This window comes from Ictidomys tridecemlineatus, chromosome 7, assembly GCF_052094955.1.
Source record: "Ictidomys tridecemlineatus isolate mIctTri1 chromosome 7, mIctTri1.hap1, whole genome shotgun sequence".
NCBI lineage: Eukaryota > Metazoa > Chordata > Mammalia > Rodentia > Sciuridae > Ictidomys > Ictidomys tridecemlineatus.
Window position 1 is genome coordinate 34,997,245 of NC_135483.1, and position 65,383 is coordinate 35,062,627.

The following is a 65,383-nucleotide window of genomic DNA, read 5'->3' on the forward strand; positions in this document are numbered from 1 at the left end:
CTTCAGATACACACTATAGTCCCTCCTTATCTGTAGTTCTGTTTTCAGTCAACAGTAATCCGAAAATATTAAATGGAAAATTCCAGAAGTAAACAATTTCTAATTTTTAAATTGCACACCATTTTGAGTAGTGTGATAGAATCCCATGCCATCCTAATCCTTTCTTCCTGGGGTGTGAAATATCTTTTTGTCCAGTGTTTCTACATTGTATATGTTATCCACCCACTAGTCACTGTATACCATTTCAGTTTTCAGATCACTTATCACAGTATCACAGAGTATGTGTCACAATGCCTATGTAATTCACCCCATTTTATGTCCTCATATTGACATTATGTCGTGTTACATCATCACAAGAAGAAGGGTGAATGGAATAGAATAAGATATTTTGAGAGAGAGAAGAAAGAGGTCACATTAACATAACTTTTTTTTACATATGACAGCAGAAAGCTTATTCTTATAATTCTAATAATTCTTATTACATATATAGAGCACAATTTTTCATATTTCTGGTTGATACATAGTATATTCACACCAATTTGTGTCTTCATACCTGTACTTTGGATAATAATGATACTTTTATTATGGTAGATTGTTGTAATTGCCACATTTTGTTAGTGCTTATTGCTGATTTCTTACTGTGCCTTCTTTTTAAATTAAAGTTAACCACAAGTATATATAAAATACAGTACACATAGAGTTCAGAACTATTCATGAATTCAGGCAGCCACCCAGGATCCTGAAATGTACACCCCTTGGATAGAGAGTGACTACTGCATAAGCAAAAAAAGAAAAAGAAAGTAGAAAAGCTGTCACTATGTGTCATCTACAATTGTGAAGAATAATTATTTGGGGGCATATAATGTAGAGTTAAATTTATGACTACTTTTTGAGAAAAGTAAAGTATAAATTCAAGTATTATAAAGCAAAGAGTTTAAACTCATTATGGAGAAAATCCAAGACAATTTTTTCTTTTGGTCTAATAGTTTTTTGAATAGTTTTCCTTTAAAATTAAAAAAGAACTCTCTGCAAAGTAAGCAATTATTTCTTATTCTATACTGTCGTATCCTTATCCCACTCACCCTATATGCAAGTGACACATCTGGCTTCTTAAATGACATGATTCAATGTGTGAAACCCTGGTTCACAGTAAAGGGCAATCACAAAGGTCTTAAAATACACTTGTTCACTCACTGCCTTTGAACTCTGAGCAGAATACACGACATAGGGTGGGGGAGGGGAACAAAATTGGGTGAAGGAATGAATGAACGAGTAAATGAATGAAATAACAGTTTGTAGGACTGTCGTATGGCAACACAGAAGTAGACATTCACTTCAGAAGTCCTTCGATCTTTTTGGAACTGAATGTGAGGAAGTGAAATGATGCAGAAAAATATTATGTAGAGAATAAGCACTTCAGGCGACTTTCGGTAGCCTGACAGTTTTTTGGAATGCCATCAAAGTGCAGCAGACAGATCAAGCTGACATTCAAAAATTAGAGAAGTGACAGCTCCCACTATGAGAAAAATAACCAGGGAGGTGCAGAGGCAAGCTGTGCATACTCGAGGCTGCCCAAAGGAAAATCAAGGGACAGTACTTAGAGGCTCAGAGTCAGTTCTTACAAAGAAGAAACAAACATCAGCATTAACACCTTCAAATTTAAAGGACACAGTCTTTAAGAAAGTGGCATGCCCAGATCACCTGTGATGATTGGGGTTTACTGCAAGGTCATATCAGGTAGCAAAGGACACATTGCCTCTTTGGGCAGTGATGGGGCTTCTAGGTCCCACTACTGTTTGGACAGTTGGGGCAACAGAAGAGAAGGAGAAAAATAACTCCACATCCTTTAGGAGACAGCTTGAGCACGTGCTTCAATCTCTCATTAGAGTCTTACAAAAAGAGTATTGAGTTGGTTTGTCCCATTCAAAAGGGGCAGTTTCATATTCAGCCACCTCCAGCCTGATATGGAGGCTTGTCAATTTCTTGGCCAGCCCCATCAGCTACAGCTGAGGAAGGCGGTTGGTCATTAAACACAGAAGGCACAAGATATGGCCATTTCTGCAAAATAATAATTATAATAATCAGCTACTTTCAGTAAAAGGAAGCTGTGGGCATAGTGAGTAGAGGCCATATCCCAGCCAAACTGCATTGGCTGATGGTAATGCTCTCCTGCTTATGGGGTTACCTTTGACCTCCCTTTCTGTTTATCTGTCTAATCACCAAAACTTGTCAAGACTTCTTTAAATTGTCTTTCAGATTCTTCCCTTCCTGTCTTCCTGGGGCAGGCATAAACATGATGCTCCAAACCTTCTTCAAGAAGTGACTCGCAGCCCATTTATAAGAATGTGGTTACCAATGGCCTCCAACTGTCAGCTTTTTCACATTCAACCTCAGCTTTCAAGCTAAGGTCACTGCCTTCATTGGTTTGCTGTTACTCTACCTTAATCCCACAGACTGGGTAACTTATACAGAATAAAGGTTTGTTCAGATCATGGTTCTGGGAATGGGGAGGTCCAAGATCCAGGGGCTGCATCTGTCAGGGGTTCTTTTGCTTTTGGGGACTCTCCATGGAGTTCCAAGGTGGCACAGGACATTACAGAGCAACAGGGATGCATCAAAAAGACAGAGCCACACTGGCTTTTATTATAGTCACACTCTAGAGAGATAATCCATTAATCTATAATCTATGATATTCATGTCCTAATTACCTCTTAAAGGGCCCACCTGGGCCTTCCTTTTAATACCTTTTAACCCGAGTTTTGGTGGGAACATTCAAACCATAATAGTCACGCTGTTCTTGGAGAGATTCCCAACCAATGACGGAACAGGAGAGTTTGCAAAGGCCTAGCCTTTCACACTCTGCCGGCCATCTCAGGGGCAAAGTTCTTGCTGACAAGCTGCAGCACCTTATGATATTCTTCTTATGAAATATGCTTCTTCTTCTTTTCCTTTTTTTTTTTTTTTTTGGTACCAGGGATTGAACTCAGAGGCACTTGATCACTGAGCCACAAGCCCTATTTTACATTTTATTTAGAGAGAGGATCTCACTGAGTTGCTTAGTGCCTTACTGTTGCTGAGGCTGGTTTTGATCCTCCTGTCTCAGCCTCCCAAGCCGCTAGGATTACAGGCGTGCATCATCACGCCCGGCATGAATTCTCTATTCTTTATTTGCTGTGGGTTACAGAAAATTGTCTTTGACTTTAATAGTTCCCAATCTAATAAACAAGACCCTATTTTATGCAGACCTTAATTAAAGGTATGCAGTATAAACAAAAGTGACAAAAATGTTTGAAATACTATCTCAATAATTCATCAATACTAAATCTCTGTATATTCTCTCAATATATGGAACTTTCAAAGCATATCTAAAAATTAGAATTGAGCTAAACACATATGCACACAACTCTGAAGTAGAAGAGCTCCAGTTCCTGAAATCCTCTCTCTCTGCTACAGGTTTGGAATGATTAGAATTCTTTGACTTTAAGGTTATGAAGTAAGAATCATCTATTTCCGTGAGCTTTTGCCCAGGTAGAAGCTAGTTTAAAATGGAAACAGGGAACCATTAAGAGGTCGTGTTGCAAGAAATCTTAATTTTTGAAACAGTAATCAAAAGTTTAAGCCAAACATGGTAGTCAACACCTGTAATAACAGCTACTTGGGAGGCTGAGGCAGGAGAATTTCAATTTCTAGGCTCTGTCTCAAAATAAAATTTAGAATGTAACTCAGTAGGAGAGCACTTGCTTAGCATGTTCAACTCCCAGTACCACCAAAAGAAAAACAACAAAAAACTTTAGTTTGAAAATTAAAACTTTAAAGGGATCAAAGGTAAAAAATAAAAGAAGAAATAAGAAAATGTTTCAAGAATAAAATTCAGACTTGTTTATTGCTTTTCACTATTTCAATTAAAAATCAGAGTTATATTAACAAAAACTCATGTTTTGTCTTTATCATAAACCTTAGGAACTTCAGATTTTTTTAGTTGAATACAATGGAACAGATGAAATCAGCTTCTAGATCTTAGACGCTAAGGGTAGAAAAGTTAAACTTGCTAAACAGATCACATATATTCAGGTTTATATTGTTATACTCTCATAATTTAGATGAGTCAATTAATAATATCCGCAAATACAGATGAGGGTGGGTTTAAGGCAAGTTGAATTTTAAGATTAGATAAATGTTAAAATGCAAATAAAAATAAAAGAGAGAGGAAGGAGACAGAGGATTAAAAACACTAAGGTCAGAGTCCAGCTCTAGTTTGAATTCAAGTTTTGCCTCTTACCAACTGAAGACTCCTGAGCAAGTTACCTCACCTTTGTATGTCTCTATTTTCTCTGAAATAAGGATAAGGAAACCTACTTCATTTTGGTTTTGTAAGATTTCACACGTAAAGCATTTGGCACACAGCCTGGTACATAGTAAGTGTCTAATTTTATATGAGAATGAAAATGATCTATAACAAAATATAAAATTAAAATAAAAATCACATCTTTTTTTTTAACAGTGCTGGGGATGGAACTCAATGCCTCATGCTTGCTGAGCTACACTGCCAGCCCTATTTCTAATTTTTAAGTGGTTAAGTTGTAGAGCAGAAAACGTGAAATACGAGAATTACAGTTATCATTCATTGAACCTCTATCATGAGCCAAACATAGTACCAGATACTTTATCTTTTCCTAATGTTCACATTATGTCTGGTATCATTATCTCTTTTTTTATAAATGAGGAAACAGAAGATCTGAAGGTCAGAGAGGTTGCAAGTAACTCAATAACCCAATCTCTGCTTATTATGCTATATTGCCTGTAAGAATTGTGATGAAATCAAATTAAACTGTAAATAAAATTAATGTGATATTTTAAACAGCAAAACCAATTACTAACTTCCATATCATACCTGTCAGATGTCATGGAACTTCTGTTTGGATATTCCCGAGGGTGAGGAGCTTACTCTCTCAGAGGCAGTACAGTTCAACTTGCAGTGTTCTCCTTTATTTAAGTGATGCATGCTCTAATGATTGATTTGCAGCACCAAAAAAGAGGAATTGCCTTCTGTTTCAGTAGCATGTCAACAACTTTCACAGTGTGATTAACTTGCAGTCCTGCTTTGGCATCATGGCTCTTAGAGTACCATGTGGACCCTGGTCTTAAAGAACCCACTGGATTGAACAAAAAGCAAAAATGGAAGACTCGGCCACTCTCCACCCCCCTGTGGTGTCATAGCTTTTCTGGATTTGTGACACTTACTACTGTTCCATAAGACTCTGAAGGGCTTTTCAAAGTTAGAGAAATGAATGATTACTTTGGAGAAGGGTTAGAAAATTATTAAGAGTAATTCATTAAAATGATAACATGGTGGCTTGAAGAAGTTAAGTCATTCATTTCGGATCAGCAACATAAATGACCAAAATATCAACATGATATTTTGCTCAGTAAAGCATGAGCAGTAAAAGTATTACATTTTTTAGTTACTGTTATATACTCTCCTTTAAATAATTGAGTACTATACATAGATACTCAAATATATTCACCAAATAAACCAGGAAAGTCCCCTCTCTTCTCTCTCTCAAATGAGAAGTAACCTTTATTTTCTTGAAGGCCTAAGATCCCTTGAGGCTGGGAAAAACCACATCAGGGTTCCCTTGAAGGTCATATCCCTCAAAATATTTATTTGTTGTTTTAAAAATATAACAAAAAAGCAAAGAAACCAATTAAAATGAAGAAAGAGAAATGACAAAAACACATGAAAAAAATACCCAACACCATTAGCCATTAGAGAGATGCATTCTAAAAATGAAAGATATCATGATACACTCACCAGAGTGGCTATAATCAAAGACACTGACAGTTCTAAGGGTTGGTAAGGACGTAGAACTGGAACTCTTGAATAATGCTGGTAAGAACACAAAATGGTACCACCACTTTGGAAATGGCTTTTTATAAAGTTCAACCCAAAGTTACTAATAAATCCTTCAATCCCACTCCTAGGTATTTAACCCAGAGAAATAAAAGCATATGTACACACTAAAACTAGAACGTGCAAGTTTATAGCATCTTTATTCACACTAGTCAAAAACTAGAAATAACCAAATGTCCAACAACAGGTGAGTAGATAAACACATTCTGGTATATTCATATAGGGGAATATTACTCTGTAATTAAAAGGAATAGACTAAATAGAGCCACACGTTTTAACAAATGTGAAAATGTAATTCAATGAAGGATGAATTACTTTTAACAAATGCCACTGGGACATTAAGACATCAACAATGAAAGAGAAAAAAAAATCAGAAAGAAAGAAAGGGGGGTGGAAAGGGGAGGGAGGAAGAGACTTTGACCTAACCCTCATACTTTATAAAAATGTACTTAAAATGATCATGAATTTAAATATAAAACTTAAAACACGTGGTAGAAAAATCTTTGGGATTTTGGGCTAGACAAAGAGTTTTTAGACTTTATACCAAAATTGTAGTCCATGAAAGAAAACACTGATAAACTAGATTTCATCCAAATTAAAAACTTTTGCTCTGTAAAAAACCCAGTTAGGATGATTTTTTTTTTAAATTGTATATATCACAAAAAAGATTATCTATAGATTGAGAGAAAATATTTGCAAACTATAATAACTGACAAAGGTGTAGTGTCTAGAATATATGAAAAATTCTCAAAGCTCAACAGTAAAAAAAAAAAAAGCCCAGTTAGAAAATGGATAAAAAGACATATTTACAACAAATAAGCACACAAAATAATGTTTAACATCATCAACCAACATGAAATGCAAATTTAAATCACCAGGAGCTAATCCCTACATAAATATCAGATTGGCTAAAATAAAAAGTACTAACATTACCAAATGCCAATCAGGATGCAGAAAAACTAGATCACTCAGACACTGCTGGTGAGAATATAAAATGGTACAAATACTCTGGAAAACAGGTGAATTTGAAAACTGAACATTTCTTTACTATGTGAGCCATTAATTGCCCTCCTGGGCATTTATTCCAAAGAAATGAAACCTATGTTCACACAAAAACCAGTATACAAATATTGATAACAGCTTTATTTGTAATAGCCCCAAATTGGAAACAACCTAAGGGTCCTTCAAACAATGAATGATTTAATAAACTGAGATATAACCATAGCATGAAATACCATTCAGAACACAAAGGAGCCAACCATCAGTATATACAGGAACCTGGATGAATCCCTAGAGAATTATTCTGCATGAAACAAACCCAACCCCCAAAGGCTACACTCTGTGATTGCATGCATATAACATTCTCAAAATGATGAAATCATAGAAATGGAAAACAGATCAGTGGCTGGCAAGACTTGTAGAGAGGGTAGAAATGGGGTGGGCTATAAAAGGACAATAAACTATTCCTGTGATGATGGAAATGTGCTGTATCTTGACTGTGTCAATGTCAATATTTGGTTGTGATATTGTACTATGGTCTGCATCCATTGGGGGAAACTGGATAGAGGTTACGTAGGACTTCTCTGCTTTATTATGCTAACTGAAAAAGTCAGACAGAAAATACTACATACCATATGATTTTATTTATATAAAATTCCATTTATATATGTTAAAAAAGCAAAACTACCAGAAAAAGGTTGGGTGGTTGTCAGGCCTGGGGGTATGGTGAAACATTTGAATGCAAAGGGGCATAGGGAGATTTTGGAGTGGTGGGAATGTTTTATTGCATATTGTGATTCTGGAGAGATTAACATGATTATGTAACATAAGCAAGTTTTAATCAAAACTTACCATACCGTTCATCTAAAGTTAGTGAATTTTAGTATATGTAAATTCTATTTTAATATATTAGAAAAAATTTAAAACTGCCTCTAATACATAAATCAAAGAAAAAATTCTTAATCTTTCTATACCATTTATTAAATAACTTACACATTTTTATAAAATACAAAATAAAATAAAATAATTTTGTCAAATTAGGAAAAGAGACATTGGAATTACTGTACATAGTGGACATGAATATGATAAAATATGGTGATGGATTATTTTAACATTTATCCATTTAGCCAGGAAAAATGTAGTATAATCTACTAAAAGAGACTCATGCTATACCAGAGCACTCAGAAAATGCTCTAGAGCCATAGAATCCACAACAAGTATGTAAAGTAAGTAACAATTTTAGGGTTATTTAAGTCACTATTGGTTAGGATTAGGTTTAACTGCAAATACAGAAATTCCAAATAAGCAGGAGCTTTAATTACATAAAATTCTACTCAGCAACAACAATGACAATGTAGAGGTTCACAGGTCAGGGCTGGTCTGGCAGTCGTAAGTTGTGAGAGCCCAGCTGCCTTCGGCTTCAAGGTTCCGCTTTCCTTTGCATTCTGCCTCACACAGGTTGGCTTGCTAGGCTCCTGACTGTGTCCACATTCTGGAAGGGGAAAAGACAAAGCACAGTATAAACCTTCCCATTAAGGATAATCTCCAGAGGTCTCACATGAAATATCTCCTTACATCTCTTTGGGCATTTCTTATTTACATGGCACACTCAATTGGATGGAAGGCTAAGAAATGAGGTCTTCAATGCTTCTTAAAAGAAGAAATACAAATGGCCAACAAATATATGAAAAAAATATTCAACCACATGAGCAATTAGGGAAGTGAACATCAAAACTACATTGAGATTTCATCTCACACAAGTCAAATTGGCAGGGGCTGGGGATGTGGCTCAAGCGATATTGCGCTCGCCTGGCATGCGTGCGGCCCGGGTTCGATCCTCAGCACCACATACCAACAAAGATGTTGTGTCCACCGAGAACTAAAAAATAAATATTAAAAATTCTCTCTCTCTCCTCTCTCTCACTCTATCTTAAAAAAAAAAAACAAGTCAAATTGGCAATTATCAAGAATACAAACAATAATAAATGCCGGAGAATGTGAAAAAAGGGAACACTTATACACCATTGGTGGGATTGAAAATTAGTACAACCACTATGGAAATCAGTATGAGGTTTCTGAAAAGACTAGGCATAGAACCACCAAATGACCCAGCCATACCACTTCTCAGTATTTACCCTGAACAGTGAAAGTCATCATACCACGATGGATGATACATGCATACCAAATGTTTATAGCAGCACAATTCACAATAGCCAAACTATGGTAGCAGCCTAGGTGTCCATCTACAGACCTAGGATAAAGAAAATGTGGTTTGTATACACAATGGAGTTTTATTCAGCCATAAAGAAAAATGAAATATGTCATTTGCAAGAAAATGGATGGAACTAGAGACCATTATGTTAAGCAAAATAAGTCAAACTCAGAAGGTTTTTCTCTCAAGTGGGGAAGCTAGAGAGGAAACAGGAAAAGAAAGGTGAGGGTAAATCTCATGAAAATCAAGAGAAGATGAGTAAAGAAAAGGGACAAAGGGGTAGGAGGGAGGCGGGTAGTGCTGGGGAGTGATAGTGACCAAATAATATTGTCATACTCTGTGCATGTACAAATACCTAACAACAAATTCCATCATTATGTACAATTCCAACACACCAGTAAAAATGTATAATAAAATAAAAAATGCACCTGTTCATAAAAAGAAAGGAAGAAAGGGAAGGAAGGAAAGAAATATAGTCTTTATTCCAGGGAGCCACATACCCCGGTGAGTACCGAAATTCCATTAGTAATGAGAAGAAAGGGACAGTATTCCCAATAACCAAGATAAGGAACCAAGATAGGTGGTGTTGATGGATAAATGAATTGAGAAATGGGGTATATATATTGTGTGTATATACATAATAGAGTATTACTCCTCCATAAAGAAGAATGAGATCCTGCCATTTGTAGGAAAATGGAAGGAACCAGAAGACATGATGATAAATAAAATCAACTAGATACAGAAAGACAAGTACTGTACATGTTCTCCCACATGTGAAAAATTAAATTACCTGAAAATAAAAGAGGGATAGGTGTTGGAAGAGAGGAGAAGGGGAAGGGATAAGGAAGAATTAAGAGTGGTCACAATCTACATGTGGTATGCATGTAGGGAATATCACAGTGGATCCCATTAATTTTTGCAACTAACATATGATCATAATTATAGTTAAAAATTGAGGAAAAAAATTCTTAAAAAGGAAGAAAGTATACAGGACAAACTTTGCAGACCCATGAACAAGAATTATGAGTTTCCTAAAAAAAAAAAAAAAATCTAAACATCCAACATGCAGGGAAAGTGGATCAGTTGTAAAGTACTTGTCTAGCATGTGTGAGGTACTGGGTTCAATTCCTAGCACTGGAGGGAAAAAAAGTAAAAATGCTAAAATATCCAACACTTACGAATTGATATGCATTTATTCAATAATTATAAATACTTGATTTTTGTAAGAAATTTTTGAGGGAAAGAAACACGTGGAGGGGGAAAACCTCATTATTAATAATAATTTAAAAATTTATGTACTCTCTTTGGTAGTATATATGCCAAAAAAAGAAACTTACTACTAATCTGTGATATTTAAAATATACCTTTCTGGAAATTTTCTATAAATTTGATCAATGCAGCAAGGGATTAAAATTTGTCTTTTAAAAATAGTAGATTTTGTTTTTCTATTTAATCCCATATCTTTATCTATATAATCCTTTTCTGTATTTTCAGAAATACACTTAAAGACGGTGTTTAAATTTTAATAGTCTCTTTTAATTGATTTCTTGAGTCTGTTCCCTGAATTAAGTAAATGTTTCAAAAAACACAATGCCCCATTTATTATTAGAATTTAAACATAACTGCATTATTCAAGTCTTATGTCTCTTCCCCATTTTTATTCCCTATCTCATTTTTATTGTTACCAAATCTAGACCAGGGTCCTTTGCAAAAAACCAAATATAATAAAATGTATTCATTTTTTTCCTAATAAAAAATATTCCCCTCTATTTCCAGGTTTAAATACTTTAGAGTATGTTTATCAGTGAATTTCATTTATTCATATTATTATCCATATATAGAAGTATTAGTAGTCACCAAAATGTTTTCCTCTTTTAAAAACCACTTACTTTATTTCATAATTCTTCCATCAACCAGTCTTTACCAGTTATCTATGAAGAGGTGGCCAGTATATTTTTTCCTTCCCAAAATGTGATTATATTGTGGCCCAAAATTGTCTTTTTGGTTTTTATCTTTCCAATCTTGGCACCTGATATATCTGTTATTTAAACAGCTATCCCAGCTGGGCACAGTGGTGACACTGTAATTCCAAGGACAGGAGGCTCCAGGCAGGAGGATCACAAGTTTGAAGACAGCCTGAGAAACTTAGTGAGACCCTGTCTCAAAATAGAAAATAAAGAGGGCTGGAGATCTAGCTCAGTTGTAGAGTACCCCTGGGTTCAATCCATAAAATAAAATTAAAATAGCTATTTCATAAATATTTTTTAAAGAATAAACGTGACCTTTCCAGGACCCATATCCATTGAAGTTGTTCTGCTTTTTCTTTTCTTTCTTTTTTCTTCTTCTTCTTTTCCCCCTTAGTATCAGATATTGAACCCAGACCTCCTGCATGCTAGGCCAGCACTCTAGCACTGAGCACTGAGCCTGGCTTTGTTCTGTTTTTCTAAAAATGAGGACAATCATCCTTGGGGGTATCAACCATTTTACTGACATTCCAGAATCGCCTGGTCCTGATACTATTTACTTACCCTTCCAGAAAAGACCCTGGGACGTTTGACAAAGAACTGTAGAATGTCATAATCAAAGCCTCAAGGTGAAATGTGCTGTGCACTCCTGTTTCTGTACATTAAGTCTTGGCACTTTCTCTGGATTTGGTAGTCTGTTTATTCTCAGGTCAAGTTCAATAGCCACTTCTCTTCCTAGTCCTCTTATACTCAGCTTCCTCTAATAAAACAATCAAGCCTTTTTGTCAGTAGCCAAGGGTTAATTTTCCTTTCCAAAGCTTGACCTTGGTAATGTTTTCTGTCTCTAACCTCTATAGAGGCTGCCTACCTGAGGCATTAACTTATTTATGCCATCTGCATGCATAAGCTAGCTGTGTTAGGAAAGTCGCAAAAGAAAGCTGACCTCAGAACTGCTTAGATAGATCTTTGGACAAATGGTGGTTTAGAAAACCAATCCCACATGCATGCTTTTCTTCCACTGGTCACTTACCAAATTAACATGTTCCTACAGTTTTGTTTTTTTCAATTATTCAAGCCTGAAGCCTACTGATAGTGTTAGCCTGACTGAAAAAAAATCAATGTTTAACAAATAAGTGAGGCATTAATTGTGTGAAAGTCAATCATGTCAAAAACACATCTGACTTGCCCAGAATAACTGTCTCATGTTCTATATAGTGGATTTGGTTTACATTTCCTATTAAGTCACTGAAATATTGAAATAGCTTAGGAATTTCTGCGGATTTTATGGCTAAAAAAGAGTAAGAACTCCTCCTAAAAAATAAGTTCAAGTTTAGAGTAATTGCCCCAGAGGAACGACAGAGGAAGCTAGAATACAGAAATTCTGCTCATTGGTCCAGGAAAAATTTTATATCAGGCCCCAGGAAAACTGCCAGAAATTCACATTATGCTTGATTCCTTTTACAGATGTGTGTTTTGGTAGAAAGGGGGAAAATAAAACAAAAATTTTCTTCTGATACATATGCATTTTTATTGTATTTTAAACCCACAATGAATTCCAAATGTTCACTTTGCTTAATCTTGAGTACTTAGGACTGAAATCCATAGAAAGAAGGCTTGTGGTCTTCTGACCTCTCCACTCCATGATTACTTTTGAAGGTGAATTGATCACTTCTGAATTTTTAAGAGTGCGCAATTGAAACTCCCAGATGTCTTTACCTGCCTCAAGGCATGGCCACATGGTAGCAAGCTCCACTGGTCTAGCAGACAGTGTAGCACCAATACTTTCTCTCATTTTTATTTTTTCCTACTTCTCCATAGAAATGATTCCCAAATTCAGACAAACTTGTATTACAAACCAACACCTTCATTTCTGGTACAACAGTCACTTCCAAAATCTATTCCTAATGCTTCATATCAAATTAAAATCTTCACCTTTGGTTATAAAATGAAAAAAAAATAGTAAAATTATCATTGACTGAAGATTTAAGGTTAAAATGTTAAAATGATGCCAAGATTCTTATTATAACCTTTCCTTTCTTCTCATTGAAAGGTCATGTGTTTTTGAAAAATAAGTACTAACCATTTGCAAGAGTCTAGGAAGACTCTCATTGTATGAGAGGCCAAATCAAGAAATTCTATTTTATATATTTTGTCCTCTTAAAAAAGAAGAGAAAATTTGATAGGGAAAAATTTAAACTTTTAAGTCCCACATACTTAGGAGACTACGGTGAGAGAATCAATCACTTGAGCCAAGGAGTTTGAGACCCTGTACAGGCAACATAACATGACCTCGTCTCAAAAAAAAAAAAAAAAAAAAAAGTTGTAAGCTTTCAAACTATTTATTCAATCAGAACGTACAAAGGAGAAATCACAAGAAAAATAGCAAAGACTGGGAGACAGTTGGTTACAAAAAGTGATGGATAGATCCCTGGAATAGAGAACTACAGATAAGGTCATATTCGGAAACACGCTGACAGCCCACAGTGTTTAACTTTGTGGTTTTTCCATTTATCAGAGCTGATTAAAGAAGAACCACAGATAGCCTATTATTCTTGACAACATAAATTCCTCTCGTGGCAGACAACTGGACAATTGGATCAGGGAAAGATTCTGTTTCATGGAGGCCACTCAGTAAATGATAAATGGGAACATCTGTTTGATTTCAGAATTTGGGCAAGGGAGCACATAGTTGACCTGTCCTACAATGTTAGATATACCAGTTTTCAAGCGGATAGTAAAAGAAGTGGAGGAAATGTCATCATTTGGCAGGAACTTCCCTCATTGACATAAAATAGGAAAATAATCACTACCACAACATGAACTATGCAGAATTCTAGAATACAAGGTAACAGAATACATATATGTTTGAAGACTCCAAGGAAAAACATATGTGACAAAATTATTATTTACTATGGGAAAAGAGGAAAAATGTTAGAAAAGCCAATTTGTGTCCTTAATAGAATGTGAAGACATATGCTATCAATCAAACAGTGACCCATAAGGTAAGAATGGAAGGAGACTAAAAATTTAACTGCAGAATTTAAAATGCCATTGGATGCAAGAAAGCATTATGATCATAATCAAATCAGTAATTTTTAGAATGAATATTTTTTTCAGAGAGACTTCCTCACCTTTCCATAAACAGAGCTCACAGCTCAGATTTCTCAAATTCATATTTACTAGTTCTTACTTCACAGTGCTGCACTATAATTGAGTTTCTTTAAAGAGGAACCATGATTTACCTGTTTTTCCATTTTGGATTTAAAATGTCTTCCAGAAGACCCATGTGTTCAAGGCTTGGTCTCCAGTCCATGGAGCTATTGTGAGGTGGTAAGTAGTGAGTTTATCAGAGCAATTCACAATTAAGTGAGGAAATATTCCTTTTCTAAGGTCATTCTAGACATCAACATTTAGTCAGAATACCTATATTTATTTTCACTTTTATCAAAAGATCAATTTTCCTCCTTCATTTCTTTTCCTTCTCCTTTTCTTTCTTACCCATTTTCTTTCTTGCTTGCTTCTTTTTTAAAAGTTTTTAGCATGTTTTTGACTTGCCAAGGACATCTAAACTTTACAATGCTAGCAGTTGTAACAAATAAAACTTAAATTGCAGTGGCTTAAAAATAGAATTTACCCCCTCAATAAACTACAAGTTGATGAAAGCAGTCTTCGAGGCTTTCAGGGACACATTTTATAATCCTATCCTCTTCTAAGACTTCAATTGCTCTCCATTCAGCAGGCACATTAGGAACTTAAGAGAGTTTAAACAGGGAAAATTTTATGGACCAGTCCCACAGGCAGAGCACATCACTTTGGTCATATCTCAATAGTTAGCACTTACTTACAGGACCATACCTCACTATAAGGGAAATTGGGCAGTGGAATCCAGCTGTGGTAGTGTTAGAAAAATGGTTTGGAGAAAAGTGAGCCTCTGCCACAAATTCCAGGTTATTTCAGCAATAGATAATGAGGATCTATAGCACTATGTATGGCCCTTTCCTTAATTTCTCATTTAATCATTGCAATAATATGATGGAATTGGGAATTTATATGCCCAATTTTGTGACCTAAGTTTACATATTTTTGAATGGCAAACCAAGAGTGGGCCCACTTCTGACTGCAAAGCCCTATGTACAACACTGCTTTCTACAAGAAACCTCTGGACTTGATTTCTGGGAAATTACTAGAGACTTTCACTAAAATGATGTTGAAGTGAGATTATAGCCTGATTGAATTGTGATTACACTTAAGAGATCATGTAACTGCCACATCTTCAATAGAGTCCATCCTTTAAGAGTTTTTTTTTCAGTTGGAGTGATGGATTCAAGTTAATTTACTTGAATTCTTTCCTGATATAATGTATGGCACAGCTCTGAAGAGATCACTACAGTCTCCTGTGAGGAATAGAGCAATATTTAGTGCTGTCACTTATGTCTCATTAGTGCTAACAGACTAACACAAATGTTTATTTTCAGAGTGAACTTTAGGCTGCACATTTTAAAAAGAAATTTTATAGTTCCATTTTATTTTTACTACCCTTTGAACAGTAGACATCCATCAGATATATCCATTTAAAAATGATAAATGACTGACCATGAATGGTGTTAATATATGTGAGTATGTATGTATTCACGTAACCCTCAATACCAGCTAATGAGTTAAGTGCTTCTATTACTAATATTTTATTGCTGTGAATATCAAGGCAAGAGAGGTTTATCAACTTGACTAAGGTAAGAGTTGAGCAGTGTAGAAAATTAAACAGGTCAGTCTAATAAGTGAAAGTCTCTAGTAATTTCCCAGAAATCAAGTCCAGAGGTTCTACTTATTGTTTTGTTTTTGCCATAGTTATTCCTTAATTGCTCAAATTACTTCTCTTGAGGTAGTCTTGACATAGCTTATTCCTGTTACCTTGTAGCTTCATAGCTTCATCTATATTATTTGAATGTGTTGAGTTTGTAAAACCTACTAGCGCCTATTGTTTCATTAAAAAATACCTTGCTACTTAAAGCATGAGGCAAAAGACTTAGCTCTTTCCCAAATTAAAACTGCAATTTATTTATGCAGAGGAATCTCTTAATTTTCTAAAACAAAAGACGTATATTCTATATAGACATCCCTATATTTCAGACATTTAAAAAAACAACACCACCACTTTCCTTTGTCAAAAAATATTTAATATCATAGCTTCTGTCAGATTTCTAGCATCTACTCCAAGACTGGAAACAATTTCTTAAAATACAGTTTTGAAATTACTTGGGAGTCAAAGCAAGTCGACTTCAACATCTCAGAAGAAAAACCTCTATCAATTTGTTCATCCACTCATTCTACTACGAATCTATGCTGACACAGAAACTTGGGGGAAAATTAACACTGAAATTGAACCGTTCACTGGAAATGCTAGGTCCATACTATTTAGCTCAGCCGTCATTTCAGGCAAAGAGTAATCTGGGGAAGAGCCTTGTCATCCAGACATTGTATCCATCACAAAGTTCGGAGAGAGTAAGGAATCATTTTGTGTCTGCTAGTGAGAAACTGAATCCTCTAGAAATCTTGGGGTTGAATTCCTGAGGCACTTTTGTCTGCTGTATTTAGTGCAGTCCCCTAGCAGGTGCTCAGTAATGTTAGGAAAAAATCAAGTTGTTCACCCAACAAGGGTAATTGAAGAGTTCCGAGTTTTCTTACTGCCAACTACAAAGTCGATGACCTTTTCAAGTGGTTTTGCAGGGCACGAGCCACTAGTCTTTCTTAACTCAAGCACATTTAAAGGGCGAAGGGGCAGATACTTAACATTGAGAATGTATCTCCTCCAACTTCCTTCAGTGGACTGGGTGGAAACCCTACCATCTCCCGCACCTGCAATTTCCGCCCTTCTCCTTCCCCCTCTTCCAGACTCCAGTCCCCGCTCCTCAACCAGCCTGCGGGCCCACTCCCAATGTCGGCCATGGCCCTGGGAATTACGACGCCCTCAAACCTTGCTTCCAGAAGACAAAAAGATAATGGTTTTCATGTTTTAAGTCAATACAGTATGGGGTCTTCAAGTGAAAGCTTTATTTGGGTGAAAAAATTAGCCCACGAAAAACGAATCTGTGCGTTCAAGCCTGTTTCATCGCCTCGCTTCCTGTTAAGGCTTCCAGGAGCACGTCCGACCCTCGGTTTAACGCCTCTTTACCCCTCGGAACTGCCGGCTCTCGGAAAGCGGCCTCACCTCCCGCCGGCTCCTCCTGGCTCGGCCCACCTCGCCCCCACCTCGGCGCCCACCCATTGTCCCCTCGCGGCTGTCACAGCGCAGATCCCGAGCTCCGGATTGGAAAGCCTCCGCGTCACTCAGCCACACTCGGGGGCCGGACGCCTCGCTTTCTTTTCCGAGCCTTAAAAGGTCTAAGGCCGTTTCCTTCGAGCCAGCAGGTAAAGCCGCAGCGGCGGAAGGGAGGAAAGGAGGAAGGGAGGGGCCGCGTGCTCTGCCGTCCCGCCTGGCGACGGGGAGCGGCCGGTGGGGGCCGAGGAGCGCCCTAAGGCGTGCCCCCACCCCACGTCTGACCGCGCCCGGCCCCCCACCGCCAGTCCTGCTCATAATGCCAGAGTCGCCTCTCCACGCATCATCCCGCCCTGGGGCGGCCCTGGGGCAGTTAACACCGCGAAACCCGGAGGGCGGGGCGGCCAGGCAGCGGGGAGGAGGGGGGCTGGGGGGGATGTGAAAGATCCCGGATGTGGCTGAACCGGAGCCCCTTCTAGAGGGAGTGACTGGCGCCGGCGCAGAAGGCCCGAACTACGGCGAAGGTGGGGGTGGGGAGAGACTGACTTCCCGCAGGCTTAGTGCTAGAGTGAGCCGGGGGAGGTCGCCGGGGAGAGAGAAAGAGTGTGGGAAAGCCAAAGGGAAGACTAGGAAAAAGGGTAGTGGCTGGGAGGAAAACAAAGCGGCTCCTTTTCCAGGCGCACTGGGGACCAGAACAGAAAAGTTGGGAGCTGTGCAGGGTGGGGAGGGGTGTTGGTAGCGGGAGAGAACGCGCGCTCCTCCACTCGCCCTCTAGCGCGGGCGGGCAGGGCGCGCGCACCGGGGAGCGGCGGTTGCGCTGGGCCCCGAGAGCTGTGGGCACCAATCAACGGTTGCCATAGCAGCGTTTGACGTCATCGTGCGTGTGGTGCCCCTGCTGTCGGGGCTGGTGATTGGAGGAAACCCCGTGTCTGCGGAGCTGCTGTAGCCTGTGAGCAGCGAGATCCAGGGACAGAGTCTCAGCCTCGCCGCTGCCGCTGCCGCCGCCGCCCAGAGACTGCTGAGCCCCCGTCCGTCCGCCGCCACCCACTCCGGATACAGGTAAGGCACCCGGCCGCGGCCGCCGCCGCCTCGCCCCGTTCTTTCTTGCTCCAAGCCAACCTTGTGAAGGCGTGGGAGCTGTCCTGGCTCGGCGTCCCCTCAGCCGCTCGCCTGCTGTAGTGGCTCTGGGCTGAGGCGGAGTCTCCTTAGGCAGACACGGGCGGCGGCTCCTCTTCCGCTGGCTCGGGCGGGCACTCGCGGCCGCCTCCGGCTAGTTGCTTCCGGACCGACGCCTCAGCCCCGATCGGCGTTCGTTCCCCTGACTCTCTTCCTCCCCGGGTGGAGAAGGTGCCCACGCGCGGGATCCCCGGGGGTCCCCCAGCTCTGGAGGGCTGATGAGGCATAGCCGAGACGCTACCGGCCGCGATCCGTCCCCACCCTTGCCCTAGTGGCCCCTCACATCCTCCGTCCTCGCCCCACTGCCCCTCGCTTCCGCCGGAGATAATGATCGGCGGCCGCGGACATTGCAGTGGCGCAGGTGAGGCCGCCCCCTCCCCTCGGCTCCCCTTGCTAGCCTCGCCTCCCATTCCCCTCCCCCTCTCCCTCCTCCGCGGCGCAGCCTCCGCGCCCCGCGCTGCGGCGGCGGGGAGGGGCTGGGGACCGCGGGGACCTGGGCGGGGGGAGGGCCTGGCCGAGAGCGGGCCGAGCTCTGGCCGGGACAGCATATCGCCAGGTATACCAGGGCGAGACCGCTCTCTGGTGTCCAGGGCAAACCCACTACGGGTGAGGTTTGGGGTGGGGCTCTCCTGGGACCTAGGGCTGGATTTCCTGGGTTCTGCAGTGGGAGGAAGGACTTGAATTTTCCCGGTCGGGTGGGGGAGGGGTTGGCTCTTCCTACTCCGGAACGGGCGCGGGAAGTGCGAATGGGGGCGCCGAGTCCCTGGGGCTAGAACAGGGGTTGGAGAAGACCGCGGTGAGCATCGGAAACTCATCCCGGGGGGAGAACTAGAAGGTCCCTGCTCCGGGTATTGAGACTCACATCCTGCTTTGCGGGGCGGATAGGCTTGAGCTTAACAGCCGGTGGTGTCCCCTTTGGGTTGGGTGTGGTTGTCGCCCCCTCCCCCACCTGCCGCAGCTGTTGGGTGCTTCTGTACTCTACTGGGACACCGGTGGTGTCCGGTGGCTGGAAAGACAGCGGTGGGAGAGCGGGGTGTGTCCGCAACGGGACTGGTAGCGGTTCCGCTTTTGCGGGCGGCGCTGGCGACTCTGCCCCCGGGTGGGGCGAGCGGCTCCCCCCCACTTCTGACTTGGGCGGGTGCGCGGGCTGCTCCTCCCTCTTGCTCTGTTGCGGCTGGGGAGGGGGGTGGAATTAACACTCAGCGGTAGGTTGGGCTCCTTGACACAGATCCGCCGTGACAAAGAGAGTCGGGGACTTGTGCGGAGGCGCAAGCCTGGGCGGAGCCAAGGAGGGGAGGTGATTGCCGACTGCTCGGACCGTGGGATTTGCACTTTAAAGTCACGGTCTGCGTGATTTCTTTCACCCTACCGTACGTCTTAAGTCAGTTGAGGGTTAAGTGGGTGCGGTGAGTCTTCTCTGCAGTGTAGAGGCGAGGCATTTGAACCCAAGTTATTCTATGAGAAACCTAATCCACTTCCTCTTGTACCAAAGAGGATAGGGACACGTTTATATTGGTTTTAGGACATTTTTCATTAGATGCAACGTTAATCAGAGAGCATCTCAGAGTTCCTAGGGGGAAAATTAATATTTTGAGAACAGGAGGAAAATGAGATCACAAATATTAAACAGTTTATTCATTGCAACAGTACTGAAGCTAGGTGATTGTTTAATAGTGCTAACTGTTCAGAAAAATGAAAGTATAGTGGGATTTCCGTGGGAGGGTAAAGTGTATGTCACTTTCATAGTGTGGGTGGCAGTGGCTCTTCTCTCCACCTTTTAATAGTGCATTTATGGCATCATTCTGTGGGATCCCTGTATAGTTTTGTATCTTTCTCTGTGTTGCAGACCCTTTAAAAAGGATTGTTTTTGAAGAAGACCAGCAGAGATAAGTTGAAGTTTAAGGAAAGTTAATTAGGTGAAAAGACATGGGAAAGGGCAGCTTGATTGATAACATAATAAAGTTGTGACTGCTAGAATTAAAATGCTTTGAGCCTACATTTAAACTTATTAAGCACAGTAACATTGGGTGCTTCCAGTGTAACATATTTTAGTGTGTACAGATAGGACTCAATGGATATTTTTTAAGCAAGTGTGCATATAGCAAGAGATAGATGAGGTCTTAGCATTAGATGTTGCTCCTTGATGTTTTAATAATCAAAATGTCTAAGAAGAACCATATTCGTTCGTTTTTCCCAGAAAATTATCATGTTATAATCAGCTGGCAAGATCTAGTAGGTTTGGGATGGGGATACTAACAACTAAAACTTAATCATTCCTGACAGAAGTAAGTATGATGAAAGTTAAAAGATATGAATTATGTCAAACTGGCATGACTCATGGTTCTGGAAGCATAGAAATTTTAATGCTCTTTGTAGTCATTGTTTTTACCAAATGAAGAAAAGCTGCAAAAGTTTTGGATTACTTAGTGATATTGGAAACAAGTTATGATCATTCTCCTAAGGGACCTAAATTTTAATTCCCCATGTGAAGAATCCTTCACAGACAACTAGGTTTGAGGTGTTAATATGGCTTATTAAGCACATACAACTTTTGAGTCTGTATATTTGGGAAAACATCTCTAAATACTCCTTTTTTTTCCCCTACAGAACATCCAGTCATGGATAAAAATGAGCTGGTGCAGAAGGCCAAACTGGCCGAGCAGGCTGAGCGATATGATGACATGGCAGCCTGCATGAAGTCTGTAACTGAGCAAGGAGCTGAATTGTCTAATGAGGAGAGGAATCTTCTTTCAGTTGCTTATAAAAATGTTGTAGGAGCCCGTAGGTCATCTTGGAGGGTCGTCTCAAGTATTGAGCAAAAGACGGAAGGTGCTGAGAAAAAGCAGCAGATGGCTCGAGAATACAGAGAGAAAATTGAGACTGAGCTAAGAGATATCTGCAATGATGTACTGGTGAGAATCTGTCTAGCTTCATTATTATAGCATAGGAAATGAGCATCAGTTTTTGTATGACTCTACCCCTCTTTTGGTTTTTCTTTTCCTTTGAAAAATTGTTCTAAATTTAGAAGTCTTCAGGATGTCATTACTTAAAATGTGTTGAAACAATTATAGATAATTTGTGTAAAATAAATGGAGTAATGACTATCAGTTCAGTTTTGCTAAAAAACAGTAAGCTATGGAGGTATCTTACGTGCTAGTTGGAAAGGAACTGGATTGTGTTACATTTCAATTATGGTTAAAATATCTAGTAATTCCAAAAGTGAAATCTTAAATATATGTATGTGGATATAGGAATTCTACACACTTTGTTTTATGGAAGGAATGTAATAGGATACTCACATAATGCTCTTCTCTGGATTATCTGTTATAATGTTAATGAAATGAGTCAGCCATGCAGAAAACTCTTTGACTTCAGTTGCTTCTTCCCCTTCTTGCATTTATTTGTTGGAAGTCACCTTTGAATACCAGCATCCACATTAAAGGTTATGAGTAACTCAGCTTGATTTTCCTGGTTCAAGAAGTAGTTTAAATATGTAGTACTTACTGTGTTATAGCACTGTGTTTCTCTAAAAGCCTAAAAGAATTAGACATTGCATTTTGGTTAATTTTAATGTCTTTTTATAAGCTATGGTTTTCTGATCCAGAAAAATTTGAGGTAATCTAGTTAGAGAGTCCAGCCAGTTAGCATATAACATTTTACATACACGAATACTTTGCCTTTTTAATAAATTGAAGTGAGCTCACATTCATAAAATCTTATGTGGCAGTTAAGGTCTTGGGTATATTTTTTGTTGTTTGCTTATCTGAAATCTTTACTATCACAGCTATAATTTCTAAGGTGAAAAAAGGAATATTAATCTTTCATTGAGGCTAATTTTATACTTAAGATTACTAAATTAAGCACTTAAAATTTGAAATTGTTTTTTCTATAATAAAACATACATTGTGTTTTTAATTTTTTTCTTTCTGTTTTTCTTCCTTCTGGTGTCTGCCCTGCCGAGTACTCATTTTTATTTTACTTTCAAAGGTGTATATTACAAATTGTAATTTCCCTTAGAACAAAATTCAGTTTTAGAAATAAAGGGGGGAATATGGTTAACAAGCTTATTTGCAACCCCTGGTAGTTATTTGTATTTTTTTCACACACAAAGTATCAAAGCTCTTGTGAGGATTTTCCTAGGAAAAAAAACTAGCAGTTTTGAATTTGGTTTCCTTATCAAGGAGAGGAAAAAAAAATCTACATAGAAGCACTTGATGAAGATGATCAAATTACTCTCTAAATAATCTCTAAATAGCCTCTAAGATTATTAAGGGGGTCATTGGTTATCACTTGGCATGACATGTTCACCTCCTTGAGATAGCACTAACTTTTCACAGTTTTCACTTTGAAAGTTTAATTCCTTTATATATAAATGGCTTAGAGAATTCTAAGCTTTGCTTCCAGGCTTGGTCTTAGCAAGAATAATCTCTCAGTGATCTTTCCATGGCTCATAATGTAGAGTAGGTGCTCAAGTATTTGTTAAATAAACTAGCTTATTTTGTGGAAAGAGGATAGTAGGATTAAGTCAGCAGTACTGCTAATTTTCCTAGGCATTTTCTGTTTCAACTTGGTAGGGAAATTCAGCATTTATTCATGATAACTTTATTCTTTACATATGGGCAGTTCCCTATCATGTTTTTCAGAGGTGAGGTTGACTTGGAAACATAAAATTCCTTTTCCCTTTTCTAGTAAAATGGAAGAAACATAGCAGATCTGATATTTTTCTTAAATATTTTTTTCTGGACCATTGTACTTGATTAATAAAAGCATGTACTTTTTCTTAATTTCAGAGGAAAAAAAAGGTAATTTTTGTGCAGAATTAATGTTGGCAGGGATGAACCAGATTGCATTATTATATTGAGTCGTGTGTTATAATTGTTGAGACAATGTCCTTTCTCCCCCCAAAAAGCAGCCTAATTGCTAGGGTTCTCAGTTTTTCTGAGGGATCCCTAATATAACATTATGGTTATATGCATTTGTCAGGTGTTTAGTTTGTGCCATTTAAGAAGCAGACAAAAAAAGAGACCAGTATTACTTTATGGAAATTAGGGAGCATTACTGTGGGAAATGGTCACTGGAATAATCTTTACATTTTTTCCTTATGCAGTAGAACTTGAAATTATTTCTTATGTTTTAATTTGAAACATAACTTATGTAGTTATGTGAATTAATGTAGTCTCCCTTTTCTGTAGGTGCTCTTGTGGTGGTTGGAAGGACTTAATGCTAGTGATAATCTAATGTTGCTGCTGTTTAAATCTGAAATATGCAGCCCATAATTAGGCAGTTTTTATCTTGGAAATAATGATGAAATTAAAGTATGAAGGAATACATACTAGAAAACCTAATTCAAACTCAATTCACTGTATTGAGTATAATGAGCTCAAGAGTTTGAATCAAAACAACAGTTTTACAATGTGAAAACCATTCAGTCCCTCTTGAATACAGAGTTCAATTAAATAGAACCATGGGGTTGTTGTGGAGGAGGAGGATCTAGTAAAGCACCTTGACTTCCCTCTGTGTTCTCAGCTTTGTGGCTGTGATGAACCTGCCTTTACTAGTACAGGAGTCTCTCAACTCAAGTCCATGGATGGGATTTAAATGATCCAAGAAGTTGTGTGTGTCTCTGGGGCAGAGGCTTCATGCCATCCATCAGATTTTCAAATGTATCACTTAAAAATTTGAAAACTGGTATATAAGGCAAAGAACAGCTTCCTTTCCTTATTAAAGGAGGTCTAAGAGAGGAAGCTATAAAATTGTCTACCATTTGTAACAGTTGGCAATGTAGTTAAGTAATCAACTACTGTAATAGTGATTCAGTTAACTTGACTGAATTGCATTTTGTTATGCTGCTGTATTTTATTTGCCTGGAACAGTGTTAAGATGTGGTTACTGGGTACGAAGCAGAACAGGGTCAAGATAGGAAACTAGGCAGTGTTTGGGTCTTACCTAGTTAGAATCCTTCTGTATGTGCCTTGGGCTTCTAAAAAGACTGATATGAAGTGTTAGTTTTTAAGCCTAAAATTATTAGGTAGGTTAATACCCTGGAGTAAGCATTTCTTAAAAGAATTCTGTAGTGCTTAACCCATATTGAATTCTTCATAGTTACATATATACATGTCTGTCACATGTGGCTTTTGATGTGTTTTAAAGTACTAGGAATTTATGTGATGGAGATACCTATAGTACCTTCCAGGAAGTAATAAATTGGTCAGTTTTGGTAATGAGTTTCTGTAGTCATTTAATGGTAAGTGCTGGCACTCAGGTGGGGTATTTTGTGTCGCCGGGCAGTCTGAGTTATATAAAGTGGAAGTGACAAAAATAAATGAAGATGAAGGTAGGCAGGTAGGAGTTCCTTTTTTAGTATAAAAGAGAGTAACCAATTAATGTGATCAAGAGCAACACATTGCCCATTTATATTAAGCATTACTTAGGAATGAGATCCTACTTCTGAGAGATGCTGGATTACCTGAAGATGTTTAGTGATAAATTGTGAAAATAGTTAAAAGTGAATTAAGAGGGAAAAATTATAGTATTTGAGATTGAAATTAGGATGAAAAATCTGAGAAGTCTCAAAAATATAAGAATGTAGACACTTGTGAAATAATGACCCAACTCTTTTATTCTAAGAAAAAATCTTTAGTCTAATCTTGTATATTTGAACTAAAAAAGTGGGGAATAAGCTATCTTAGGGTTATAATAACTTACAATGAGTAATTTTTTAAGACTAGTCAGTTTATCATTGAAGAAATCCTACAGCACCTTTAAAATGATAGAGTAGAAGCTTCTTGTTAGGTATTTGAAAAGAAGCTCATATGTTTTAAACATTTATTTTAAATTAAACATTTATTTGCCTTTTTTTTTTTTTACATGGGATTAAGACATTTTCTTTAAATATGTGTAGATCCACAGTTTGGAAATCATTTCCTCTATTTTTTGCATAAGCCATCCTTCTAAATACAAATGCATCCTCCATAAAATGCAGTTTGGATTGAGAAAGTAAATAGGCCATTGGTTCAGAATCCCATATGTGCTGTTTTTTCTGATCTTAGTTGTTCATCCACATCTTTTCATAACTGTATTTCATTAGTTAACATTTAAATAATTCTAACTGGTATAGTGGCATAATTTTGTAAACAAATAGCACACTCTTGGTAAGCATGTGATTGCTTTTAGAAGCTGAAGGATATTCCTGAGAGTGACTGGAAAACCCACAGCCTCAAGCACTGAGCCCAATTTATGGGGATCAGTGTTCTAAGAATGAAGAACCTAGAATAAACCCGTCTATCTATTAAGTGGAATTGGTAAATCCATCAAATTAACTGAAGTTTCTTTAAGGGAGTTGTTATGTTCAAGATCATTCTATCAGAATTTAGGGAGGGATAGCCTTGATGGAATTAAAAGCCTTTTTCGGTTTTGGAAGAGATGAGATTAGAAGGAGAGATGGATACAAGTCAGATCATGAAGGCCTACTGAATGCTCTAAATGTAGTAGGAATGGGAACTTTTAAGGTCATGGAAAACACTTTATGGAAAGGAAACAGCTCCAAATTTTGCTTTATCCTGTTTTATAAAGAAATTTAGAGCTTCTTTTTTTATAGATTCTTAATGCCTTCCATCAGGTTGTTAATCATTGCTTACACTCTCATTTTACAGAATTGGTTTTGACTTCTGGGGCATCTTTAACCTGTGAAAGACTTAAGATTTTTTTTTCCCCCTGAATAATATTCCTGTTTTCATGTCTGAAAGTGATTCTAGCACTTACAGGATTGGAAGCCCAATATTAGGAAGTAGTCTAACTTTTACAAATCAAATTAATTCTGGCATAAATTTTTCAATTTCAGAATAAATGAAATTTCAGTGCATTTGTACTGAGGAATGTGAGGAAAATTTTTGAAAGTTCAAATTATGGGTTTTCTCTCATGTCAACTAAGTTAAATAACTTCCACTCCTTTGAAATTCTAGTAGGCCTTTTTAAGAGTTTTTCTAGAATTCTTAGGATCCCTATTGTGATTTCATCCTAGTTCCCATAGCTTATAGTACTATTATAGTTTTACACTGAGAATAAACTGTGCTGTAAGTTTTAGGGGACTCAGAATTACTGTCAGTGTCAGTATGCTCAAGGCTGTAGTTTGTCTTGATTTTGAAGCTCCCTGTCCCAATTTTTTTCTCACTACAAACTGCTACTGCTATATTCCCTAGATCATTAGTTTTCAGTAGTTTACATTCATGCTGATATTCATTTGTATGATACACCCCATTGGTATTCCCAGAATTAGACTCAAAAGAGAAGTGTACATTGCCAAAAAAGAAATGATTTTGTAAAGATAAACTTGATCTGATTTTAATGAACAGGAAATAAATTATAAATGTTCTTTTACATTGCTACTAGTCATTCACTTGAACTTGCTACTTTTATAAAGTTGCACATATGTCTCATTGTAACTTTCTAAAATGCTGCTTTCATTTGCTCCTTCCTTGCCAAAGTCCCCTACATAATCTTTAGCTGTAGTTTGTTCTTCTGTCTGTCCCTGATTCAAGCCATTGCTAATTCTCATCTTTCTGATCTAAGGGGTTTGTTTCATACTCTGATTTAGAACTTACTTTAATCTTGATATGTAAGTCATTTTTCAACTAGAGAAGATTGGCTCCATTTCTTCATGCTTCTTGAAAACACATCCATTGACTCCTGTGGTATTTAATTTGTAATGAAAGTACACTGAAGGAATATGATAAACTTAATTTTTTTCAGGCACAAATTTGAATTTGGCCTGGGAGGAATATCATGCCAGGTCAGCCTAATACAGCATTTCCCATTTCACTAGGGGCATTTGTGTACAAGAGGTCATAGTCAACTTGTTTTCTATTCAGTAATTCCCTGTATCACATTTAATTTACAGGGAGTGGCTAATTTTTGTTACATTGGGGATTTCATTTATTTGACTTCATTCTCATTCATTATACTTGCTTTTCTCAGAAATGTTAGCTCTTTTCTTAAAGCATAATAAACACCCTTGCCGAGTTTAGAATGACACATTTGGACCTCATTCAACCCAGGACACTTGATGAAAATCCACCAAAATTGAGAACCTTCTAATTACACAGGATGTACCATAGTAAAAGCAAGTTCTCAGTTCAATGTGATTAATACTTTTAATACTGTGGAAGATATTGGAAAGAATAGCTATTTTGTCAAGTCATGGCTTCCTGTTAGTTTCCTTTCTAATTGTTCCCATCTGATAAGAGATGATGTTTAGGCTCTTCTTGTTTGTTTTGTTTTGGTGGTGATGATTTTGCTCTACTGGGGATTGAATCCAGAAGAGCTCTACCACTGAATTGTATCCCTTAGTCCTTTTTTTTTTTTTTTGGCAGGGGGGCGGGGATGACCAGGGATTGAACCCAGGGGCACTTTACCATTGAGCTATATCCCTATTTCTTTTTATATTTTATTTAGAGACAGGGTCTTGCTGAGTTGCTTTAGGGCCTCACTGAGTTGCTGAGGCTGGTTTTGAACTCATGGTCTTCTGGCCTCAGCCTCCTGAGCCGCTGGGATTATAGGTGTGTACTACCACACCTGGCTCCCCTAGCCCTTTTTATTTTTTGAGACAGAATCTTGCTAAATTTAAAGTACCCAGGCTGTTCTTAAATTTGCCATCTTGGTGCAGCCTCCCCAGTAGCTGGGATTACAGGAATGTACCATCAGGCCCAGCCAAGACTGTTTCTTTCTGGATCACAGGAATAAAACCTAAAAGGGTATTCACATCTAATATTTCTAAAAAGGAAACTAACAGTGTGTGCTACTTTATTTTAGTGAGGTGAATTGGTACAGGTTCTGCAGGCTTAACTGTGAAACTCTTGTTTTTCTGTTAAATGTTTATTAACTACCTGCAATTTTGGAAGCCTTTTGCCATAGAATAATAAATTTAAAAAGCCCCTGCTCTTGTGTTGACATCCTGGAGAGGAAAAAGACATGTTCACAAGTAATAGAACATGAATTAGGCTGAGCATTGTGTAGCACAAGCCTGAAATCCCAGCTACTCAGGGGGCCGAGGCAGGAGGATTGAAACTTCCGGCCAACTTGGGCAAATCAGCGAGACCCAGTCTCAGGATGAAAGAGAAAGAGCTAGGGATGTAGTTCAGAGGTGTAGAGCACTTGTCTAGCATGTGTGAGGCCTTGGATTCAATCCCTAGTACCACCAAATAAATTTTTAAAATAACAAGATTATGAGAGGTTAAAAAGTACTGTATATCATGGTTGAACATTGAAGAGTTCATCTTCAACTGACTTTTTTATAAGGGTCTGATAAGCAGTGCGCCACTGCCTGTGATCCCAGCAACTCCAGAGGCTGAGGTAGGATTGAAATTCAGTTCAAGGCCACACTGGGCAAGACTGTGTCTCAAATAAAAAGGTTTGGGGATGTATCTCAGTGGTAGAGTGCTCCTGGGTTCAACCCCCAGTGTCACAAAAAATACAAAGGTTCTAATAAAACGTAATCCTGTTAGGGAATTTATACATAATATACAAGTTTTAAAAAGCTATAGAAATGAGACGTTTTAAGCAAACAAAGTTTTATGATGAAAATAATTGCAAAATGGAGCCTTGATTTATTAGAAAGTTCAGCCTAGGTCAAAGTTGAGGCCATCTGTAGAAGGAGCTCTGGGGGAGTGGAAAAAGGAAATCCCTCAAAAGAGTATCAGTTTTAATGGGTACCATTTACTGCTCAATGAATTCTGTTGGGTACTTTACCATTTTGATTGTCTTTAGAGGTTACATTTTGGATTTGTTTTAAATTTTTACTTCTTTTGTGGTGCTGGGTATTGAACCTAAGGGCACTTTACCACTGAACTACATCCCCTGCTCTTTTCATTTATTTTTATTTGAAAACAGGGTTTCACTAAGTTGTCCTGGCTGGCCTCAATTTTGTCATCCTTCCAGCTTAGCCTCCCAGGTCTGGGATTTACACATGTGAGCCCAACTAAAAATGCCTTTGCTTTATCAAATTGGTTTTAATAAATAAAATTATGAAGATTTTTACCATCTGTTTATTGTTGGAAAATGTATTCAGTTAAGTGGTCAAAAATTCTCTTAACTTTAATTTTCTCATAGAACACTTAAAATTTACTCTAGTAGGCCAAAAGTTTTTAAAAAAATTTTTTTAAAAACACTGTACTTTATGCCAGGTGCAGTGGTGAACACCTGTAATCCTGCCGACTCCAGCAATTGAGGAAGGAGAATCACAAGTTGGAGGCCAGACTGAACAATTTAGTGAGACCCTGTTTCAAAATAAAAAAGACTGGGGATGTAACTCAGAGGTTGAGTGCCCTTGAGTTAATCCCCAGTACCCAACAATATCAAAAAACTTTATACTTCCTGCTGTTATTTTGCTAGCCTTTGTGAGCCAGAGGCAAGCAATTCCCTGATCCTGATGTAACTTAGCAATTTTTAGTTCCACTTATTGTAAGCCATTTTACCCAATTGACTTTTTAAAACTCTAGTAAATAACAGTCCAAGCATTCTGTCTTCATTATTTTGTGCAGTTAGTTATCTTATTTTGTTTGGCATATAAATTAGGGAGCAATACATTTTGCAGGAATTACGGTATTTTATGGTAGCATTGATATTTCTCAAGTATGCCTTTGCTTTATTAAATATCTGGTTGGTTTTAATAAAATGATGATTTACCATCTGTATATTGTTGGAAGATGTATTCAGTTAAGTGACTGGTCAAAAATTCTCTTAACTTTGATTTCCTCATAGAACACTTAAAATTTACTCCAGTAGGCCAAATATTACATAAAGTAAAAACATCTGGAAATACCTATTTACTAATTAGTTCATTGGGGAATTACTGGGCATGGGATACTTTTCCAGTAAATTTATATTCCCAATCTTTTTTTATTTTTTTGAGACGGTGTCTTGCTAAGTTGCTGAGGGTTTTTTGTTGTTGTTTGTTTGGTACTGGGGTTTGGACTGGGGGCTGGATTGAATTTAGGAGCCAGGACACTTAACCACTGAGCCACACTCCTAGCACTATTTTGTAGTTTATTTAGAGATAGGGTCTCACTGAGTTTGATTAGTTCCTTGCTTTTGCTGAGGCAGGCTTTGAACTCCAAATCCTCCTGCCTCAGCCTCCTAGGCTGCTAGGATTACAGACATGCACCAACACACCCAACTGCTGAGGTTCTTTCTCCTCTTGCCTGAGTCACTTGGGTTAGCTAGGATTATAGGTGTGTGCCACCAGGCCTGGCTGGCATTAACATTTCTAATGAAGTTCTTTTCTCTGGTTGTTTGGAAGCAGCTGAGGAAGTTGCAGTTCCAGGGATGAATGGAAGCCACTCTAGCCACAAGGGGGAGTAAGAGACTAATTTCCAGATTAATGGGTTCTGTTGGCAACAAATTAATGCCCTAAAAAAAAAGAATATTAAGAGATCTAGGAATGATATGCAGTTGAGTAGCTCTACAGAGTAAAGTAAAAGTTGTGTAAATATTATTTTTCTATGCATGGAATAATTATACATGACAAGAAATTTGAATTACATTATCTCCTGTTAAGGAAGATGTTTTATTTATTTTTGTGCTGCTGGGAATTGAACTCAGAGGCTCTCTACCAATGTCCCCAGCTCCTTTTATTTTATTTTGAGACAGGGTCTCACTAAATTGGAGTATTTTGTGAGTTTATAAATTGAGAATTGAATTTTACAGAGTAATTGAATTTTAGAGTTGAAGGACTAGCCAGCCTAGCCTTTCTCATTTTAACGAATTGAGAAATGAAAGATGAAGGATTTCATGACTTAACGTTAGGTCATATAGTAAGCATTAATAAGTTTAGCCCTTTACATAGTACCACCTTATTGAAACTTTTCCTCTTCTATAAGAGGGTTGGGGGATTTTGTGAGTACACACTCTTAATTTTACTATAATGATGATCGCTTCTGTGTTAGGCTTTGGGGTTCTATACTTAATGAGAATCACATTTGAGGGCTCTTGTACATCCATTTTTGCTTCTTTTCAACCACTGGTGGGGTTTTCTTTTTGCTCCCTCTTCTCTTTTTTTTTTTTTTTTGTGTGTGTACATGTGTGTGCACACATGTGCATGCATGCTTTGTTTGAAAATAGGTATGTTTATATTGTGATTTGTTTTGTTCAAGGAATAGAGCCATGGTAGTAAAATCTCAGAGGAAATGCTTATAGAGACTTGATCTTTATTTGGCAAGGTTATGTCACAGTTAGCCCAGCTATATTTTCAGACTCCCAGGAATGTCTCATTAGGGTTTGATTTGTTTTGCTAATGATTTGTATGCATAATTACCTTTGTGAAAATTAAGCATAATGTTATAACCAGTTGGTGACAAATTTCATCAAGACAAAGTGAGAAGCCTTTTTCCCCTCCACCTTAAAATGATTCTATAAAATTTAACTCCCAGTTGTTTTTCTTTACAAATGTATCATTGTTTTTGTGCCATTTCTTTCCTGAATTCAAAATGTAATACCAGCACAGTATGGAAATAGGAAAATACATGAGTACAAAAGAATATGAGGGTATGTATACACTGTTAAGCCTATCTTCCAGAAGAAATCACTATTTAAGGGAATTTCTTTTTAAAATTTGTTTTTAGATTAATAATTGTAATATTAAATAACCAGAGAGAAAAATGTCTTCTCTAGATGTGGTAGTTGTCTTTCAACTTTTTAAAAAGTATTTTAGATTTAGGAAAGATTGGCCTAAAATGGTTTGAAGAATTTCTTATATGTCCTTCACTGATTTATCCCAACATGTTGTTGTGTTATATAACCACCATGTAGTTTTCAGAACCAGGAATGTAATAAAAAATAATAGATCTTATTTAAATTTCACAAATTGTACCACCATATTTCCTGGATGTCTCCAGAATTCTCTATCCAGGAGATACTTTGCATTTTGTTTACTCTGTTTTATTGTGGATCAGTTTTTCAGTCTTTACCTTTCATGATTTTGGCACTCTTTTCAAGAGTACCTGCCAGTTATTTTGTAGATTTTCCCTTGATTTATATTTATATTTGTGTGGTTACTTCTCACCATTAAATTCATAATTTTGTTTTTGGCAGGGGTCCTGGGATTGATACTATGTCCTCCTCAGTGAATCATTGGAAGGCATGTGATTTTTGTTCTGTTATTTAACCAGTAGCACTTTTATTGAGTACTTGTTTTTAATTTTAAGAGTCTAGTCTAAAAAAGCTTAGTCTATGAACTTTTATTTCCTTTCAAAAGAAAGGAAAAGGAAAAAGTGGCCTTGAATGTAAGGAAATCTAAGGGATAATGGTAGAGTAGATAGTGTTTGGTGCTTTAGAAATGCTTTTCTGGGATAAAATGGGAAGGGAGTTTTGAAACTAATGTTGCATTAATGTAGCTACTTTTAGAGTCCTGTCATAAATTTGTCTTTGAAACTCTTGTCACATTTCTTGTGGCAATTGATCAGGTTTCCTGACTTTCAAACAAGTTCACTTGCCTCACACTATCTTCCCATCCTCCACTGGGTTTTTCTTTGTTCTCCTCATCTTTCAGAATCATTGCATAGAAAGCAATTTTCCAAGGGTCATGCAAGCGTAATTAGGAGGTGTTTAGCCTGCCCTTTGCTACTGTTTCTGAACATATGTGCTTAGTGTATAGTGCCCAAATACTTCTCATTTTAAAAGAGCAATTTCTTAGGCTTTCAGATAAACGCTTTTTTTCTCTTCTAGCAAAATATTCATTATCAGACACACTAGACTCCAGTAATTTCTGTCATGTTTTAAATATTAGAAGTTTGGTGTACATATTGAGTTTTTGATCATGAAGACTATTTTGAAAGGTTATCTTTATGTAATCCAGTTGGGATTTAATGTTTGATTGAGCCTTGTAAGTAAGTTAAGAATCCATGTGTATAAGGGGATGGTGCCCACCTGTAGCCCAGCTTCTTGGGAGACTAAAACCAGGAGGATTGCTTGAGTCAGCAAGTTCAAGGTCAGCCTGGGCAGCAGGCTATTAAAGGTACAAAAATGTAAAGATTATAAATTATATTTGCTTTGGATAGTAATTCAGATTATTATAGAACATAGGATAGAGAGTGAAAAAATGAAGCTATTGTGACCTCATTCCACTTCATCAGAGGTATTCTATTAGTCCTTTTAGTATCCTTCTGGGAATTTCAGTGCCAAGAAAATAATTATATTCTTGAGGAGTAGTGTCATTTACTTGGTGTTTTGTAATTGGTATTATCCCCCTGCCCCCTTAATGCTTCTTACTATATTGACAGTCACTTTGTTTTTTTAATGTCTATCTCTTATTAACAGAAATCAGTATTTTCTCTTCTTCTTTAACTAAACTAAAAGCTGTGCACTAGACATTAATGGTACAGACAGTGTAGAGGAAGCTGAATATCTTATGAGAATTAACCTTAGGGAGAACATAGCATTTAGAACTAAGTATTTAGGACAAACTGAGGTGTGATTGGGGGGAAAAAAGGCATTATATATTTTAAGGTGTATGATATAGCAAAACTTCTTTTTAACCAACAGTTCTTAAAAGTGGTATGAGGTCCTGGAAGTTTAATAGAGTGGCTCCATGAGGTCATGACAATATTAAATAATCATTGGGTCCCTGTCCCTGTTTTGACATTAGCACTGATGTAAAAAGCAAGGATGGCTTAAAATCTGGTTCCCAACACGAATCTAGGCAGTAATTCTGTAATGTACTGGCAATCATTGTATTCTTCCCCACCATGCACTCATAATGAAAAAAGAATGCTTTTAGTATCCTTGGAACAATAAAATTAATTATAAGAGTCTTTACATAGATATCTTTGTGTGGCAGAATGGAAAATACACTTGTCGTCCTATCTATGGGGGATTGGTTCTAGGACTGCTCCCCCACCCCCAATCAACAGATGTTTATGTCCCATACATAAAATAAAATGATGAACCAATCAGTATTCTCCCTCATACTTTAAATCATTGCTAGATTACTTAATACCTAAAAAATAAAAATGTTCTGTAAGTAATTATTTTATTGTATAGAGAATAATGACCAAAAAAAAAAAGTTGTGTCAATTGTGTATTAAACTAGCTATCATTGTGGAATTTTTTTTTTACAGAGAACTACAGACAAACTGATTATTCAGATTTGGGTAATTTGGCAAACATGAAAATCAGTGAAGTAAGCCAGTCACTTCAAGGAAATTAAATGGTATTTGTGACAATGATAAAAATGAGAACTCTGGAAAATTTACAATTCCCTACTGTTACCTTAACAGCTTTCTAGTAAATTTTTATGAATAGAAAGGTGTCTTGAGCAAAAATATTTTAACCAAAAATATGAAACTATTTGTTAATATTTTTCTTTCTGGAAAGTGTACCAGTTGAGAAATAAGTACTATGGTATTTTTAAAATATAAGGAAATGAGTTAAAAGCTAAGGTAATTTCTGGGTAGGTGGGTTGGCTAGTTAGAGAACTGTTTTAAGATTACTATGGTATGCATATTTTCTTTTAGTAATTTGCTTAATTAACTTGGACAGGACTTTTAAAGGGGAAAGAAAGCGTGGCTCATACTAGATTTTTTTGTTTTTCCTTCCAAGAAAAATGAAGACAACATTTCTTTGTTGCTTATTACATGGCAGACTCTGTACTAAGTGTTTTCTAGACTATATACTAACTCAGTCATCCTTCCAGCCCTACTGATAATCCCCTTCTTAACAGATGAAAAACATGCAGCCCAGAGAAATTGCAGAATTCTGTAAAAGTGACAACACAGATAGTAAGGAGTGAACTGGGATTTGAATTTAGGTAATAATCAGCGTAGATCTCTTGGTGGGGAGGGACTGCAGGGAATTGAACCCAGGGGTGCTTAGCCACTAAGCCACATTCCCAGCCCTTTATATTTTGAGACAGAGTCTGGCTAAGTTGCTGAAGCTGGCTTTGAACTTCGTTTCTCCTGCCTCAGCCTCCCAAGCTCCATATACCTGGGATTACAGATATATGCTACTGTGCCTGGCTAGCCCTCATTTTATAGTTGAAAGTTGTGACACCTTGTATAATGCTGTACCCACAACCACTCCTTTTAAACTCAGGTTCTCATCATTGTACTTTTGTAGTTGAACAAACTTTAGAACCTTGCATTGTGTACTTAATAGGCTGTTCTCTTAATTTTTGTGTGCATTTTGAAAATAGCTATCATTCCTTTCTACTTTTCCATTTTCTACTTTGCCTTCATCTTCATCATTGTTCCACTGCTTTCTGAACAATGCTGTTTCCTTTTATGCTTTATTCCTTCTTTTCTTTCTGCATTTGTTGCTTTCTTCTGTCTTTCAAATCTGGAAAATTAGCTCTCATTATTCTTTCAGATTGACAACATTACCTAGTTGCCTCTTTTGTAATTTCAGTTAACGTAATCCAGTGAACGCTACTTTCCCTTACAGTTGAAAAAGACCCCATCTATCATCCCCTCACCCCCACCACCACTCAGGGCTTTGTTTTTGATAGGCAAGCACTCTACCACTGAGCTACATCCTCATTCTCAGCCCTTTTTTAAAACATTATTGAGACATGAGCTCTATTAAGTTCTTCAAGACTGGCCTGGAACTTGGCAATCTACCTGTTTCAGCCTCCCAGGTAGTTGGTGTTGTAGGCATGCACCATTGCCCTTTTTTTAATCCCATCTAAGTGATCTCTCAATAAGTTGCTGAGGCTGGCTCTAAACTTTTGATCCTCCTGCCTCAGCCTCTTAAACCTCTGGGATTACAGGTGAATGCACACTGAGCCCAGCTTGGCTGAACTCATTTCTTCACTTGGCATTGGCTGGAACCACTCATTGCTACATTCAGCTACAATTTCAATTGAGACTGAAATAACTTAATTAACATGGCTTCACTTGCATTTACAGTGACTGGGGGTGGCATGCATGTCATTTTTTTAATAGGATAGTTTAACTTCTTATACAATAGTTCAGGGCTCCAAGAACAAAAAGAAAATCAACTTGGGGGCTGGGATTGTGGCTCAGTGGTAGAGTACTTGTCTAGCATGTGTGAGGTGCTGGGTTCAATCCTTAGAACCACATAAAAATAAAGGTATTGGGTCCAACTACAACTTAAAAGATATTTAAAAAAAGAAAAGAAAATCAACTTGGGTAGGGTCAGCATTTCACCAGAAACATTTACCACTGTAGACGCTTGTTTCTTGTGGGTGCTGGTTATTACTGTTTTGCAGCTAATTCAGAGTTCAACTTGAGTAAAAAGGTGCTTAACTGTTATTTTAATTTGCAGGCAATTTGTTAGTTTAGCATGATTTACCCCAGTGTAAAATAAGAGGTTTTTAGGAATACATAAGTTAATACAAAAATAGATGACTCATTCTTAAAAACATTTATTGACATCTTGTTTTAAAGAGGTTTAGTTTTCTGGTGTAGTTTAAAATTCAGCCTCTTAAATGATTAACTCTTAACTAACAGTATCTGCTTACGGTCTTCATTTCTACATACAGAATGAGTAGCTGGGTTAAAGTGTTTTACTTACCCACTACTGGAACATAGTGGGTAAACACTTGCAGAGTTACAATTAAAACACATTTTTCTAATGATTGTGCATATAAATAGATATACACTACTAGGCAACTACCTTATGGAGTATAAACCAAGTGTTAGATCATTATTTTTTTTCCTTGTAAGAATTTGGCTTGTCTGGGGCTCATTGAGTCCAGTTGAAAATGGACCTGCCTTGAATTCTAGAGTATACTAACACTTATAAGAAGGGAATGGGTGGGGTGAGAGTGGCCCATATTTTTATCTGTTTGAGAGCCTTCTCTTCCAGTATAGTCACCACATTTTTTTTTTCTTTAAAATGGTTGTAGAGGGAGATTTTTACTGTTAGGATTCAAATAAGCTTTAATTGTTAAGAGTTTTAAACAGAACTGTACGATGACATTTTAATTTTATCTGCTTTTCTGAGATTTCTAAGCATGTATCTTGTAAGGTAAGAGATCATTTTAAAGAGATTAAAGTTCTGCTTAGATTTTTAAGTTTCCATCCTTTTACTGTCTAATTTGCTTTTGAAAATTAAGCTTTTACTTGAGGGTATAACCTATTGTGAGGTATTACTTTAAATTATGTTCTTATAAATGAATTTAATTTTTTTCTGCTTCCTCTGACATGAGCTTTGGTTCTGTCATTATGATTTGTGCTTCAGTTATTTTTCTAGAGTCTCAAAAGATTTGTCTGAGGTTCTTTGTATTTTCATGTCATGATTGCATTTAAATGGAAAGTTTGCCAGTTCATTACAAAATGTTCTCTAATATTAACTATGATACATTATATTCATTGAAACCAGCATGTGAATAGATAAATACTGTTAAGGACCTATATTCAGTTTTATTCTTAAATAACAAACCAAGTACTAACTTCAAAGTTTAAGCTCCCCAAAGCATTCTAATATTTAAGCCACAAATTCATGAACCCTTTGCATTCTCAGCTATCTTAATGACAGTAATTGGGTATGAAAGTTCTTAGGCAACAGTATATGTTTAAGAAATGCAGTTACATTGTTTTGTAAATGTTTTATTCTAATTATGTCTGTTCTGTTTCTTTTCTTCTTAAGTCTCTTTTGGAAAAATTCTTGATCCCCAATGCTTCACAAGCAGAGAGCAAAGTCTTCTATTTGAAAATGAAAGGAGACTATTACCGTTACTTGGCTGAGGTTGCTGCTGGTGATGATAAGAAAGGTATGTTGTATTTGTTTTAAACCTTTTGGCTGAACTTGTATAAATGTGGTAGTGTGGAAGTAGTTGCCTTCTGAAATAAAAACAATTTTTTGTTGTTTTTTAATTGCTTTAGAGCACTGAATAACGAGCAGAAATGTTTAGGCAGATTTTGTTTTTGAGTGCCGAGAATATATATATCTACTATTTAATATTGCTATTCTAAAATTATGCTTTCTGAAAAGCAAATTTTGTGTACAAGGATGGTTTTCCAGAATTGGTTCAAAATAATAGAGGCCACAGCATAACTGAGAAGCAGTACAAACTAAGTATTAAAAATGGAACAGTGAGATTACAAGGTTGTTTTGTTTCAAGATTAACAAATAGCTAATCTGATCTAAAAGACCCTCCACCTCAACCCCACCCCCACCGCCTTTTTTTTTTTTAAGTCTTGTTCAGTTGAGGTCATTACAGATTATGTTTCAGCCAACATACAGGGTATTAAATAAAAGGTTTGGTTCAGGGAGTAAAGATTAAGTGCAGACTACTTTATCAGTACATTTTGGTGTTTTATTATCCAGGGATTGTGGATCAGTCACAACAAGCATACCAAGAAGCTTTTGAAATCAGCAAAAAGGAAATGCAGCCAACACATCCTATCAGATTGGGTCTGGCCCTTAACTTCTCTGTGTTCTATTATGAGATTCTGAACTCCCCAGAGAAAGCCTGCTCTCTTGCAAAGACAGTATGTATTTTACTTATTATGTGGAGATTTACCAATCTTTATTATTTGAGCACTGAAATTTACTTCTTTTTAAATCACAGGCTTTTGATGAAGCCATTGCTGAACTTGATACATTAAGTGAAGAATCATACAAAGACAGCACGCTAATAATGCAATTACTGAGAGACAACTTGACAGTAAGTACAAATAGCATCATTAATGATTAATATGAATGAGGAAATAATTTACTTTTTCCTGACTTTTTTTTTAAAAAAGCCCATATGAAGAAAACTCTTAATATATAATAAGAAACGGAAATAAATTTTCCATTAGTTACAGATCTATTGTAAAATTTTTAGTCCTCAAAATTTTGTGAATCTATGATTTTTAACTTTTAAATGACATTTTCCATTTCAAATCTTGAAATGTCTTCATATTACTACTGAACAGTTCAATATCAAAAATAGAGACTTAAAATTTCTTCAAAAGTTATTATTAAGTTGCCTCCATATTTGCATAGAATACAATAAGGCACTGATAACATCAGCTGGAATTTTCAGGCACTTTGCAGAATCCAAGTGGAAATCTACTTTGCTTAGTCTCTTACTTTAAAAAAATAAAATGACTTACAGAAGACTATAATTGTCCTAATTATATTCATATTTAGAAAAAGAACCCCAGTACCATCACACAAAAAATGAACAGTAGTTCCTTAAGTGATATTAAATATATAAATCCATTTTCAGTGGTCTTTAACAGTTTTTTATTTGAATTGGGATCCAAATGAAGTCCACAGATAGCAATTAATTTATGTATCCTTGGTTCTTTAGATTTTTCCATTTTTCTTCTTAAGATAAATATTAAATTTGAAGTTTTGATTCTCAAGTGAAAAAAATTACCAAGTATCTGCTATGTGTCAGGTAGAGGGGTAGAAATTAGACATAGTAGTCTAGAATTGCTAGGTTTTGTTAGTTTTAAGGCATTTCTCTTGGGAACTACATTTTGTTTTATGTTTCTTTCAGTTCCAACTTCATTGTAGTCCACTGCCAATTAAATAGCTAAAATTATTTTAGTGAGTGAGTATGATTTGGAGCTGTCTATAAATTCACTGTATTTTATTTAATTGAGTGAGTCTGCATACCTGTAATCCTAGCTACCCAGGAGGCTGAGGCCGGAGGATTTCTAGTTCAAGGCCAGCCTGAGAAACTTCTCCAAGACCCTGTGTCTTCAAAATAAATTTAAAATTCAAAATTCCTTGAAGGCTAGAACTAGAAAGAGACCTTAGAGGACAGTTTCATCATGTCCTGCGAAACTCCTATTGATATAACAGGAGCACAGGTTATTAAAGGTCATTTGGCTAGCTGTGTGACCTTGGAAGTAGTCTTATTTCCAGGCCAGAGATACATTTGATTAATAAATAAATGAATTAATGGAATTTTTTCACCTGTTGCAGGACAGTAATAATAGTGAAAATGTTAATAACAATCTACAACACTATGAAACAAGTTTTGTTTTTGCCTCTTAGAATATTTGATTCTGACCATACTATTTGGTTCAGCATTCATTTTGAGTCATATAAATAGATAGTATGTTTTTCTAAGCTAAAAATGTTAGAAAAGCTAAATTTGCAGAGTTGATACTGATTGGACTTTTATATGGTGTAGGATTTTCTTTGGAGTGGGAGGTCAGTCAAAAGCTCTATGAGGGGAGAGTAAACAGCCTTATTTCCTTGAACATGGGCCAAAGTTAGGTTAATTCTGCTTTAGTTGCACTCAACAAGTATATATATATACATCTCAGATTGGGGCTTTTCTTCTGGACAAGATATTTTGATAGTTTTTGATACTTCATTGTTTTGTTTTAATTGATTTCTTCTACTTCACCTTTTATGAATGACACAAGTTTGCTACATCTGACTTTGTTATTTGAAGACAACTATATTGTATATGTATCATGCTTACAAAGATGAGTAAGGGGGAAATAAATGTTGAAGTGTGTGTGAAGCTGCTTTCAGTAGAGCTACCTTTTTAAGAATGCTCTTCAACTAAAACACATGGTTACATGCTAGGACTTGGCATACATATATGAAAGTTTTCCCTTTTCTCCAAACTGAAACATGCTGAAAAACCTTTTCCTCCTTTTTTTTTTTTTTTTTTTTTAAACCAGTTGTGGACATCAGATACCCAAGGAGACGAAGCTGAAGCAGGAGAAGGAGGGGAAAATTAACCGGCCTTCCAACTTTTGTCTGCCTCATTCTAAAATTTACACAGTAGACCATTTGTCATCCATGCTGTCCCACAAATAGTTTTTTGTTTACGATTTATGACAGGTTTATGTTACTTCTATTTGAATTTCTATATTTCCCATGTGGTTTTTATGTTTAATATTAGGGGAGTAGAGCCAGTTAACATTTAGGGAGTTATCTGTTTTCATCTTGAGGTGGCCAATATGGGGATGTGGAATTTTTATACGAGTTATAAATGTTTGGCATAGTACTTTAGGTACATTGTGGCTTCACAAGGGCCAGTGTTAAAACTGCTTCCATGTCTAAGCAAAGAAAACTGCCTACATATTGGTTTGTCCTGGTGGGGAATAAAAGGGATCATTGGTTCCAGTCACAGGTGTAGTTATTGTGGGTACTTTAAGGATTGGAGCACTTACAAGGCTGTAGTAGAAACAGATATCCCATGGATCCTACATGTGTGAATCATGTGTTTCTGTGGAATAGTCAATCTCAGTGTGCACAACTTTGACTACAGCTGCAGAAGTGCTCCTTTAGACAAAGTTGTGATCCAATTTACTCTGGATAAGGGCAGAAACGGTTCACATTCCATTATTTGTAAAGTTACCTGCTGTTTGCTTTCATTATTTTTGCTACACATTTTATTTGTATTTAAATATTTTAGGCAACCTAAGAACAAATGTAAAAGTAAAGATGCAGTAAAAAATGAATTGCTTGATATCCATTACTTCATGTATATCAAGCACAGCAGTAAACAAAACAAACCCCTTGTATTTAACTTTTTTAGGGTTTTTTGGTTTTGGTTTTTTTTTTTTGTTTGTTTCTTTTTTTTTTGCTTTTGTGATTTTTTTTTTTTTTGATACTTGCCTAACATGCATGTGCTGTAAAAATAGATAACAGGGAAATAACTTGAGATGATGGCTAGCTTTGTTTAATGTCTTATGAAATTTTCATGAACAATCCAAGCATAATTGTTAAGAACCCGTGTATTAAGTTCATGTAAGTGGAATAAAAGTTTTATGAATGGACTTTTCAACTACTTTCTCTACAGCTTTTCATGTAAATTATAGTCTTTTGGTTTTGAAACTTCTCTAAAGTAAATTGTACATTCTTGGAAATGTATTCCTTATTCCCTCTTGGCAGCTAATGGGCTTTTACCAAGTTTAAATGCAAAATTTATAATAACAAGAATACTACTAATATAACTACCATTCTCAACCATGTCCCATGTTCCCCTTCCTCCCTCCCCCCCCCAAAAAAATGAAAAAAAATTTGTTTTCTGGGGGAGGGTGAGATTGATTGGAAAAAAGTATTGTGTTCCATTCAGAATTTTGGTACATGGCATTTTCTAACTTAGGAAGCCACAATGTTCTTGACCCATCATGACATTGGGTAGCATTAACTGAAAGTTTTGTGCTTCCAAATCATTTTGGATTTTAAGAATTTCTTGATATTCTATGGCTTGCCTTCAATTTTGATCCTTTGTCAGGTGCACAAGATTACCTTTCTTTTTTAGCCTTCTGTCTTGTCACCAACCATTCCTATTTGGTGGCCGTGTACTTGGGAAAAGGCCGCATGATCTTTCTGGCTCCACTCAATGTCTAAGATACCCACCCTGCTTCCTTTGCTTGCATCCCACCAACTATTTCCCACATCCTCTTTACTGCAGCACATCTCTCCTTAGTTGATGAGATTGTGTTTATCTCCCTGTAAACCCTACCAATCCTGAATGGTCTGTCATTGTCTGCCTTTAAAATCTTTCCTCTTCCTCTCTTTAAATGATGATGGGGCTAAGTTATACCCAAAGCTCACCCTGCAGAATATTTCCTCAGTACTTTACAGAAAACACCAAACAAAAATTCCATTTTAAAAGAGTTGTATTTTTTTCCCCCTTTTAGAATGTAAGCTCCTCAAGAGCAGGGACAATGTTTTCTGTATGTTCTATTGTGCCTAGTACACTGTAAATGCTCAATAAATATTGATGATGGGAGGCAGTGAGTCTTGGTGATAAGGGTGAGAAACTGAAATTCCAAACACTGCTTTGTTGCTTGTTTTATTATGATCTCAGATTAAATTGGGAAATACCGGCCTTTTGGGACTATTTTCCCAAATAGTACATTCAAATAAAAGTGCAATGGAGGCCTTGGGGTCTTTTATTTCCAGGAGAAAAGATCTCATGCATTTGGGAAAACAGTGCATCTTCTTCACAGTTCCTACCTTACCTGTTGATTTCTCCTGACTCCCCAGGCCAGGTTGGTGAAATAATCATTTTTATAGCTAAGGAGAATTAATCTAGTAGATTTAAGGATGGGATCTCATTCAAGTAAATTATAAATAAATCCAAAACTTTTCAAAGTTTGCCTATTAGCTATTTATAGGCATTAGTCATCTAAATTAGTTCATTTCTGAAATAAATGTGATAGTACTTCACTGATAATGGTGATTTAATGTTTTCTACATAGTAGTGCCAATAAATGAAGAATGATTTCCAACTTGAGATTTTTTTTCCCTTGGAATTTGAGTAATAAATTTGTTTATAACTTATTTCCCTAATTGTCCCAAATCAAGGCTTTATGTCTGTTTTTGTCAACATAACATGATAACACCAGGAAATTGAAAAATCCAGTGATATGTTTTGTGTGGGTGAAGTATTGGAACTTCTTTTAAAAAAGAAAGATCACAGTTGTCCTAGGAGAGTAAAACAGTGCTCTACTTAGAGAAAAGGAAGGAATTTCCTGTAGCCCTTGTCTAGGGGCAGCTTTGTTATTTCTTATTCTATATACATCATAAGAGTTGGGGAGGGAGAGGATAAGAAAATTAAATATTAAGTGACTTAATTTTAAGGGCTCAATATTTTTTCCTCCCTGTCTTCCCTACAAATAGTTGGCAGTCTCACAAGAGCCCAAAATAATTTCGAACTAATCAAGACTAATTTGGAAGATGCAGTTTAGTATTATTTGTGGTCACACCTCAACTTGAAAGTGAAACAGAATAACTGGAAACTTAATGGTGAGGTGTTCTTAAAAATTTGAGAAATTTTAAGAGACTCAAGCATTTAACAGCATCATTTCAGTGATTTGTGTATGGGGGAAAACAGTAATTCATTTGAATGCAAGTGCATCATAATTACTGCATGAGAGTGCAATGTGTTAAAAACTTTTATCTGATGTTATTTTACTTAGAGCTTATCACATTCCTGTAGGATATACCATATACACATCATATAGGAAATTACAATGGTAGCTTTGAAATACAGTCTTAATGTGTGTGATGAGACCAAGTACTGGAAAATGGCTAGTTGGGTCATTTTTCCCAAATGTGAATCTATGTTTTTATCTTTAGTGTTACTTCTAACAAGCACAATATCATTAGTTAATTCTAACTCCCTATAAATGACATAAAAATAAGATTGTTTGGTCTAGGTAAATTTTTGGTTTTTAACAAACTCCATGATAGGCCTCTAAGAGAACTTGGCTAACCAGGTAGTAATTGAGTACATCTATTTTAACCTAATACTACCTGTGTCAATCCAAATCTGATTTTGCTACTTATTGGAATGCTTTAAAGTCTGTTTGCTGAAGATGAACCCCAAAGTGTTTTAGAATTTGGAAGTTACTGGAATAAATCCTTGGTAGGCCAAACATTTGGAAGATACTTGTACCCATCCTGTATAACTATAACTATTCAATTTTGAGAGAGGATGTTCAATCATGCTGGACATGCAAGTATATGTGACTTTGGGATGCAGAAATGAAGAATGAATATATTCAAGCATACTTAACCCTAGGTGATGCCAGAGATTCAAATATTTGATCATAGTTTATTCCGTGACATTTCAGAAAGCCCAAACTTAAGTAGGCTAATATAATCAAAGGCTTCTCAGCATTAATTTCAATCCCAGCACTTAAATTATAGCCCCTATTAATGTTTTCAGTAGGTGCTTATATTTTCTAACAGAACTGGGTGTTGACATGAACCATCCACCATTAAAGCTCTTCAGAAATGTATGTTTTTGTTTACTATTTGCAGAGTGAATGCGCTCCACATAGACAGTAGAGCATGTATAAGGGCATCAAGAGAAGCTACCGATTTAAGAAAACAGTGTGAACTCAAATGTTTGGGGACTCTAAAATTGTGAAGAAGTGGATTATGTTCTCCCTTCTAATAGCCTGTAGTTTTCATTTCTAATGCTTTTAGAATCACTTAATAACTTGTTTGAAATACCTATTTCCATTTTCAAGGATTCTAATATTTTAGGTTAGAGCCCAGGAATGTGCATTATTTTTAGCAGAAGTCTCATGGGTATTAATGCACTATCTACACAGCTAAAGACTGCAAGCAGAGAGGGAATGCAGGTGACATTCAGGGAAGTCCAGATGAGCCAGACTTTACATTTTGAGCCCAAAAGGCTAATTCTAAAACTAGAAATAATCTACAAAACAAGTTTGTGAACCATGAATACACCTAGTTTAGTTTGGGAGCAGATGCTATTTAGAACTTTTCCTATGTTGAAAGGGAAAAGATAACAATTTGGGAAATTTTCAAAAAATTAAATGCCATGTGTATTTTCTTTACCTCATGCCATGCCATGCACAAAATTCAGTTCCAGGTGAAAGACTTTAAAAAAATCAAACTTGAGATTTCATAAGAATGTAGGTGAATAACTTGTTGAATTTGAAATGTTAAGAAAAGCTTTTAAGATGGACACACAAAGCACCAGCTAGAAAAGAATAGATAAATTCTAAATCTTGAAACTAAACTACATATTAAGGTATCAAAGTGAAAAGGCAATTGAGACAAGAAGAGGATGGCACATGCCTGTAATCTCAATGGCTCCAGAGGCTGAGGCAGGAGGATTGGAATTTTGAGGTCAGCCAGCTTTAGCAAATTTAGCAAGATCATGTCTCAAAAGAAAAACAGAATTTAGCTCAGTGGCAAAGTCTCCCTGGGTTCAATCCCTACTAACAACAGAAAAGAGATTTAACCAGGGAAATGCAAACCAAGTTTTACCTCCATTAGGTTAGTGTAATTTGGCCATATCACCTGTTGGAAATGTAGTGGAATTAGATTCTTACACATTGCTGCTGGGAGTTAAGATTGGTACATCCCTTGTAAAAGTGAACATTCACATTCCAATAATTCTCCTTAGTATGTCTCCTAGGAATCTTGTGTGTACCAGGAAATTAATGAAAGAACATTCACAGCTGCACTGTTGGAATCAGCAAAAAAACTGGAAATAACCCAGTGTCCTTTGAAAGGAAAAATGGATGGTTATTTACTCGGTAACATAATTTTCCACAGTGAAAATGAATCAGCTATAACTAGTTGGCAACATGATTGAACATTAATAACAATGTTGAGTGAAAAAACAACCCCAAATGACTATATATGCAATATGATCCTTATGAAATCCAAAAATAAAATCTTTTGCTTATAAAACATGTCTTCAACCAAAGTGATGAAAAATAAGTTTAAAATTTAGAAGTTGCACTATTTGACCCAGTTATTCCACTTCTCCGTTCATATCCAAAGGACTAAAATCAGCATGCTACATTGATGCAGCCACATCAATGTTCATAGCAGCTCAACTCAAAATAGCTAAGCTATGGAAGCAACCTAGGTGTCCTTGAAAAGGTGAATGGATAATGGAAATGTGGATATACACAATGGAGTATTAGCCTTAAGAGAATGAAATGGGATTTTTAGGTAGATGGATGGAACTATGAGAAAATGCTAAGTGAATAAGTTCATCCTAAAGAACCAAAGGCCAAGTGTTCTCTCTGATATTCAGATGCTAATTCATAATAAGGGTGGGAGAAGAAAAGAAGTACTTTGGATTAGATTGGTGAGTGAAGGGAGGGAAGAGGTATGGGAGTAGGAAGGACAGTAGAATGAATGAGACGTTATGACCCTACCTGCACATGTGATTACATGGCCTATTTAACTACATCGTGTACATACAAAAGAATGAGAACTTATACTACATTTGTGTATGATGTATCAAAATGCAGTCTACTGTAATGTATAACTATTTAAATGTTTAAAATTATTTTTTTTTGTTAATTTAGAGGTTGCCCATAGAGAAAAGGAAGTGACAGGCTAAGGTAAGAGGACATGGACAAATATGTTAGCAATAATTTTAAGTAATGATTTCAGCTTGGAGCTGAGCTGGGGGGCTTACAAATGCTCTTTAGAGAAAGATCATGCCATGAACAGGGCATGTTCTGGGCATCCAGGGATTCAGTTTAGTTCACAGAAGGGAAAAGAACTAAATGAAAAGAAAGCCCAGCAGGCCAAAAAAATTAGTTGAAGGCCTGCTTGAATAGTAAAAATAACATTGACATTAAATACCTGGGAAATAGTCTCTGAGTTTGTTTTTTTATGACAGGAAAATGAACATGTAATTTTGCTACCTTATTTCTTTGCCCCTAAATTGGCTTGGAGATTTTGGTCAGGGGGCTGGGGAGAGATGGCGATATGAAGGATGTATTATGAAATGCTAAATGGATCAGAAAGTACCGTATGAAACGAAGAAGCCAGAAACATCTTTAGGGACCTTTGGTCTATTTCTATGGGACCTGAAGAGTCTCACATCACACTAGGCAAAGCCAGTTCAGCAAATTCAGCCTGTCTTTGAGATTTCTTACTAGCTTCTGAACCTTTTGAGGAAGTGAGTTTGTTTCAAATCACTTAGGCATCTCCTATCATACCCTGCATGTAGCCAAATCTTTAGATTTTCAATACTTTGAGATTCTTCAAGAGTTCTGTTTAACTGGATTTGCTTTTTGAAAGAAGAATCTAATTTAGACTTCAAAGATTTAAAAATACAAATTCTACTTGATCCTTAAACATACAGAAATGGTCCTTGTTTTTTGTTTGTTTTTGTCTCTTCCGGGATTGCAAGAAAGGTACCCAGAAAACCTTAGTTCCTACTTAGAGTATCTTATAAAGGATTAGACTTGAAGAGTCTAAAAGATTGGAAATAAATTTCTACAGAGAAAAGCTGTAGAGTGCCAGGCATTTCTCTCCATCGTCTGCTTGTCCAGTTTATGGAAAGGAGAGGATGTGCCACTGGGACCTCACACACTATTCTGGAAAGTAATCTGTGTGATATGGGGGGATGTCAGACCAATGAGAAAGTCTCAAGACAAAAGATGGGGGCTAGCTGGCTATACAGATGGTGGTATGGGAAGTAACAGCATCAGAATTGGTTTACCCTCCTAAAAGCCAAGGAAACAAAGAATGTGGATATATTTATAGTAGGCCAAGATCAAGACAGCTTATTGCTATCTGAAAAAAGAACTTGGCTTTAAAGAGCTGCCTGGATGAGATCCTCTACAGCAAGAGTTCATGGGATGCACCAGCAGAAAGCAGAGAAGCAGGAGATGGTTTCCAAGAGATACATCAGCAAAAATTTCTGAAGAATTGGTGAAAAGGACTAGGCAGAACAGCTTAAACATCTGTCATGGTTGGAAGAGTCCTATGCCCATTTTTCTTAAGTTCCAGTCAAATAAGCCTTTTCCTGCTCCCACCTCATTGCACCCAGGTAGAATGAGAGCAGTCAGAAGAGGAAGGAGTGGGCAAGGTGAGGACCTTGAGACCAAGTTACCCAAAAGTCCTGGTATCCACTAGACCACACAGAAGAGGGTCTGCAATGTGAAATGCAGTTAAGAATTTCTCTTTACAGTATGGGACTAGACACTTTCATCCCCACTTGTAAAACAATCTCAGATCACAGTTAGAAAAAAAAAAAGAACTATAAAAATCTAAACTGAACTCAGAAGGATTGGCATACCAAGAACTTGAAGAGCCACAGGAAAAAACACTATAAAACAAATGTTGAATATTATTAAGAAGATGAAAGAATAGAAACCAAAATTTAAAAATACAAAAATACTGAAAATAATGTTTTCACTGGTAACTGATAATTTCATAGGTAAGTGAACAGTTTGGCAAGTCATTTAATACAATTAAAGTCCACCTTAACTGAAAAACATATTCCCACTCCCTACTTGATTTTTTAATTTTCTTTTCCTTCAAAGGACTTTAAAGCAAAATGCTAACCATGAAGAATTTTATTTTTCCTAGGAAAGAAAATATTTTCTACCTAATGACACAAAACATCGAGTTTACTTTTTCCAGAGTATGAAGTCTTATTTATTAAGAAAAATGTCTCGATTTGGCGTGTCCTAGAGAGTTCCTAAGTAAAAGACACATACTTTTGTTATTTCAGGTTATTTGGGGTTAAAGACTATCTTTGGATTTGCTGCATATTCTGAATTATATGAGCAGGAATTAAATAGTCTTCCATGTTTAAAATTTTTTACAAAACTTGTTTACATCTACAGTGTTATTTTCTCATAAGCAAATTGCAAATTATATTACCCAAATCAGAAAATTTATAGCATTGTAATACTATTACCTAAATTACAAACCTTATTCAAATCTGCCAATTGTACCACCAGATACCTTTTGTAGCAAGAGGGGAAAAGAATGTTTTTCTCGTGTCAAGATCTCATCATGGGCTCTAGTTACGTTTTGTTATGTCTTTTTAGTCTTTAGTTTGCATTATTCTGGAAGAATTTCTTGGTTTTGTTTTTCATGCTCTTGATGTTCTCAAAGAGTATGGGCCAGTAAATTTGTCAAATGTCCCAATCCCACCCTGATGTTTTGTCATTAAGTTCAGGTCACACACTTGATTTTCAGGAGTCTCACTGAAGTAGTGTTGGGCATCACAAGAGGAAGCACATGATATCTCTGTCCTGGTACTAATGCTGTTAAAGAAAAATTACTTCTCAAGAAAATGGAAGATATCTTATTTATTCAACATTTTCTAAACTGCCAACACTACACCTGCACCCCTTTCCAGCAGGGGACTTTTCCTGTTTATTGCAGTTATCTCAGGCAGGAGCTCTTGATGATGAAGCTGTCATCAGCCAGCCCCTCGAGGCAAACATGCTGCAGGTACCCCCTCCAGGTGTTGTACCCAGTACAATTTTAGCTTCAGAAGACAGGACTTCATCATTCTTCTCTCAGCACTCAGCCTACAATCTGGAACAGAATGGACACTGAGAATTTGTGAAGAAACCTTTAACCCCCACCTCTACAGCTGTGCTTACTAATAAAAAGCCTACATTTTATTGCTTTGCAATCAAGTAATATCATGGCTTACTCAGATAAGTGCTCAAAAAGTTATTCTGGGGTTGGAAGGAGTGAACTTCACTGGAATAATTTGCCTTCAAGACTTTATTTCTAGAATAAACTTGTTCTGTTTTGTATTTAATGGCTTTTTTTTTAATGTATACAAGCATTTCACAGGGTATTGATAACACTCACTTTGAGTTACTGGTTAATTTAGAAGAGATGTTATGGACAAAGAGCTGGCTTCTGTAGCTCTAACCCAAAGCCAGATTTATGGTAGCTATCTGTGCTGCACATTGCTGGCACCTGCCCTTATTCACATGCATGAAGTAGAGCTGGGCTTTTTTGATCCCTGACCTCTCAGGGGACTTGTTTTGTCTTTTTCAGCCACAAGCAGAAGTCATATCCATCTTCATGTGTTCATGGCCCGAAGATTCTATTGTTACCTAGGTTTTCTTTGCAACTATAGAGCACATCTTTTTGATGGTTAGGTACAGTCTGATCAAGTACTAGAATCACAGTTTTATTTCCCTGTTAAAATTCAGTGATATCAAATAGACTTCTGGGGCCCAGAGTGAATGTGTGTACATGAGAGGCAGAGCAGACACAGATGGGACCCAGCGTAAGTCTGCAAGTTCCGATGTGGAAAGAGACAGTCCTGAGATAAACTCCCAATTGTTTCCAGACTGATAATGAGACTCATGAAATAAAAACTCAAGGGCAGTGATAGCCAAACTTCATTGCTTGTTATCATCACACAGAGAACTTAAAGAATTCCCAATTCCCCGCAGTACTCAGACCTGCTGTATAACAGTAGCTGAGCTAGGACTCAGGCATAGTTCTTATAAGCTCCCCTGTTGATACAGTACAGTCACATTTGAGGAACCGGAATGAAACAGGCCAAAGATGAGGAGCTAAGGGCTGTACTGTTTGGTACATCAGCCCAACTGCTGTGTTTAGCCACTGAGGCTTGAAATGTGACCAATCAAAATTGAGATATGCCATGAACAAAATGTATAACTTGCACACAAATAACTACATTTTTTAAAAGTATGTAAAATAATCACTTATAATTTTTCTATTATGTTGAAATGAATAATGTTTTTGATAAAGATGTGTTACTGGATTAACATGTGTTACTAAAATCTTACCTTTCAAAATGTGATTATAGACAATGTTAAATTACTTGTGGCTTACATTATAATTCTATTTTTCAGTGCTGCTCCAGAAAATCAGATTGCCAATAAATATATATCATTTCTATTTAAAGCAATGTGCATTTGTTAGGATTATGATCAGCTACATATAACAAAAACCCAACTTCAGTGGCTTAGCCAAATAGGAATCATTTTTCTCCAAATACAAGAGTCTGGATGTGATGAGGATTTGGATGGTGGCTCCTTAGTCTTCAGAAACCCAGTCTCCTGTCTGTTGTCCTCCAGGTACATCATTGCTGCAAGGTGTCTAGGAACTTCTGGACCCATTATCAGTGATTCTCATAGCATAGATTTGGAGCCCAGGGGACTGCATGACAAATGAGCTGATCCTGGTGATGCTGATATGTTGTATAGACGCAGTTAAGAAAAAGTGCCCCAGGTGCAGACTCTGTGACAGCAGAACTGTGGTTTGGAGTACCGACAGCAAACTGGGTTTGTGGTCCTGATTCTACCACGAAGTATGTGATCTAGGTTATCTATGTTGTTGGATTTTTTTTGTTTGTTTGTGTTATGTTTGTTTTTAGTGCCGAGAATTGAACCCAAAAGTACTCCCAGCCCTTTATTTTTTGAGAGTCTGTGCCCATGTGGCTATGTGTACGGTGTCCCACTAAATTGCCCAGGCTGTCTTTGAACTTGTAATCCTCAGGTCAGCCTCCTGAGAGCTAGGATTACAGTTTTGCACCATCCTTCCCAGCTTTGGACATGTTTCTTAGTCACTCCAGGCTTTAGTTTTCTCATTTTTAAAATGGGAAGAGCATCTACTTCATAGGGTCATTGCAAGTATTAAATGAACCTTGTAAAGTGCCTGACTAAAGAAAGTGGTATGAATATATTTTATTAAATGCATAATAAAATGTGAAGTGCTACAGAGTGTGAAAGTCACATGTAAAACGTAAGGCAGGACCAAAACCAAGGTCTGAGTGATTAAAAAAGATACCGCGAATTACTTTTAGATTCAGTTTATCATACTTATGTAGACAGCACAAAGAAGAAAAAAGGGCCAGCTTCCAAATCCTTGCCTCCCCATAGAAAAGTTGACACTGAAATAATAATGATAGGGAGGGGCTGGCTGACTGCAATCAAACGTGTATGGTCCCCTTTTTCAGAGGAGCCACCTATAGCCTGAAACAAGGGGGTTTTAAGTCCTGCAACTCAGTTCTGAGGGGTGCTGGGCACAAGGTCCCACACCTCATCTGAACCTGTGAGGCAATGAGAAACCCTCTCATAGGGACATGAGAGGCAAGTTCAAGATGGCCTCTTAGTAGCTCCTCAAAGGCCTCCTTCCTCTGTATTGTAGGAAGATCACAGGGTCTTCTGTCAAAACTCACATAGGGTTGGGGCTGTAGCTCAGTGGTAGAGTGCTTGCCTAGCATGTGTGAGGCACTGGGTTCGATCCTCAGCACCACATAAAAATAAATAAATAAAACAAAGATATCATGTCCATCTATAACTAAAAAAAAAATAGATAAACTATGGCCCAAGTCTGTGCCCATGTGGCTACGTGTACGGTGTTAGGAGGACATGGCAGAGCCGTATCCTACACACAGCCATGTGATCTTGCAAGTAGGAATTTGGTTAAATAAAGAATAAAACATACTTTAAAATGTAATGGCTATTTGGATAGCCTGGATATAACTTACAGGAAGGATTTGCTTTGTTTTTCCCAGAAAGTTATATTACATTAGTTGCCAGAAAGTGACATCTGGTTTTAAACTAACTGGGAGGTCATATTAGATATAAAAGGAAATTAGTCTAGTTAGGCCTAAGCTGCACATCCATAAGGGCAGAGAGACGTTGTCAAGGATCACCAAGTTTTGAAAGCACGTAGTTGGTGAAGAGAAAGTGCTCTTGGGCATCCCTCTGGGGTACCACTTGATAAAACTGATTGGGAGAACATTTGGCAATATCTAATTTCTACAGCACATAACTAGTTATTCTACCTCTAGAAGTGTATGCTGCCGATATACACACAAAGCTGTTCAGTACAGCTTTGCTTAAAAAAGAGCACATGACTTGAAATTATCTATATACAGAGCCATAAAAAGAAGGAAGCTCTTTATGTTTTCACGTAAAAAAAAAAAACCTACAAAATATATTAAGTAAAATAAGTTAGACGAGAACCACTTGTTTAAAAAAAAAAGCAAAAGAAATAAAATGGCCTATATTTAAAAAAACCTGTGAAAGAATATTTAAGAAACAAATATGTTTGGTTACCTCTTAGGAAAACTGGGTGTTTCAGGGATAAAGATGAAAAGGATAGCTAGGAAAAAGTTTGAATTTTTGATCTATGTTTGTAAATAATAGGTAAAAGTGGATAAAGCTATCTTTGTAAAGAATTTTTTACATAATGCTAAGCATTCATCATGGGCCATCGGAGAGAAGATCAGGCCTTATTCACACCTCTGACTGATTGCCTGTGCACTTGCACAGGTGACAACTTTCTTGCCTCTGAGCTTATTTTAGAATTCTGATGATGGGATTTAAAGTTGAATATCCTTCTCAAACAAGAAGGGGATTTGTAAGGTGCTGGGATCCAAAGATAATGGTTTTGCTAATTGCTCTTTTGAACCCATGTTGTTCATCAGGCATCCAAGTTAAAGTTGAGTAGAAAGAAGGAGAGAAACAGGGAGAAAGTCATTACTTTTTCACATCATCTCTCTGGTACTTCAGAATCCAATGTCTTTCACTTCAAAAATTAGCCTGGAAGAAAAAAAAATCCACAGTGCACTTAAGTCACCGGTGTCCAGAAAACTATTCTTATAGACTTTCATGATAAAAATAGAATAGGGAAAAAGTACCAAAGACTATTTCCTCTCCCTCACATCTGATATACCTGCAGCCTGAGAAAGCGTTAGATGCCACCCACACTTTATACAGTTAGCAATCCCCTGAATGAACTTTCTTCTAAAACTTAACTATGACAGACTTGAAAAATTCCAAGTTTACCTTAATGCCTGTTTTTGCTAGTCAGTATCATGGCATACCTTTACATTTATGAGGCACTTTGAAGTTTTAAACATTTTCATAAAGAAAAGACTTCCTTACTTCTCCCAGCTACTGATATTCATCTCTCTGGTTTGGCCTTGAAGCAATTATTTAGACAAGTTAACTTATATCCAAGGCTTATCAAGCAGAGCTGCAACCTGAATTTGATGGCAGACAGGCCAGGGGAAGGGAAGACAGAATGGAAATTAGGGATGGGAATGAGAAGGTACATCTGGATGAACCCATGTTTGGATATTGGAATCAGGGTCTTGGGCATAGAAATACAAGTGGGAATGGAGCCCAGGAGACACATAGTGCAACTGGATGTCCCAACAAGGGTGTGACTGATGTCCCCATTTTCCAGGGAGGGAAAGGCACAGTGTTCTGCATTGTTAGGGGAGGAAGGCAGCAGAGTTTATCTCAAGCACATCTTGCTGTGGTTCCTTCCACCTAAGGTCTGAACTGATGCACACTTTTGTCGGAGGATGCCTGCTCTCCCAGATTAACGTCTACTGTAACAGCAAACCCCTGTAGTTCCTATCCCTCAGACACATGTGAGTCATTAATGCACCCCAAATGCTGGAAGTTAGGGAAAGCAGTGAATACTTTGTACCACTAAGTGTTTCTCTACTGCCCTCATATATAAGGTTTGTTTTATGGCTTGTTCCGAATGAAAACTGGCCTGAATGGAAAAGCTCTGATGTGACAAGTGGCATCCCTGCCACCACTTCTGCTCCACCCTCTGCCAGCAAAAGTCCCCAAGAAATCAGCCAGTAGGAGGAGGAGCCCTGCTTTATGAACTCCTGGTCATCCTGTTTTGAAGAAATGTAAGGAGAAAGGACTATCACCCGCCAGATTTCAGCATAGGAGAAGGGGGTCTTATTCTCCTGTACATGCTTACTTCATTGAACTGTTGTTTCTTAGAGCAGAAGAAAATGACTTCATACAACTACCTTTCTTATGTAAGAATCACATATTCTTTCATTCATTTATCCATTGATTCATTTGCTTTGATTCGTCATTTGTTAATTCATTCAACATCATTCAACATCAGGGTCAAGTAATGGGGAGAAGCTAAGATAAAATGTATAGACCCTCAGTCTGATAAGGATTTAAGCAGTTATTATTCTTATGTCTCATCATTTACTTGCTTTAATATTAGTCTTCAATAGGAAAATATACTAATAAATAATTTCCCTTATTTACTGTTTTCTTTTCTCCCACCTCATAACTCATTTATTTTCATTGTTTTACTTATTTATTTTTGTCTTCTGAGACAGGGTCTTGATATATTGCCCAACCTGGTCTCAAAACTCACAGGCTCAAGTGACTCAGTCTCCTGAGTAACTGAAACTATAGGTGTGCATGCATGGATCTATGTTTATATTTTTAATTGTACATATTTATTGGGTACAGTGACAATTCAATACATGTAATACCTATTATTAAACAATGTCAATGTAACAGGGTAACTTAAATGGAGAAGCACAGAGAAGGGGTCCTAAACCTCTCCATGTACCATTTCTTCCAGGTAGTCATTTGACCTTTTCCTGGACATCAGGGGACCTGCCTTTGTAGGCTGCCCATTGATTTGCAGGGTGTTTCCATGTTTGGAGGTTCTCAGTACTTACTGATAGAAATTGACCTCCTACAGCTCCTATCCCATAGGTCCTAGTTTGGGTGCACACAGTCCATCAGTTATTTCCTTTGAATTTATTTGTTGGGTCTCTGACAACTAAGACATATATCTTTTTGGATCAGGAGAAGGCATATACAATTTTGAGTTCCCTCCATTGACTTATTTTAAAAAAAACCACCTCAGTCTAATCCTGTGTCTTAATCTATGGCTTTAGTGATTTTTACCTACAGAAATCAAGATTTTGTTTCAACTCCTTTAAATAAGTCATCAGTGCCCCATTTCCCTCTCTACTTTGTTAAACTCTGACTCCTAATTTCCTTTACAGACCCTTGGGTATCCTCAGAAAGGAATTCCATTACTACACTTTCCTTTATCTTCTATTGCTTAAGATTAACTAAAGCTCAGGAAACAAGAGATCCTGACACATGTAAGCCCAAAAGGAAGATAAAAATTGACTTTTTAGGTCAATTCTACATTTCCTGGGACTTAACATGTCCAAACTCTTGTCTCCCCACCTGACCAAAGGGAGTGTAGCCACTTCTTGGTTAGGAATGTAGCTTCCTATCTTTTACCCAGCCTCTCAGACCACTTATTGGAGAGATGAGCAAGAACAGAAATGATTCTCAGAGGCACTTGAGAGTTTCCAAGAGCAGTTGGACACTTTCCCCAAAGGATATTGCCCTAGTGTTAACTCAGATGATGGCACATCAATGGCAGAAAGGGCAGAAAGGACTCAGGAATCTTCAAATCCAACACCTGGTTTCAAATGAGGAAACTGAGAATCCAAGAGTGGAGGTTATTTGTTCAAGGTCATGGAGCTAGTGTACAGAAAGGAGGGAAATACTGAAGGCACAACAGATTTCCAGAGCATTGACCTAGACTTCTAGATACTGCTTACCTTGGCTATCAGAAGATCTCTTTGTAGAGACAACTACCTTCCAGCTCTCATTTGAACCCTAGATGACTTGGGCTGCCTTATTTGTTGGCCATAGTCATTTATTTCTAAGGATAGGGTAAAAAATTGCACTGCCCAATATGGTAGCCACGTGTCACATATGACCAATAAGAATGTGCACTGTGTCTTGTCCAAACTGATATATGTTGAGTTTCAAGAACAATATGAAAAAAAAAAGATGCAAAATTTCTCATTGATAATGTTTTTATATTGATTACATGTAAAAAAGATAATAGTTTGGGCATATAGAGTTAAATAACATTTTAAAAATTAATTTTATATTTTAAATGTGACTACTGGGAAATTTTAAATCACACATATAGTTGCATTCTATTCCTATTAGAGCTGGTCTAAAATGTAAAAATCGCAACTTTCAGAAAAAATACAAAATGAACATGTGTTAGATATATTATTTAACTCAATTAATAAAGGAACCAATAAGATGTTATGACCAGTATTAATAATATGTGAGATGATAAGATATGTACAGGAAATTCACAACAAAATGTTAGGATACAATTACAGGATTAGATGTAAAACTGGTTATAGCCAACAGGACATAAATCTTTGGAGTTATGTATCCACTCAACAGAAATTATCTCCATCTCTACTGCACAGATATTTATAAATTAACACATAACTTCACTAGTTCTGGAACTTTTAACTTTTAATAGGAAACAGTGAGATGTGCTAAGTTGCTGAGGGCCATTACCAAGTAGGAATGACGCATCGAAATTTCCTTGCCAAGTGTACCCCAAGCTGCTTAGAGGACATTCGATGGGACATTGCATGCATGCTTTAATAAGGTGACCTTGCTCAAGGACCAAGGCGGATCCGGGTTTAGAGCTGATCAGGTTTGAGGAAGTAACCGGCTCCTTGAGTTTAAGGCGTTGCCAGTTTAAGATAATGGGTTTTAGGGAAGTTGGAGGTTGAACATTATTGCTGGGATTAGGGTGTTCCTGCTGCTTGTTCCCGTTGAGTTCTCGTGAGATTAAAATGGGATTTGGAGAGAGCCTCGTGGAGTAGGTGAATTGTGCGGGAGACGGCAGAACGCAATTTGCCCCTGGACCTGTGTGGAGGCGGTGAGAGCGGGAATAAAGAATTGCTGTTTGAACCTACAAAGGTGTGTGGTGGCTCGTGATTCTGGTGCCAAGCCGAGACATTGGCACTAAGTGTATTTTACTGGACCACTATTGTCCCAACAGAAATATATAAGGTAAGCCACATACCGAATTTTAAATTTTCTAGAAGCTGCATTTAAAAAAAAAACACAAAAATTAAATCAAAATTAAAAATTAAATTTTAAAATGTATTTTATTTATCCCAGTATATTCAAAATATTATCATATACTCAATATAAAAATATTAATATTTTAATTTTGTCATACTAAGTCTTTTGGATTGTGTACTTACAGTATGTCTCAGTCCAGATTGGCCATGTGTCAGGAGTTCATGAACCATATGTGGCCTGTGGCTATTGCATTGGACAATGAGATTTTGGTCAATCTTTAGGTGACATTTTACCTGCTATGGTACTGAGAGAATGTGCTATATACTTTATGTGCCTTATTTCCATATGCTAGATTTTTCTTCTGGCAGTACCCAGAGCTTCATATGAATGAATGGGAATGGAAATGTTCATGACATGGATCCAAATGTGGGTGAGAAGCCAGAGCATCTAGGACCAAATCCTCACAGGATTATTTTGGATAATTAAATACGATAATATAGTGACCAGTACAGCTTTTGGTCATAGGAAGCACCCGATAAGCATCATTCCTTTCTCCTCTGCACCTGCTTCCTATGTCCACGCTGCTGAAGACAGTCTGGGAGGGAAAGAGTCACTCAGATGAGTCATCTGTACACATGGGATGGCAATCACTCGCCCCAACAGGAGCTGATGGAGAAACCCTGTCCAGAAACTTCCCACGATTTCAGTGCTTATTCATCTAGAACTCTCTGAAGCCTGCGACAGAGCTCAAACTACTTCCTCCTTCCCCCATTCCCTTGAGAATGGGGAACAGCAATTTCCAAACTCCCTCGGGGAGATGGAACACCTTACATCTCAAACAGTAGCCAGAGGCACAACTGAACCCGTCCTTCCACAAGCAGCCTGAAGGTGCTCCCCACCTGGTCTAACTCCACATAGCCAAATCCTTCTCCTGGAGTCTTAGAACTGTTCACTTGACGAAGGAGGAAATTAGGTCTTGGAATGCTGATAAGAGAAGGCCATACACTTCAGTATAACACACACACACACACACACACGAAACAAGACTTCATAACACATCAAGACCCTTCAATGGATGAATGGATTAAAAAAATGTGGCATTTATACACCATGGAGTATTACTCTGCATTAAAAAATGACAAAATCATGGAATTCGCAGGGAAATGGATGGCACTAGAACAGATTATGCTTAGTGAAGCTAGCCAATCCCTAAAAAACAATTACCAAATGTCTTCTTTGATATAATGAGAGCAACTAAGAATAGAGCAGGGAGGAAGAGCAGGAAGAAAATATTAACATTAAACAGAGACACGAGGTGGGAGGGAAAGGGAGAGAAAAGGGGAATTGCATGGAAATGGAAAGAGACTCTCATTGTTATAAAAAAAACTACATATAAGAGGTTGTGAGGGGAAAGGGGAAAAAAAAACAAGGAGAGAAACGAATTACAGTAGACGGGATAAAAAGAGAAGATGGGGGGGAGGGGGATAGTAGAGGATAGGAAAGGTAGCAGAATACAACAGTTACTAGTATGGCATTATGTAAAATGTGTATGTGTAACCGATGTGATTCTGCAATATGTATTTGGGGTAAAAATGGGAGTTCATAACTCACTTGAAACTAATGTTTGAAATATGATATGTCAAGAGCCTTGTAATGTTTTGAACAACCAATAAAAAAAAAAAAAAAAAAAGACTGGCCTGACATTCAGGCATTTCTACCATGCCAACTGCTCACAACTGTGACCTGTTCTGAGTAGCCCTTATCATACCAGCCATACTAGCTCTTACTCAAATGGTACTTCTGAATGAAGTCCTATCCATTACTGAATGTCTGAAGGCACCCCAAAATGTTATGGTTTTTCACACTCGTGGCCCTTATACCTGTAACTTTCTGGAGGCAGAGCCCCTCTTTTCCTTTCTATTTCTCTTCCTGTTTCTTTTCCACCAGATTAAAAAAAAAAATTCTGAAACAAAAACATTGTCCTGTAACATGTCTGGCTCATTGTCCTTAAAAGAGAGAACCCCATAGAGTATCTCACTCTGCTGACTGGACTCATGTCCTATTCCCATTCAGTGACCCCAGATGACATAACTCATGGAACTTGGACTCCATAGATTTCTCAATCTCACAGCAAAAGCTTCTTTTTCACTTTTGCTAGTTTGCAGAGATTTTATTCCTTGATTCCAAAAAGCCTCGGCCAGCATGTTATCCTTTGAGACAGATTGAACAGCCTCTGGTATGAGGAACCACCAACTCCATCCTAGGTTCCTTCAGCACTTCCACAAATCCAGTCACATCTTCAGCCTTCCATTGTTATGCAACTGTCCCTTCCCATTACTGTTTCCCTCTCTCCGTTCCAGTTCCAGGCCCCTGGAAGGAAGGAGCATATCTTACCTCTTTGTATTTCCAGCTTCCAGCATAGCACTCTTGAAGTCTTGGTTGCCCCCTGTATGATAGTTGAGAATGAAATATACCTAGTGTTTTCTGCCTCCACTAAACTTCCTTATCATCATGTGGTTTTTATTGCTCATGTTTTAAATTCATAGATTACCTGATATCAATCAATTCAAGTTCAGAAGTTGTGAAAGTAAAAGGACTTTATTTGGGGTCTTAGGAATTGCAATTCAGGAAACAGGGTTTCAAATAGCTCTGAATCAATGCTCTGAAGGAAGCAGGGAAGGTTGGAGCTTATATAGGCAGAAAGTTCTTAAACCATTAAAAGGCAGTCAAAATCATTTAAAGGGAAACTTTAAACTGAAGTTGGAAAAGAATGTGGGGGCTGCAATGGCCACAAAGGCTATGTGACCACCATGGATACAAGATAAGGCATATGCTCAGCAAAAATGCCCAGGAAACAAGGGTCTGATAACCTCTTGATGTGCCTCTTGAATCTGAGCACAACCTAATTATCTGGTCTTCAGGTGTCTGCCTTCAAAGGATGTAGGGACCAAGGCTCACGTTTCCAGGCAGCAGCTTGAGATGTGCAAAATCCTTCCCAACTCCATTCTGAAAAACTATCTCAATTTTCCTTTCATTGTATGTTTTTTTTTTTTTTTTAGACTGATCAGCTTAGCTGTGTGTTATATTCTTGTTAGAATGTTGCAAATTTGAATTGGTTGCTGGTGAGGGCTTCTCCAGTTGTCCCTTCTCACCCCACAGATGAGGGCAGTGGGGAATAGAGAAGATAATTGCTTGTCCATCATTATCTAGCTGGTGACATTGCTAGGACTATCATCCAAGTCTCCTGACCCATGGGGATGTTTCCTGTACTCATAATCTGCATCTTATATTTATCTTAATGAAACAGGTTGTGGTGGTCCCTGCAAGATGCTAAGCCAATCTCTGAAGGCTTTTCATCACTTCTGAGAGTCCTCACGTTGTATCAGGGAGTGATCAGCAAATCCAGGACAAGGTCTTAGAGGACACAGTCTCTCTAGGAAATAGGGCAGCACTGCCAGCTCAAAGCTTTGTACTAGCAGTCATCTCCCTGGCTGCTCCAGGGGCCTATAACGCTCACAGAACTATAATAGTCAGCTCCAAGCTCACGAGCTCCCCGTCCCAGCGTTCCTCTTGACTCACCCATCTCCTTGCTCTTCTTCCCCACAGCAACTCCCAAGAATTCCCACCCCACCCATCATTTCTTATCACCACTGAAAATGCTCAGTGAAACTTTTGAGCTCAGAAAGTGAGCATCATTCCTTCCCGGCTCATATTAGCCACTTTTCTCCCCAAACATTAGTGTGTGAGGTGTTTATTCCTCAAAATGCTACCCTTTAACCACTAGTTTACTGCAGAATTTGAAGTGGAACTTCAAAATTCTGAATGTTCACATTTGTGATTTTTTTTCCTATGTGGAAGAGATTTGGAATCCTGGAAGCTTATACTGTATATTAAACGAATATTAATTGATACAATGGAAATCATTTTAGTATCTTGTAAAATCAGAAAGCTATCTGGCTTATTAAAGAAAATGGCTCATCTTGTTATTCTGCTTTGGTCCTCCATGACAGCTACATCATGTATCATTTTTGATAAATGCAAAACATTCTTCAGTGCTTTCTTTTGGGAGGGGAAATATCTAATGATAATAATAATAGTTATATTTAATGATTATTATTATCATTATTATTATTTAAGCCTCACATTGTGGCTTAAACAACAACCATTTATTTCTCAATGTTCTGCAAGCTGGGAAGGCTTGCATCAAGGAATTCTAGCCAGCAGATTCAAGATCTGGTGAGGACTCTCTTCCTGGCTCATGGATGGCCATCTCCTGTGTCCTCACATGGCAGGGGGTTAGGGGTGGGCAGAGAGAGCTGATCTCATTTCTTTTCCTTTTCTTACAAGGACATTAATCCCATTAATGGAGATCCATCCTCATAACTTCATTTAACCCTATTTACTTCCCACAGGTTCCACCTCCAAATGGTATTGCACTACCTGTGAAGACTTCAAAATAGAGATTTGGGCAGTGCACAAACATCCAGTCTATGACACACATTAACAATTGATATTCACGTCACATAGTAGGGAAAATGAGACTCTGGAAATGGAAAACATCTTGTCCAAAGCCACACCACTAAAAACTGATCAAGTTAGAATTTGAGGCAGCTCTTTGGAAGTCCAGAACATGAACTATGTTCATCTGTTTAAATCATTGCTTTGAGAGAACTACAAAGGTTCAGCTCCTGGCAGACAGAAACAGCAAAAATGTTTCCCTAGTCCCCAAAGCAGAGAAGCAGGGTAGTTAGAGCTGAAAATGATCTTCAAGATCAACTAAGTTCAAATTTTTATTCCAGGGTTAAGAAACTGAATAACACAGTGGGTAGTGAGTTGCATTAGCTGGGCAGAGCTGGAATTAAAAGCCCACATCCCTGACCCCCCTCTGGGGACACTTGCCCATGCCTGGCCAGCCTGGCTGAAGGCCAAGATGACATAGTCCTGACTCTGCTCCACTTTGCAGTGATTAATACCCCTGCTGCCAGCAGTCTGCCTCCTGCCTGCAGCCTCACTCACGTCCTCTCTCTGCCCACTGATACTCCAAACTGACAAGTTGAATTCTCTTGTAGGTCTGTTTTTTAACTTCATTTTAATATCAGGAGTGAATCTGCTTAGCAGTTGAGACAGGCATGTTGGGACCAAGTAGCAAAGCCTGCAGCGTCCTTGACTATTCTGGGACTGCCTCAGGCAGCTACATTAATGGAGTAAGGTTCTTTTGAGGTCCCCTGTTTTGTGACTCTTGCCTCCTCAGATTAGAAAACAAAGCAAAGTAGCTGTTTGACAAGTTACCTTTTCCTTGTAGAGCCTCAGTTTTCCCATATGTAAATTGGAAGTAGTGATATTTACCTCAAAAATCAAGTTTTTGAGATAAAATTTTTGAGATGAAGACTAAGCAATTCAATGAAATGAAGCAAAGCTTTTGAGCAAACAGCTTAACCTATGCCCCCTGGACCTTGCTCATGTTTAGAGGCTGACTAGTCCCCCACAGAGACCCACTGGCCACCACCCAAATAAAGCCGAGGACATTTGCCTTGCCATTGGCCCGTTAAGTGCTTCCACACAACATGGTGGTGGACTTGACAAACTCAGAGAGGCACTGAGGTTGGTAAATGTGGCAGAGGCTTGTCCTGTTGCCCCCCTCGAGAGGCTGTGACATATTTTACCAACCCAGGTAGGAGACCTGGCCTCAAAGGGAGGGCCCAAGATGCTTAAACAGGGTCAGGCTCTCTCTCTCTAGCAGGCTAGAGTGTGCTTCCCTCTGCCTGGTGGTGTGTTTTCCTCTCTACTCCCTTTTAAACCTTGTGGATTGGGAGAAGGAAATCAAAGACTTCTTAGTATGGAGGTTGAAACTAGGGTCAGTCTCTCTTTCTGGGCCTAGATGTCAATTCTCGAGCCTGGCTTCACCACTTATCAGTTATTACTAAAGGAGATGAACTTCAGTTGTCTTTATCTTAGTTTTCCCCTTTGAAAAATTCAGGTAATAATAGTTTCTATCTCAGTGGGTTATAATATGAGGATTAAAAAATATGCATGGGGGCTGGGGTTGTGGCTCAGCGGTAGAGCGCTTGCCTAGCACAGGCAAGGCCCTGGGTTCGATCTGTAGCACCACATAAAAATAAATAAGTAAAATAAAGGTTTTTGTTTTTTAAAGAAACATAATGTTTAAAAAAAAGTGCATATTTTCAGTTTTTGCTGCTACATAAACAAATTGCCCCAAGGTGTATTGGCTTAAAAAGGACCATTTAGTATAGCTCAGGAGTTAGTAAAGTTAGTAAATTTAGGCAAGGCTCGGAGGGATGACTTCTGCTATGTGGCAGTGATTGAGGTCACTTGATTGGGGAGATGGCCTCACTTACCTGCATTGTGTGTTGGTAGGAATACTGCCAGGGTGGGTTCAGGGGGGCTGTCACTAGAACGTAGGGTGTGGAATTTCTAGCGTAGTGTGCTCAGGGTAGCTGGACCCTTAACCTAGGATTTCTGAGACTGTTCCAAGAGGCAGGAAGTAGGGGCTGATAATTCCTTAGCATCTGAACTGGTCACTGGAAGAGCAACACTTTTACTTTTACATCTATTGGTCAAAGTAGTCACAAAGCCTGCCCAAACTCAAGGGGAGATGACACAAGACCCCACATATCTATGAAAGGAGTAGCAAAGAATTTGTAGCATTTTAATGTACCATAATAAGCAGAATGAAGACCTATTTTTTCTCTTGCATTTTTAGGGGGTGGGTGGCAGCTAAGTATATAACTGTTTAATTTGCATGGTCTCAGTGTGACTAGGGGCTCTGCTGTACTGCTGCTACTTATAGCTCCTGTGCCCTATGGTCTTCCTCTAAACCTGGCACTGCTCACCTGCATCTTACCTGCATTATTTCTCACAATGGCAATACCTTGTAGTGCAGATGCTCACACTGTGGTTTGAATGTGTTGCACAAAGTTCATGTGTTGAAATCTTAATCCTCAGTGCAACTGCATTGGAAGGTGGAGTTAATAAGAAATGATAAGGCAGGAGGGCTTGGTCCTAGTGAATGGATTAGCA

The 65,383-nt window shown here is 37.7% G+C and overlaps 2 protein-coding genes across 5 annotated transcripts; one reads left to right on the forward strand and one right to left on the reverse strand.

Annotated features, from left to right (window-relative positions):
* Positions 1-6,034: 6,034 nt before the first annotated feature.
* LOC144365445 (uncharacterized) lies at positions 6,035-19,345 on the reverse strand. Its single transcript, XM_078016855.1, has 2 exons — positions 18,459-19,345; positions 6,035-8,402 (listed from the first exon to the last, which is right to left on the reverse strand). The coding sequence occupies exon 1, from the start codon at positions 19,328-19,330 to the stop codon at positions 18,545-18,547; it is 786 nt and encodes a 261-aa protein (XP_077872981.1). The 5' UTR covers positions 19,331-19,345; the 3' UTR covers positions 6,035-8,402; positions 18,459-18,544.
* Ywhaz (tyrosine 3-monooxygenase/tryptophan 5-monooxygenase activation protein zeta) lies at positions 17,374-43,317 on the forward strand. 4 transcript variants are annotated; one of them, XM_021725013.3, is made up of 7 exons: positions 17,374-17,491; positions 18,203-18,398; positions 21,123-21,427; positions 38,112-38,235; positions 38,793-38,956; positions 39,037-39,132; positions 41,102-43,317. In XM_021725013.3, the coding sequence occupies exons 3-7, from the start codon at positions 21,134-21,136 to the stop codon at positions 41,159-41,161; spliced, it is 738 nt and encodes a 245-aa protein (XP_021580688.1). In that variant the 5' UTR covers positions 17,374-17,491; positions 18,203-18,398; positions 21,123-21,133; the 3' UTR covers positions 41,162-43,317. The 4 variants fall into 4 exon arrangements, with proteins under 4 accessions (XP_021580688.1, XP_005316351.1, XP_077872982.1 ...); XM_005316294.5 differs by lacking the exon at positions 17,374-17,491 and having other exon boundaries at positions 18,095-18,398; XM_078016856.1 differs by lacking the exons at positions 17,374-17,491; positions 18,203-18,398 and adding an exon at positions 18,853-18,876.
* The last annotated feature ends 22,066 nt before the right edge of the window (positions 43,318-65,383 follow it).

Bases quoted from the DNA above. Each gene is read 5' to 3' on its own strand.
- Ywhaz (XM_021725013.3), top strand. From the start codon at position 21,134: ATGGATAAAAATGAGCTGGTGCAGAAGGCCAAACTGGCCGAGCAGGCT. The intron at 38,957-39,036 runs GTATGTATTTTA...TTTAAATCACAG, and splicing joins CCTGCTCTCTTGCAAAGACA to GCTTTTGATGAAGCCATTGC. The intron at 39,133-41,101 runs GTAAGTACAAAT...TTTTTAAACCAG, and splicing joins TACTGAGAGACAACTTGACA to TTGTGGACATCAGATACCCA.
- LOC144365445 (XM_078016855.1), bottom strand. From the start codon at position 19,330: ATGAGTTTCCGATGCTCACCGCGGTCTTCTCCAACCCCTGTTCTAGCC.